This window comes from Camellia sinensis, chromosome 8 (assembly GCF_055761805.1).
Source record: "Camellia sinensis isolate YWXY chromosome 8, ASM5576180v1, whole genome shotgun sequence".
Taxonomy (NCBI): domain Eukaryota; kingdom Viridiplantae; phylum Streptophyta; class Magnoliopsida; order Ericales; family Theaceae; genus Camellia; species Camellia sinensis.
The window spans coordinates 191,208,268-191,279,149 of record NC_138968.1 but is presented as its reverse complement, the minus strand read 5'-3'; the positions used below and the strand labels follow the sequence as shown (position 1 = coordinate 191,279,149).

General features: G+C 37.7%; 6 protein-coding genes and 2 long non-coding RNA genes across 8 annotated transcripts; 3 read left to right on the top strand and 5 right to left on the bottom strand.

The window, feature by feature from the left end:
• Positions 1-23,817: 23,817 nt before the first annotated feature.
• LOC145798369 (uncharacterized) lies at positions 23,818-27,524 on the top strand. Its single transcript, XM_082885897.1, has 5 exons — positions 23,818-24,603; positions 25,177-26,075; positions 26,176-26,439; positions 26,578-26,668; positions 26,757-27,524. The coding sequence occupies exons 1-5, from the start codon at positions 23,818-23,820 to the stop codon at positions 27,522-27,524; spliced, it is 2,808 nt and encodes a 935-aa protein (XP_082742023.1).
• Positions 27,525-30,191: 2,667 nt separating this feature from the next.
• On the top strand, positions 30,192-38,168 carry LOC145796771 (uncharacterized). The gene is made up of 6 exons (XM_082881918.1): positions 30,192-30,441; positions 30,541-30,768; positions 30,869-30,961; positions 35,233-35,334; positions 35,445-35,890; positions 37,960-38,168. Exons 1-5 carry the CDS (start codon positions 30,307-30,309, stop codon positions 35,862-35,864), a joined length of 978 nt encoding a protein of 325 aa, XP_082738044.1. The 5' UTR covers positions 30,192-30,306; the 3' UTR covers positions 35,865-35,890; positions 37,960-38,168.
• Positions 31,333-32,797, bottom strand: LOC145797401 (uncharacterized). The gene is made up of 2 exons (XR_014338907.1): positions 32,221-32,797; positions 31,333-31,698 (listed from the first exon to the last, which is right to left on the bottom strand). It is a non-coding gene; the product is annotated as an uncharacterized LOC145797401 (long non-coding RNA).
• Positions 38,169-42,088: 3,920 nt separating the features above from the next.
• Positions 42,089-44,852, bottom strand: LOC114323603 (Putative lysine decarboxylase family protein). The gene is made up of 4 exons (XM_028271253.2): positions 44,479-44,852; positions 43,361-43,489; positions 43,015-43,199; positions 42,089-42,595 (listed from the first exon to the last, which is right to left on the bottom strand). Exons 1-4 carry the CDS (start codon positions 44,668-44,670, stop codon positions 42,205-42,207), a joined length of 897 nt encoding a protein of 298 aa, XP_028127054.2. The 5' UTR covers positions 44,671-44,852; the 3' UTR covers positions 42,089-42,204.
• Positions 44,853-44,905: 53 nt separating this feature from the next.
• Positions 44,906-48,975, top strand: LOC114323604 (small ribosomal subunit protein eS8). The gene is made up of 5 exons (XM_028271255.2): positions 44,906-45,016; positions 45,106-45,178; positions 45,764-46,094; positions 46,903-47,072; positions 48,627-48,975. The coding sequence occupies exons 1-5, from the start codon at positions 45,013-45,015 to the stop codon at positions 48,712-48,714; spliced, it is 666 nt and encodes a 221-aa protein (XP_028127056.2). The 5' UTR covers positions 44,906-45,012; the 3' UTR covers positions 48,715-48,975.
• Positions 47,784-48,637, bottom strand: LOC145797402 (uncharacterized). The gene is made up of 2 exons (XR_014338908.1): positions 48,503-48,637; positions 47,784-47,996 (listed from the first exon to the last, which is right to left on the bottom strand). It is a non-coding gene; the product is annotated as an uncharacterized LOC145797402 (long non-coding RNA).
• A 922-nt stretch (positions 48,976-49,897) lies between the features above and the next one.
• Positions 49,898-53,902, bottom strand: LOC114323605 (beta-1,2-xylosyltransferase). The gene is made up of 3 exons (XM_028271257.2): positions 53,070-53,902; positions 51,865-52,014; positions 49,898-50,976 (listed from the first exon to the last, which is right to left on the bottom strand). The coding sequence occupies exons 1-3, from the start codon at positions 53,721-53,723 to the stop codon at positions 50,254-50,256; spliced, it is 1,527 nt and encodes a 508-aa protein (XP_028127058.1). The 5' UTR covers positions 53,724-53,902; the 3' UTR covers positions 49,898-50,253.
• A 4,028-nt stretch (positions 53,903-57,930) lies between these two features.
• On the bottom strand, positions 57,931-62,067 carry LOC114277880 (beta-1,2-xylosyltransferase). The gene is made up of 3 exons (XM_082884453.1): positions 61,222-62,067; positions 60,017-60,166; positions 57,931-59,137 (listed from the first exon to the last, which is right to left on the bottom strand). The coding sequence occupies exons 1-3, from the start codon at positions 61,873-61,875 to the stop codon at positions 58,415-58,417; spliced, it is 1,527 nt and encodes a 508-aa protein (XP_082740579.1). The 5' UTR covers positions 61,876-62,067; the 3' UTR covers positions 57,931-58,414.
• Between the last annotated feature and the right edge of the window lie 8,815 nt (positions 62,068-70,882).

The following is a 70,882-nucleotide window of genomic DNA, read 5'->3' as shown; positions in this document are numbered from 1 at the left end:
GTGCAGTCACTAATCGAGTTTTCAGCTCCTGGAAAGCAGACTCTCTTTGGTCAGTCCAGTCAAATGATGTCCCTTTCTGAGTTAACTGAGTCAATGGTAGAGCAATTTTGGAGAAATCTTTGACAAATCTTCTGTAATATCCAGCCAGTCCCAAAAAGCTTCGGACTTCAGTCACATTGGTCGGTCTAGGCCAGTTCACTACAGCTTCAATTTTCTGCGGGTCCACAGAAATTCCATTTTTGCTAACAACATGCCCCAAAAACATAACATGGTCAAGCCAAAATTCACATTTAGACAGTTTAGCATACAGTTTCTGTTCTCTTAAGGTTTGCAGGGCAAGTCTCAGATGATGTTCATGCTGTTCTATACTTTTGGAGTAAATCAATATGTCATCGATAAATACAACAATAAAGTCATCAAGGTATGGTTTAAAAATTCTGTTCATGAGGTCCATAAAAGCAGCTGGTGCATTCGTGACTCCAAAAGGCATAACTAAAAATTCGTAATGTCCATACCTCGTTCTAAAAGCAGTTTTATCAATGTCTTCCGGTTTAACCTTCAGTTGATGATATCCGGATCTAAGATCAATCTTGGAAAATACTTTAGCACCCTGTAACTGATCAAACAGGTCATCAATACGCGGTAATGGGTATTTATTCTTTACAGTTACCTTGTTCAATTCACGGTAGTCAATGCACAGTCTCAGTGAGCCATCTTTCTTCTTTACAAACAAAACAGGCGCACCCCATGGCGAAGTGCTAGGTCTGATAAACTTCTTATCCAGTAGTTCCTGTAGTTGCACTTTCAACTCCTTCAGTTCAGTTGGGGCCATTCGGTACGGAGCTTTAGAAACTGGTTGTGTTCCGGGAATCACATCAACGGTAAATTCAATTTCCCTGTCAGTCAAATCTCCTGGAAGATTATCTGGAAAAACATCTGGAAATTCTCTGACTATAGGAATACAATTCACATCAGTTTTAATACTATCCTCAGTAGACACAGTCAGTACAGAACATAGATATCCTTTACATCCCTTTCTAATCAGTTTACCAGCTTTCACAGATGAAATCAAATACGGAGGAGGTACTACTCCACTCCCATTAAACACAAATTCAGGCAAACCAGGTGGACGGAAAACAACTTGCTTGGTCACACAGTCAATAGTGGCATGATATTTTGTTAACCAGTCCATTCCCAATATGACATCAAAATGATCAATGTTCAATGGCAGTAAATCAATAAACAGATGCATATCCCCAACAATAATTTCACATGCGGGGTACATATAAGCACATGTCATGGATCCCCCTACGGGTGATGATACGACTAGCAGATAGTTCATAGGTTCTAAGGGCCTATTCAATTTCCGTGAGGAAGCATGCGATACATAAGAATGTGTAGACCCCGAATCAATCAATACATATGCATTTTGCGTACAGATAGAGAGAATACCTGACACAACGGTCTCGGTATTCTGCACATCTCCCGGTACTAGTGCGAACACTCGGCCTTGCCTCATAGGCTCTTTCCCGGTAGCTTTAGGGTTAGGCTTTGGTGGAGCATTTGATGCTGCGCCGCTGGCTGCAGCTTTGCTATTGCCTTGAGGAGCAGAAGGACAATCTTTAACCATGTGGCCCACCTTGCCACACCTGTAACAGGCTCCAGATAATTTGTGACAAACCCCTTTGTGCCTGTTGCCACATACAGAGCAGGGTGGAATGAACCCACTCCCTTGGCTGGGGCTAGTCATTGATCCCGTGTTCTGTTTCTTATTGGCTGGGTTGTGCTTGCCTTTCTTGAATTTGAAACCCTGCCTTTTACCATGCCATTCAGTTGTTGGTGTTTCAGATTGTTTCACTGCTGCAATGTTCGACTCGGCCATCAATGCCCGGTCGAGAACACCTACAAAAGTCGGTAATTTCAAAACATTTATCCGGTCAAGTATTGCCACATTAAGGCCACCTTCAAATTTTCTGGCCTTCTTATATTCAGTATCCACCATGTGCGGTGCATAACGGGCAAGTTCAGTAAATTTCGTTTCATATTCGGCAACGGACATTGTGCCCTGCTTCAACTGTTCAAATTCAGTCACTTTTCTATCCCTGACACACTGAGGGAAATACTTTTCAAAGAAGGACTCCTTGAACTGAGCCCAAGTCATAACAGTATTTGTGTCGCGGATCAACATCCACCACCTTCTAGCCTCTTCTTGTAGGGTGAAGGTAGCTAACAATACCTTGTTCACTTCCGAGCACGGAAACACTTCAAATAATTTCTCTGTTTCCAGAACCCAAGCTTCAGCTTTTAACGGTTCAAGGCCTCCCTGAAAGGATGGCGGTTTCATCTTGCTGAATTTATGGGTGAGAGCAATAATATCCCCATCATCCACATTCACATTAGGTTCCGGCTGTACCGGAGGAGGAGGAGGTGGGGGCGGTTGGTTCTGTTGTTGTTCAAGTCTAGCAGTTATCAGTTCTATCATTCTTTCCATTCTTTCCATTCTTGCCTCGGTAGACGAGGATTCAGGTTCATTTGCATTGTCCATTTCACTATAAGCAGTTATAACAGTTTTAAACATAAGCAGTCATTTGTTTACCAGTTTAACACATTAACAGATATTCAGTCATAACGTAATCACACACTTAACATGCTCATGAGATGCCCTAATCACTTTCTAGGACACCGTATAGCTCATTTGGACACGTGTGTGCGGTATAACTCGTGGTTAAGTATCGCTCTGATACCACTCTGTCACGACCCAAACCCGGCCCTATGGGTTTAGCACCGTAACCGGCCAGTAATCTGAGATTACCGAAGGCCTGCAGAACAGTAATACAGTAAAACAGAGTACAGGGCCTGGCGGAAGCCAATACAGTAATTAAACAATGTCCAATGAGCTGTGACAGTCTGTATGCCAAAAAGATTTTTCATACATTTATACATAAGCAGTACAGAACAGTATGCACGATATTTACATTCATTCAAACTAGGGACTCTACCCTAGATAGCAGCACAGTGAACAGTCAGTCTATACAACACAGTGAAACAGTACAGAAGGGGGAATTCTTAAAACACCCCTAAGCCTTAGCAGATAGGCTCGGAACCTCGCAGTGAGGCACAAAGGCTGGCTTGACAAAATTGGAGTTACCCTGACGCTCCTAGCTCCGATCTGGTGCCTGTACACCTACATATATATATGAGCAGTGAGCTAAAGCCCAGTGAATAACATAAAGCGTAAAGGGGTTTAGAATGAATGTCCTTACAGTAATGAAAACAGTTCAATTCAATCAGTATTTCAGTTATTCAGTACAGTAAACAGTCATATGTGGTACATCCATTAGCATAACCGTAACAGTAGGTCTTAAAAGACCGAACAGTGATGATGGCCATCAGTCAGTAAACAGTAGTGGTTCCACGAGGGAACCGACAGAGAATTCTGTCGCAGTAACAGTAACAGTAAACAGTAAGTACTAAGGATGCCACAGTACAGTTCAGAAATAAAGGACATACATTCATTCAGTAAATAATACCAGTTCAGTAAACAGTTCAGTTCCGTATTCAAAAGATGTCAGTTGAACATATCTTTACACAATTGTTACTCACAGAGTTCTGGGCTACAGTATGCTAGAGCGTGTCTCCCCAGTTGCCAACCCTACACAGTTCACAGGTTGAACACACACTAAGCTACACAGTTGGGAAAAATATCATAACTTAACCCCTAATTTGCCTTGGTGTGTTCTACAACGATATCCTCATCTAAATGTCTTAAACTAGGCCTAAGAATGCCTAGAACGGGATGAGGATGCAAAGATGCACATTTAAAAGCATTTTCAGGATTTTCAGAAAAACAGAGTCCCGCTCGAGCGCATGCTTCCCCGCTCGAGCGGACATGCAACAAAGGTACACGCTCGAGCGTAAACTTTTCCGCTCGAGCGTACTGTAAAAGTACTGGATGGGTGAAATCTCCGCTCGACGCCCGCTCGAGCTTGAGACATGACTCCGCTCGAGCGCCCAATCCTCCGCTCGAGCGGACTGTAAAACAGTGCAAGATGCTGGAAGCTCGATTTTCCCGCTCGAGCGGCACTTCCCCCGCTCGAGCGGACGACTGAAATCTGGAAATCCCAGATTCGAGCTCCAGGTTCAAAACCAAGCTCAAAAGCATCAAAGCCAATCCTCTTGGGCCCATTTTCTGGAAAACATTTATAAACACATAGAATATCATGTTTCGAAGCTCAATTTTAAGAAATCAAAGCCCAAGGGTGTTTAATTCAAACTCAATTTAAACCATTTTCCAAGGACAATCCTCAAACATGACATGCATGATCTTTAAATCATTTTCAAAGCTTTAATGCTGTTTCAAAAGAACTCAAGCCTTCAAAAACAAGATGAACTCATGGAGTATGACCAAAAGATGGACATGCATGTGAGGTATTATGAACTACAACCTCAAAACTCCAATATATGTACATGCATGCAACAATCAAGCTTCAATTCAACAAAAATGAACCAGAACAAGACTTAGTTCTACAATGAAGCATGAATCATGCAAGAACAACTCAAGGACAAAAATCAAAAAGATGAAATTCATACCTAGGCTCCTTGAATGCAAGTCTAGAGGTTCAATCTAGCAAGAACTCCTCTCAACTCCTCTAATTCTAAGATGAATCAAGTGGAATCACTCTACTCCTCTTACTCTCTCTCTCTAGTCGGCAAAACAAGGAGAATGGCTGAGCAAAATATGTTTGATTCAAGTGTAAAGGTTCTCAAAGGTGTATAGGTAGTGGCCCACTCAAGGGCGAGGTTGTAAATAAGTCTAATTCATGTGATTAACTCATTTTAATCTAATTTAATCATACCTAATCAGTTTTCGGGTAAATACACCATAAAATCACATTAATTATGAAGATCACAAAACACTAATCGGTTTCAGATTCGGCCGCCGATAAGGCCTTCAATTAGCAGTTTAAACATATGAACATGAATAGATAATCAATCAATCAAACAGATAGAATGCAATTAACTAACATATACTAAGTCAATTCAGTTTCAATTTCAGTCAGTCGGTTCAGTATTTCATTCAGTTCGATTATCAGTCAGTTATCAGTTCCGTTTAGCAGTAATCGGTGATTACCGGTAATCAATCAGTCCTTAATCAGTAAACAGTATGAGGGTTGTTACACATTCCATGCCCAATTCTTCCAATCAGAGCCAGAAGTTTCCATGGCAGACTTGGCTAGATTGAGTCAAAGGCCTGAGGAAAAGGCTACTCAGTTTATTGCCAGATTTAAAAGGGCTCGAAATAAATGTAGAGTCATCCTGCCAGAGCCAGAATTCGTTAGATTGGCTCAAAATGGTTTAGAATTCAGGCTTCGAAAGAAGTTTGATTCAACTGAATTCATAGATTTGGTCGAACTGACCTATAAGGTGTCTCGATATGAAGCATTATTAGAAGAGGAACAAGATCGAAATAATGCATCATATAAGACATATTATAGAGATCCTAATTATGAAATAGATGCAGCAGAGATTGTAGGCAAAGAACCTGTAATCTGTGAAGCATTAATTCATAAGGATACAACTATAGACCAGCAGTTTAAAAAGAAAGACTTTCACAGAAAATACTCTTTCGATTTAACAAAAGCAGATGACATCTTTGATCATTTGCTCGCGGCTAATTTCCTTAAGTTACCTAAAGGAGTAAAACTACCATCTCCAGATGAACTAAAAGGAAAAGTATACTGTAAATGGCATAATTCTTGGTCTCACTCGACTAAAAACTGCATTGTTTTTCGAGACAGGATCCAAGAACAGATTCGAAAAGGAAGTTTGAAGTTCTCAGCTAAAACAGAAAAAGCCATGGGAATTGACAGTGATCCCTTTCCAGAAGTTGGAGAGGCATCAGCCAATGTCATTACTTCAGACTTCCAGAACTTGTCCTTGACAGAATTGGATGAAGTCAATGTGCAGATGCATGTTGCTAATCAAACCAACATCAAGAAGAATACTAGAAGCCCACCAGTTATTGAACAAGGTTTTTCGCACCAGAGGGAACACTCTGATGAAGAATCACTGGATGATGATTCTTTAGAAGCAGCGGTGATGCAGAGAATGTGCCCCAGGTGCAGACTCAGTTACAAGTGGTTGAAGGGGCTTCCAATTGATAGGAAGCAATACTATAGGGATGTTCAGAGACGTCCTAAGTCAACCAATGCTTACAACAAAAGACCGTATCCGGCTAGTGATAGGCAGAAACCACCAGTGGTTGAGCCTGTGGTGAACAGAATGCATGACAAAGGCAAGAAGCCCTTGCAGGAATCCAGGCCACATAACTATTATAGAATGGAGAGTAGCCATTCTGAAAGAAAACTGGAGAGAGGTTCAGTTCATGGAATCAGAGCCAGAGATTGGCCCCCTAGACCAGTTTCACGTAGGACAGAAAATGGTCACCCTTATCGAAGGTCTGAATCAGATTCAAAACATGAGGACAAAACCAGGCACTTACCTTCACGGCCAGTTTCGAAGATGGCTTCAAAGGTGGAAAAGGGCAGATCAGCGTCTGAGTCAGCAAGTTCATGGGTACCTGGAGTCCCAGACTGGTTTGTAATGCAAAACAAACCTAGAGAATTGCTTGTTCGAGGAGATGTTGTAAACCAAGGCAGGATGATCAGACCTCCTATGGTGGCTCCGAATAACTGGGTGCTGCTTAAACACCCAAAGACAAGGGAACCAGACATGGTCCCAGTCATCTCAAGGTTACAGAGAAGAAAAATTCAGCGCAGGTACACCCAGTATCAGAAAGATCTGAAGGAAAGTGGAGAGAATTCTTCACAAGTCAAAACGGAAGAAAGGAAGAACCCAAAGTCAGACTATGCTCCAAAGCCAGTTCCACAGAGCAAAGTGGTCTGCAGCCGAGAACAGTTGGCCAAGGTTCATTCTGAACTGAAAACCAGAGAGAAGGCTAGTTTGGTAGGGTTGGAGAAAGCTCTGATGGAGACAGATAGCGAGACTGAAGAAGAGATTAGCATAAGCCAGAAGAAAAAGGTCGTGGAGGAAGAGATGTTTGAAGCCTTCATGGCTGAGCAAACGTTTCTGATTGAAGAGCCAGTTGAGAAAGATCCTTCGAAGGGATCAGTTAGCAATGAAATACCAGAATGCATCATGCAGGATGTTTCTGAGGAAGTCAACCAAAGTAACCAAGAGGGGGAACAAGTACAGCCAGCTATACAGTTTGGCTCGTTTCCCCCAGTATCAGTGAACATGGTACACATACTACCACAGGAATTCCAAGTCGGAGATGAAAATCAAGAGGGGCAGGAAGCTGATCCAGTCCAGATCTCTAGTGAAGGCTCACAAGCAAGTATGGTGCAAGATAATTTTGAAATGGTTACCCCGATGGAAGATGAATATGAAAGTGAGGAAGTGGTAAGCATCAATCTATCGTATCCATTTGAGTACCCCTCGGATTCGATGACGCAGCACGTCAGGCCTTTGTACATCAAGGCTTTCTTTGATGGGGTACAGCTGAACCGAGTCCTGATAGACAATGGGGCAGCAGTAAACCTACTTCCGAAATCTTCTTTGAAGAAACTAGGAAAAAAGAATCCCAGGTTGATACCAACCAGCACAACCATTGCTGGTTTTGCTGGAGATAAGCAAATGGCTCAGGGGATTCTACCCATTAATTTAAGTGTGGGAACCAGGGATTGCATGACAGCATTCTTCGTAATCGACAGTAATGCTAAATATAATGCTTTGCTTGGAAGGGATTGGATCCACACTAACAAATGTGTGCCCTCTTCTTTACATCAGAAAATCATGATGGCTTTAGGCAATGGAGAGACAGAGGAAATCGATGCAGATCCTCAACCCTTCATAGCCTGTGCAGACTTTGCGGAGGCTAAATTGTATATTGAGGGAGTAACACCGCTCAGTATACTGATGAAAGATGACAGTTCAGCCGAAGTGATGGCTGATGAGGAGGTGACACACCTGAAGCACTTAGTCCAAGAAAGTGCTGATGAAGAGGTTGTCCTTAGAGATGACAATGATGCCTGGTTATAGGCAAAGAAAGGAACCACAAGAAGCCAAGTCCTTGGCTTTGATTAAATTTTCAGCATTGGATATAAAAGCAATAGTCCAGAAAGTTCAGGAGCAAGAGAGAGAGGCCATGATAATTGGCTGCAAACAGCAGCAGCAACAGGCTAGAGTCTTGACTTTTGGTAAGTACTGTGCCTTGGACATTGAAACAAAAGTCCAGGAGATACATGAAGAGGAAGCCTTGTGGACAGATTTTGTCTATAAGGAGGAGGGCAGAGATATTGAATTGAAGAACCTGGGGGCAGAACCAAGCTTGAAGATCACTTCAAAGGTAGCAGAAACCAGAGGGAGTTCTCATGCACAAGACCTTTTAGAAGAAGTAAATCTAGGGGAAGGTTCTGTACAACAGCCCACTTATGTAAGTGCTTGTTTGAATGCTCTGGACAGAAACCAGCTATTGGTTGTTCTGAAGAAATACAAAGATTGCTTTGCATGGTCTTATAATGAACTACCAGGATTGGACAGGTCATTAGTGGAACATAGGCTCCCTATGAAGCCTAACTTCAAGCCATATAAGCAGAAACCAAGAAGGATGAGTCCAGAAGTAATTCAGAAGGTCAAGGAAGAGATCCTCAGACTACTCAAGGCAGGTTTTATTAGGACAGCCAGGTATGTTGAATGGCTATCTAATATTGTGCCTATAGTCAAGAAGAACGGTAAAATGAGGGTATGCATCGATTTCAGAAATTTGAATCTAGCAACTCCAAAAGATGAGTACCCTATGCCCATAGAAGATTTGCTAGTAGATAGTTCAGCAGGGCATCAAGTTTTATCAATGATGGATGGACACTCTGGTTATAATCAAATCTGCATTGCAGAGGAGGATGTCCATAAGACAGCATTCAGATGTCCTGGAAATATTGGCACCTTCGAATGGGTTAAGATGCCATTTGGCCTGAAGAATGCTGGAGCTACATACCAGAGGGCTATGAACACCATTTTTCATGACCTCATTGGAGGGTATTTAGAATGTTATATTGATGACATTGTAGTGAAATCCCAGTCCATGGAGGAACACCTGCTTCACTTAGAAGCAGCCTTTGAAAGGATGAGGAAGTTCAAGTTGAAGCTCAATCCTCTTAAATGTGCTTTTGGTGTATCATCTGGAAATTTCTTGGGCTATGTTGTTCACAAGAAAGGAATACAAATTGATCAGAATAAAGCCAAAGCAATCATTGAAGCCAAACCCCCATCAAGTAAGAAAGAATTACAAAGGTTCCTTGGGCAGGTTAACTTTCTTCGAAGGTTCATTTCTAACACTGCAGGAAAAACTAAAGTATTTTCTTCCTTGTTAAGGCTGAAAGATGAAGAGGAATTTATGTGGACAGCAGAGCATCAAATTGCTTTCGAAGGTATCAAGGCCTACTTGGCCAACCCTCCAGTGCTGATGCCACCAAAGGGTAACAACCCCTTGAAGTTGTACATAGCTGCAGCAGAAGATTCATTGGGAGCTTTCTTGGTCCAAGACAATGAAGAAGGCAAGGAGCAAGTTGTTTATTACCTTAGTAGGTTTTTAAATTCTTGTGAATGTAAATACTCAGCTGTTGAAAAGCTGTGCCTTGCTTTGTATTTTGTTGCAATGAATTTGAGATACTATCTTTTACCTACAACTGTCTTGGTAATTGCAACCACAGATTTGGTTAAATATATGTTATCTAGACCTATGTTGAGGGGAAGAATTGGCAAGTGGATACTAGCCTTATCAGAATTTCATTTAGAATATGTCCCTCAGAGGGCAGTAAAAGGGCAAGTTTTAGCCAATTTTCTGGCAGACCATCCATCTCAAACAGAGAGCCAAGAAGTAATGGAACTTGGTATGGCCAGTGTTGAGCCATGGCAAATGTGGTTCGATGGGTCGAAAGCCAATGGCTTAATTGGAATTGGTATTGTAATCAAGTCTCCACAAGGGACAGAAACTACCCATGGTTTTAGAGTAGATGAAGCTACCTGTTCCAATAACCAGGCTGAATATGAAGCCTTAATTGTAGGACTAGAGATTCTTATTGGATTACAAGTACATGCAGTTGACATATTCGGAGATTCTCAATTGGTGGTTAACCAAGTGAAAGGAATTTTCAAGTGTCAAAGCATAAGTATCTTGCCATATTATGTTGTTGCATTACATTTTCTTTCTCAGTTTCAAATAGCAAATGTAACCCATGTTCCAAGATTCGTGAACAATAGAGCCAATGATGTGGCTCAGAAAGCTTCGAACTTCAAGAGAAGGGATAATACACAAAGGGACATAAGCCAAACAACATATCAGAGATTAATACAACCTTTGAATAAAAGGAATGTGATCTTGGAAGTCAATCATAATGACTTACAAGAACAAGATTGGAGGCATCCAATAATGCAGTACTTGGCTGGTCCATCTTCGAAGGCCAGTAGAAAAGTCAAATTGCAGTCTATGCAATATATGATATATGGTAATGCTCTCTACAAAAGGGGGGGAGATGGCTTATTGTTAGAATGTCTAGGCCCGAAAGAAGCGCTAACAGCCATGGCTGAGGTCCATGAAGGTATCTGTGGTGCTCACCAACTTGGTGTAAAAATGAGGTGGTTGCTTCGAAGGCATTCCTATTATTGGCCAACCATCCTTAAAGACTGCATAAAATATGCAAAGGGGTGTCAGGCATGTCAAAAGCATGGCATAATAAGGCACGTGTCCATAGCTGACCTACATGCAGTAGTGAAGCCTTGGCCATTCAGAGGGTGGGCCATGGATATGATGGGAAAAATACACCCACCTTCTTCGAAACATCATTGTTTCATTCTAGTGGCTACTGACTACTTCACTAAATGAGTCGAAGCTAAGCCATACAAGGCTGTAGACCAAACAGAGGTTATTGGTTTTATTAAAGATTTGATCCATAGATTTGGCATCCCGCAAACCATAACAGTTGATAATGGAACTGTGTTTGATGGGAAGATGGTGAAGTCTTTTGTGGCAGAATTTGGAATTAGTCTTGTTAATTCCACACCCTATTATGCACAAGCTAATGGTCAAGCTGAGTCATCCAATAAGTCCTTGAAAAAAGGAATACAAAAGGTTGTGGATGACAATCCTAAGGATTGGCATAACCTATTATTGGATGTTCTGTGGGCATATAGAACCTCACCGAGGTTAAGCACAGGAGTCACTCCCTATGCTTTGGTGTATGGACATGATGCAGTCTTACCAGTAGAGATTAATGTTAAATCTTTGAGAGTAAGATGTCAAGATCAATTGAATCCTGAACAATACCATCAAAGTATGTGCTTAGAACTAGAAGGCATAGATGAAGCCAGAATTTTGGCATTAAATAGCATTCTTTTCCAAAAGAAGAAAGCAGCCAAGAATTATAATAAGAAAGTCAAACACATTGGCTTTGATGAAGGTGATTTGGTATGGAAGACAATACTCCCAATTGGGATTAAAAGCCATAAGTTTGGCAAATGGTCACCTAACTGGGAAGGACCATATCAAATTCATAGGGTTCTGCCTTTTGGAGCATACCATTTAAGAAATTTGAATGGTTATGTACATCCCAAAAAGATTAATGGCAGATATTTAAAACCTTATTTTCCAACCATTTGGGAAACACAAGGGATAGAGTGAACACCATATGCAAAAACACAAGCTTGTTCAAATGATATTCAAAATATTGTGCTTTCATAAAGAATCAAGTACATTGTGCCACAAATTGGCCCAAAAATCATTACAATGCTTTAATTGTTTTTGTACAATAGCTTTCCTATTGCTAAGGGAAGGAAATAATTGAATAGCTACAGCCATGTCTTCTTTTCGATCAGCCAGCCCTTGATTAGTGATGTGCAGTTTCTTATCAGTTCGAACCAAGGCTTGGTTTACTGCGGCTAACTCCTCTTCGAGCTGAGCTTTCTTCTCCAGGAGTTGGACTCGAAAGTGGGAGGCAGAAGAGTGTTGTTCTTTCAGAGTTGATACTTCAGTATGCACTTGAGAAACAAAACTCTGGTCCTTAGCCAGCTTATCATCCGCAGCCTTAGCAGCATGGCAAATGTTGAGATAAAAATCAATAGTAGCTGCAGCCTGAGATAGATGACTTGAGACACTCATGGCAGACTGCTCAGCAATGTTACAGCATTGAAGGAACCCATTCCTGATGATAGGCCTTTGTAAAGCCTCGAAGGGGATCCTCGAAAAAGAAGTCAACAGTTCCAAGCATGTGTCCAAATCTACTGCAGGTGCAAAAGGCTTGTTGCTGGAGGAAGGAGAACTCTTGAAGATTTCCAGTAGGGAGTCAGCCAAGGCTAATGGCTCAACTTCAGCAGTAGAGGTGGGAGAGGTAGAAGGTATGTCAAAAAGACCAGCTAGTCTTTCTTCAAAGATGTCTACCTCGTCCCTTGACATGAAGGGCATAGAGAGTGTTGTGGTGGAAGACACAAAGGACTGCATAGGGATGGGAGAAACGGATGGAGCATCTTTGGCAGCCTCTATGGTCTTGGCCACCAGCAAATCAAGTGAAGAGGGGCTGGAAGTGAGCATTGGTGATGAGCCATGAATTGAAGAGCTACCAGTGTCCTCTGTGGAAGAATCAACTGCCACTGGGAATGGAGCAGCAGTTGGAGTTTCTGTAAAGGACGGAAAAAGATCAAGGCTCGAAGAAAAAGTAGACTGAGGTAGGTCACGAGCCAAAAAAGGGAGGTATGGCTTTAATCCAAGAAAATGAGATGCAGGAATACTGGGACTTAAGGAAGGTACGTCAAATATAGGCTTTGAAAGTGGAAGTACGATTCGAACAACCCTGACATTCTGCATTTGATCAACCTCAACCGAAATTGAGGAAGGCCTTATTGGAAAGGTGAGTGCAGTGGTTGTCGCTGCAAAAGGAAGAAATGCAGAACAATGTTAAAACTTCAATACCACAAGTTGACAAAGTAAAAACAGCAGAGGTATGAAAGAAATTACTTGTTTCAGAAGCACTGGTACTGATGGGAGAACTGCGGAGGAAATAGTGTCTAGCAGCCCGTTGTTTTCTGGCTAGTTCCCTTTGCAATGCATCAGCAGCAGCAACTCTCTCTCTTAAAATTTGTTGTTGCCGTATTTTCTCAGCCCTTTCAAAGACGACTATGGCTTTGGAATGTTCTTGTTCCACGGCCTTGGCGGCTGCCTCATGAAGGGGATCTTCAGTCAAAGCAGTAGTTGAAGCAGTCATTTTCCTTCTCTTTCCTATGGCTTGGGCAATTGTTTCAGAATCAGAATCCTCATCAAAGTTGGAAGGGGAGACATCAAACTCAGAAGAAGAGACAGTAATCTTTCTTCTCTTTTTTCTTTGAATTGGCATTGTCTGCTCCTTAATTGTTTTCTCAGCTCCTTCAGCCTGAGGTTCGGATTCCTTAAAAATAACCTCCTCCTCTACTTCCCTAGTGGTTGTCTCTTCTTGGGGCAAATCAATCGCCCTTTTTCTCCTCATCAAGGGTAGTTCATGCTTTTGATCTTTTGCATCTTCTTTTTCTTCTTCTTGCACCTCAATTGTTTTCTTCCCAAGCTCAAGCAGTCTCTGCTTCTTTTGTTTTTGATCACCTTCAACCAAATAAACTTCCATATTACTCACCCACCAACTCTGATATCTCTTCAAAAAGGTGCTTCGAGGAATGAAAGGGATGTACTCAAAAGTGGCCAGATCATCCATAAACTTGAAGGTTGCCTCTTCTAGCCTTGACTTTCGAACCTTCAAATCTCTCTTGGTCAGAGTGAGGTTGGTGTTGCTGCATAGAGGTATTGGAACTCCTTGTGTGAGGCCAAATTGTCTAACAAATTGAGCAGGACAATAAGGCTCAGCTATGCATTTATAGGCTCTGGGGTTGGTGGTCCCAATAAACAGTTCTCTAGGGATCAGTAGGGAAGCCCACATATCTTTATGAATAGGCAAGGCACAAAGCCTGTCACTGAGAAAGTGATTCAACCAGGCTGGACCTGTGCTAGCCTCGAAGGGACGGAAACGGTGTTCCGGAAGAGTAGCTGGTAGTTGATAAAAGAAGGAGAAATAAAAGGCAAAAGTAGCCGGATAAAGTGAAGCATTGGCTAGTTTTATGCCATGAGTGAGAGAGTGTAGCCCAGAAAATTTAAGGCATTTGGATTGTAGTTCAGTAAAATAGGCAAAGAGCCAAAGCTGAAGGATCCAAAATGGTCCCCCTTGATTAGCATCTAGGGGTTTCTCACAAAAGAGGGAACAAACTCTATATACATGACCCAGAATGTATGGGGCTAAGGCTACTCTTTTCCGCAAAACCAAAGCTTTGGCAAGAGGAGCAAATTTAGGCATGATTCTTTGGGAGGAGGTGCAGAAAAGAAATTTGCAAAGCCAATATAATAAAAAGGAAAAGAATTCCCTATCAGTTATTGGACCCATTCTTTTGTTCTCGGCTCTAACAAAATCACTGTAAGATGAATTAAGAGAGGGGAGGGAGAAAGGGACTGCTAAGTCAGGAAAATCTGGTGTGATGTGGGTACCAATGGGAGATACTCCTAATAGATGGCAAATATCAAGAACAGTGGGGGCCATCATCCCACATCTAAATTGAAAGAAATTGAAGACGGGGTTCCAAAAGCACAAAGCAGTAGGAACTAGGAAAGGGTCCTCCGAGATAGTTACCCTAGATAGTCGAAGAGCATCGAGGAGACAGAGCTCTTGGAGGTCCAGTGTCTTAGCAGGAATGATCTGATCATACCATTCTTGCCATTCCGGTCTTATCGTGGGCCAGCATCGATGAGGACGACTGCTTCTCCAGTTCTTCCAGTCAAGGCCACTTTCATAAAGGAGACGTTGGTCCACCAGACGTGGATAAAAGGTTGGGAGCTCAGTAAGGACTTCCTTGAAAATTGGTCCGAGCACGTAGTCCTGCTGCTCATGATGACGTGGGACGAAGATACGCCCATCGATAGCGCTTTTCTCTCCAGCCTTGTACTTCTCACATTCTGCGTCAATAAGCCTCTTCAAAGCTAAAGATGAGCCTATGCGCTCTGGGGCTGGCACTTTTTGTGAAGAAGAAGCCATTGATGATACACTCTTCAGAAGATGAAGACCGAAGCAAGGAGGAACCAGTAGAGAGAAGGGTTTGTAAAAGGCAAGAGATTTCGGAACACGAGACGAGAGGGTTTTAAAATCTTTGTGTCCGGAATTATACCCCGTGAGGCGTTAAGTACTAAAAGTACGAATGCGAGGAAACTCTTCCAATATTGATAGTTTTGGAGGGAAGAGCTTATTTCGGGATTGGGGCCAGCTTCGAAATAAAATATTTGGCTTCGAAGACAAGATGTTGGCGCCAAAAAATCAAATAACAACGGCTTCGAAATCCATAAGCCGACTTCGAAGCCCCTTATATGCGTAAAGGTGCTAAATTGCTTGATTATTGGTCTATTTCAAAGGGTTTAATGACCTGTTTAGAGATTATAAATCAAAGTAACGACCTTCGAAGCAAACCCTAGTATTCTCTGAGTATGAGAAACACTGTTCAAAGCATCAAAACCAATTGTTGGTTTTTTATACATATTACTCTTCGAAAGAAAAATGGCCAATTTGAAATTGATTGATTATATTAACCATGACCATATGTTGGTTGTAATTGGCTTTGAGGGGTAATATTGTTAAAATTTAAAGCATTAATTCCAAACGATATCGGCCAGAATTGTCAATTTTACTCCACAAATTGGAATAAGACATGTTGGTTCTTTTAGTACTTCATTAAACAATTGACTCGAAGGATGAGATTGTTCAATTCGAAGTTATGAGTTAGCTTTTAGAAATAAAAGGAAACAGAGTCAAACAGTGTTAAGTACAGAAAGACTTTGTTTATATTAGAGCCAAGATGATTACATTAAGTAACCCTATCTGGGTACAAATTCAAGCTCATAAAAATAAGGAATAGAATAAATAACAAGGTCATGAAATTTTATCCAGTAATGGTCAATAAATTTATGTTCTTTCTTTATTATTTCTTCTATCTCCTCTAAAGTTGGTTGCATAAGCTGATGAACTCTCACTTCATAATAGAGTTCTTTAGCCTTTGCTTCGAAAGCCTCTTCCCTCAATTTTTGTTCCAATTCATCTATAACCAAATCATCCCAGTACGCAGAATCTTTATTTCTGAAGTCATCGAACTCTTCGATAAAATTCTCTGCTTCATACTGGGCATGAATTCGGAGAGATAAAAGTTGATCCAGAGATTGGATGGTGATCTTTGAATTCCGATGCCAATAGAGGAGTACTGGGAGTTGGTTCAAAAACAAATGAAGCTCTGCTTGGGCAAGAGGGTTGAGGACATAACCCCTAGTCAGTACATCACAAGCCCATTGAAAGTTCTTAAGAGGAATGTCATCCTCAAGAACATTAAAGGGCAGGTGGGAGAAAGCCACGAGCAAAAGCTGAGCTTGTTTTCGCTCGGCTGGAGAAGGGGGTGACGGAGGTTGGTAAGGTGGGAAAACTTTGTCCATTGGAAGGGCAAGTCTTAATTTCTCTGTCCAGGAAAGAATGGGAGAAGGAGAATGAGAAGATGGTCCTGCTTCGGAAGATGGGAAGAGAGTAGATGGCTCTGCTTCAGAAGACAAAGGGGGGGGGAGCAGATGTTTCTATCTCAGAAGATGCAGAAGAGGGTGCGGATGCCTTTATCATGAGAGATGGCACGGGAGCAAAAGGAACAAAGGCATTAATGTAATCAAGCCAATCAAAAGAACAAATCTTCGCCTTATTGGCACTACAAGAAAAAGCATTTTTGCCGACCACTTTTAGCTACCAAAACTAATTTAGTCGCCAAAAGTCACGGAATTGGCTACCAAAAATAATATTAGTCGGCAAAAGTCAGATTTTTAGCTACTAATTTTTTTTAGTAGGGGAATGTTGATTATTGGCTACTAAAAAAAATTTAGTAGCTAAAGATATTACAATTGGTGACTAAAACAAATTTTAGTAGCTAAACATATGACAATTGGCGACTAAACAAAAATTTAGTAGCTGTAGAGGTACCTTTAGCTACTAAATTGTTTGGTAGCCAAATGAAAATAAAAAAATTGATTTTTAATCTTTCCCGACCAAACTTTTGGTCGCCAAATGTCAACTTTCCGCGACAAAATTTATTTTAGTCGCTGTACCTCTACTTTCGGCTACTAAATTGTTTGGTAGCCGAATGAAAATAAAAAAATTGATTTTTAATCTTTCCCGACCAAACTTTTGGTCGCCAAATGTCAACTTTCCGCGACAAAATTTATTTTAGTCGCTGTACCTCTACTTTCGGCTACTAAATTGTTTGGTAGCCGAATGAAAATAAGAAAATTAATTATTTTTTTTTATTTTTATTAAGAGGTTGTACACCCACCATCCAAAAATATTAATATCTTTTTTTTTATTATCTCAAAATATAAATTTTTTTAAAAAATTAATTATTAAAATAATATGAATTTCTTATTTTGTCCTTTTTTTAAATCTATATAATAAAGTAGAACAGATTTTGAATTTATCCTAGAGACATTTGTCCTACTAGGACATTTTAAGGGTCATGATTCATTTGTATATTCACATGGACGGCTCAAATAACCCCCTTAAGTTTATATCAATCCCCTTCCCGCCCAAACACTAAAGTACCTGCTCACCCACGTCTCATCTCCTTCTATCTTTAAGATAACTCTATTAATCTTTATCTATTCCCCTCTTTGTTCTCACCCACCCCATTCCCTCTTTTATCTCTCTGCTCTCCAGGCCTGTTCTTCTTCTTCTGCTCTCCAGGTAAGATCACTTTTCAATTGTTCTTGCGATCATAAATAAATGTGGTCTCTATCACTCTGTTGTTTGATTTTTCAAATTTTTTAATTATTATTTTCTCTCCGTACCCATTGCTTCAATTGCTCTGTTGTTTGATTATCACTTTTCAATTGTTCTTGCGATCTTCAATTATCACTTCTGATTAATTCTTGCTATCTGTTCTTGCTTTCAGATTTCCTGATTATCATTTTGCTTCTCTTTCTCTTATTGTAACCCTCTTTTTCAGTCCAGGGCTTCACACCCAATAAGTGTTTGTTTGAATGGGTTTGAGAGGTTGTTCCATTTTTTAACTGAATCGACAGTTGGGTTTTCTTGAGCTGTCCATTTCATGGGTTAGTTCTGATTAATTCTTGCTATCTCTTCTTGCTTTCAGATTTTCTTTTTATCATTTTGATTCTAATCTTCTTTTTCAGTCCAGGGCTTCACACCCATTAAGTGTTTGTTTGAATGGGTCTGAGAGGTTGTTCCATTTTTTTACTGAATCGACAGTTGGGTTTTCTTGAGCTGTCCATTTCATGGGTTTGTGCTGCTGGGTTTTCTGGGTTTTCTGGTATTGCCATTGTTCTCTTTGTTCTTTGTTCTCATTGTTGATTGCTTATGCAGATAAAGGTGGTGATAAGTAATATTTGAATCTGTTTTTGAATCTTTATAAAATATTACTAATCCCAAATCATCTTTATAATGAGCATCAATCCATAAGAAGTAATATTACGGAATGTAATATCTCTATAATGAGCAGATTTTTTCGAACAAAAATACTCCATTTTATAAGAAGTAAAAAACATCTGTTTATAAGAAGTAAAAAACATTTGTTTATAAAAAACATGCTTAAAGAAGTAAAAATGGAGTGCAGAATCCATTTTTAAGAAGTAAAACATGCTTTGGGAATTTTGAATTTTTATAATGACAAACATATGTTATAAAAAGATTTGGGTATTTGAATTTGGCTTAAGTAATATATGTGTTAAGCAAGCATCTGTAATTTTTGTGTGTCCAAATTCAAAACCCAAATCTGTACTGATATTGATTTTTTTACAGATGTATGCTTCAGTAAAATTACAGATGTATGCTTATTTTTTAAACTTATGTGTGTCCAAATTCAACTACCAGATGGGATTCTTTCCAAAATCATTTCTATGCTGCCATTGAAAGAGGCTGTGAGAACTAGCGTCCTATCAGAACGATGGCAGTTCATTTGGATTGATCATGCTGACCTCTATTTTGATTCTGCTAATATACTTGGGAGCATTGTTTACTCCAATAGCATATCTAATTGTCAATCCGAGTTGGATAGGAAACTGCAGAGGTGTAAGTTTATAAAGCGGGTCAATCATTTAATATAGAAATCTAATTGTTTACTCCAATAGCATATCTAATTGTTTACTCTTCTTTTTTTAAATTTTTTTAAATTGTTGAAACAAATTGCAACAGACTAAAACAAAATGACAAATAATTTAATATAGAAAAATTATTACTGTTATGGTTTACCAACAAAAAAATTATTGAAAGGTGTGCATTATTTGATATTTAATTTTTTTAATATTTGATTTGTTTGGAATTGTAGAGTATAGTCTATTAAATATATTTTTATAATTGTATTTTAATCTTAAATTTAAATAGTGTTGCGATTATAATTATATTATAGTCCTAACATTATTTATACCGTGCCTTGAGGCACGGGCATACGCTAGTCCATTAATAATACAAAAAGTACAATTATGACAATTGATATGTCTAAAAAAATACACTATCAAAAGGTAATTTTGAAAAATTAATATTTTTAAAATGTAATAATTGTATTATAAAAAGAAATTAAATTCTGAAAATAGATTATTATTTTTAGATGGAAGAAGTAGACAGCTTTCATTTGATGGTTGAACACATCTTTTAATAATTGGGCCCTCACGCGAAAGGTATGCTAAAATGGGCAACTTGTTATTGGCTGTTTGTCGATAGTTTTACATTGCAAAAATTTAAAGGCATAGTTACAGGTCAGTCTGATGAATTTAATTTATCGAGCTCCTTCTCGATTTATCAATCCACTATAAGAAAATACACTTTTAGCAGCCCAAACTGTCTATCTCTCTCTCTCGCTCATCACTCTATCTCTGTCTCTCTCTCTCTATCTCTCTTCTTTATCTGACTTTTATCATCACATCACCACCACCACCACAACTACTACTACCGTGAGGCCTTAGTAGATTAAAAATAAAGAGAATGATGCGACCGAAAATAGATTAAAAACTGAATTTTTGATTTTTTTAGTCTTCACAAAAGAGGCCTTAGTAGATGAAGATTCACTATCATTCCCAATGCTACCACCGTCTATGTCACCACTATCCTATCACCATCACCGCATCACATCATCAAACCACCTCATAACTATCATCACATCACCACCACCACAACTACTACTACTGTGGTTGCACCACACCATTTCTACAAATATTTTCAAAGTTGGGAAAATAGTTATATAACAACACTACAAGAAAACACATTTTTGGCGACCAGTTTTGACTACCAAAACAAATTTAGTCTATAGCAACACTGCATGCCTGATCCACTTTTATAGACTAGAGGCAATCCTGATGATAATATTATGACAGTTAATTGACCTTAATTTTGATGATGACAGCTTGAATTAAAGAAGATAATAAGTCAATTTTCTTTAATCTCAAATATTCTTATATTTGAATTCACTCCGTCCGTTGCACCACCACATAACTTAGGCACAATGCAGTGTACTGATTACATAAAATATTCAAAATCTGTAAAATTAGTGTCTCCCTTCATCAGTAGAAAGAGTTCATGCAGCATTTCATAAAGCCTCTCAGAACAAGGGTGGATTTTATCAGCAACATAACAGTTGTGAGTTTCACTATTAATATATCTCTGCAAATGTGTGTGTATATATATGAGGAATTTGGGGATCCTGGAGAAGAGAAAAAAGAAGAAACATGAAAATCATGTGTCTCTGGAAATGTGTATATATACATATATATATATATATATGTATATATGTATATATATCAATCGACCTATATATGTATTGGAAAGAAGTGAATTACAGAGTTGGAAAGACAAAAGCAGACAAAATCTTGATCACAGTTGACCGTTTCAAATCTGGGACCAATTTGAAGGCTTCCCTGTGTTTGAGTTTGTGTTTGATTTCTTTTATTTTTTTATTAGTCCTGTGGAAGAAAAAAAACTTCTCAATCTCATCTCTATTCTAATTCATACCACCCAAAAAAAAATTTAAAATTAATAAATAAATTTTGACAATAATGCGATAATATGATTATTATAAATAAATTTGTTTTTTATATTAATTTATTTTAAAATAAGAAATTCACAATAAATTTTTCTATTTGTATAGTATTAGTCTTTTAAAAAAATATTTACAATATTGAATTATAGGGAAAATTTTTAAATTATGTATTTGAAAAAAATTTTAAATTTTGTATTTTGAAAAAAATATTAGGACAAATATTTTAGATAATTTAATATTTATAATTTAAAATTTTATTACTTATATTTTTATTTAAATATAATTTTAATATATTTGTTATGTTACGGTTCGATTTTACTATTTTTATTTACTATTTGTTGTTGTTATTTTTTATCTTTACCGAATTTTTTTTGAAATTTTAGAACAAAGTTATAATTTTTCGATTTGTTTTATCGAATGAAAAGAAAAAAAAAAAAAAATTTCACTTTTATACCTTTCGCGACCAAAATTTTGGTCGCCAAAAGGTTGCTTTAGAATTAATTAGTTTCGGCGACTAATTTCATTTTCGTCGCCAAACGTCCCACGAAATTGTGGAGGGAATATTACTTCTTCTATTTGCATTGCAAAAGGATCCCAGTTCCCTCCCTCTCGCACTCCTGCCTCTATCACTGCTCTGTCTCCATCGCAAGAGTTGCTGTACAGGTATCTCCCTCTCTCTCTCTGTATCTCCCTCTCCATTTCTTAAACATCTCACACGGCCTTTCGGTTTCCCTCTTTCTCTCTCTCTCTCTGTTTACACACACACACGAATCATATATTCACAACATTGATTCCATATATACTGGATTATTTTCCCAAATCATATGTACACTCACGCCTCTGCCCTTTTCTGTACAGGAATAGTCTCCATCGCCCGAACTCCCCCGAACTGGATCATCCCCCGAACTCCCTCCCAGGTATGTTTGAATTTCGCATCTGTCTCTCCCTCTCTCTGTATCTCCCTCTCGATTTGCCTCAGTTTCTATCTGTCTCTGTTTACACACACACACATACATACATATATATATATATATATATATGCATATATACATATATATATATCTACATATATATATATATATATATGTGTGTGTGTGTGTGTGTGTGTGTGTCAAAACACACAGAATATTTGTTTTACGAAATGCCCTCAATTAGGGCATTGTTATTGAAATGTGTTTCAAATGAAAAATTAGGGCAATGCTTGGGGTGAATCAACCCATTTGCTACATAAACTAGGGCAAAGAGTACTTTTCGCATCTTCATTCTAGTATTACCCATTTTTTAACATATGGCATTTTTTAACATATGTTAGCTCAAGTGAAAGAGTACTTTTGGCATATTATGTAATCCATGTGAATTTGTATAATTAATCAAGTATACAAACATTGATAGAGTAGAATAGTGAAAAATGATTTATGTATTCTATCTCACTTGAATAGGATACAAGCCTTAATTTTAATTTATGTAGTCTATCTCACTTGTTTGCTAGTGAAGATCCAGTCATCCTCTGATCAGTTGCTATTATGTAGCTTGGGTATTTTTTATGTTAACACTAACAGTTAGGGGTGAACCGCTGATATGTACCATGGGTAGTTTTTTATATTAATACCAACAGTTAGGTGTGAAGAATGGAACATTTCATTTTGCATGACAACGTGGTAATTTGAAATATACTTATATAATCATATTACTGTACAAGGGATGCTTATCTTGGACTTATGAATAGGGATTTTCTGCACCAAACAACTCTTTGGCTCAATTGATTTGTACCCGAAGTTGACATCCTCTTACTTTTGTTTCACATCCAAGTCTTTCCTACAAACCTGTACTGTCCAACAAGATGAGGGATTTTAACTTTGTTAATTAAAAATTTCTTTTCTATGGTGTTTGCACTCGCTTTTCTCATTGTCGGTAAATACATCATTGCCAACTACCCAAAACCAGGCTGCTTGCTAGAGCTTGCTGGTCTACTCTGTGGAGTTACCCGTAATGGTAATACTGTAGCACAGGATTGTCATTCAGGTTGGTTTTTTTTTTTTTTTAATGGATATTAATTATTAGCTGCTTTAGGTCACATATTATAATATATGTTTGTGGCCACTGTTAGTGCAGGACTAGTAGTACTTAAACTTGCATGTATAGGATTTTGGAGTTTTAACTTCCCACGGTAAGTATGCTATTTGTAAAATGCTCCGTCACCTTTATAGCCTTGTCGTCAACCATTGCAGCCTCCTGCGTCCATCATCTTCTCCAATTGGCCCTCCCTCGTTATTCTGATTTGTGAGCGTCAAAAAGCCTATGGCTTTGACATTCTTCTCTTGTTAAGAAAACAAATCTGAGTTTAAGTGGTATAAAAGTCATGCTTAACTCTTAACCTGTTTCATTGTAATAAGAGGATGACATGGTTTTCATTATTTTGATATATCATTCTATCATTGACCATATAGTTTCACTAGTACTACTGCTCTACTAGTTATGCTATGTAGTGGTCTAAAATTACGGGTCATTTATTAAATTAACTTGTTTTAGAACTAATCGTGTCATAAAGTTCCACCCTAAAAGAGATTTATGTGACAAGCCAAACAGTGAATGAAAAACAACCTAATCTATCTCAACTTGAAATGTGTGTTCTCATGGCTTCCTCGGTTAATGTTTGTGTGAGTTGTAGGTGACAAAATGGACAAGAGTTGGATGATGATAAATAATCGGTTGACAAGTAAAGAGTATCAACAAGGGGTGAAGTCATTCCTTGATTTTGCTACGGCAAATTTAGGCGTAGAGGATGAAATTAGGTGTCCGTGTGTCGATTGCATTAATGGCACAAAATATAGCAGACAAGTTGTGTGGATGCACTTGATCCGAAGAGGCATGGCATCTTCGTATCTAACTTGGGTGCATCACGGGGAACATGTTCCCGTGTCTCGTCCTAGTGTATCAAATGACCAATATGGAGGTAGTGGCGAATGTATGACAGATATCGATGATCCGCCCATGGATGAATTGCCTATTATGTTGGAAGAAATTTATGTGAGTGGTCTTATGGATGATCATACCGACGAGGAACCTAATGGTTTGGAGAGGGAGGATTTGCATAAGTTCACTAGGTTATTCGAAGATGCACAACGCAAAGTTCACCCGACATGTGAAAAGTTTTCTGTGTTATCATTCGTCATTAAGATGCTTCATGTGAAGGTGTACAACAAATGGAGCAACAAGTCATTCGATATGGTTATGCAGGTATTCAAGGACATTCTACCAGAATGTGATCCAACAGTTCCATGGACACTCTATGATGTTAAGAAGTTCTTACGTGACTTGGGGTTGGGATATGAAACAATTCATTCGTGCAAGAATGATTGTGCACTATTTTGGAAGGAGAGTGCTAATTTGGAGAAATGCCCTACATGTGACGCGTGTAGATACAAGTTGAACGATGATGGTGGTAAAAAGATTCCACACAAGGTATTGCGGTACTTTCCTTTGACACCGAGGTTGAAAAGACTGTATATGTCCAAAAAAACAGCCGCAGATATGAGATGGCACAATGAGAAGCGTGTGGATGATGACATATTAAGGCACCCGGCCGATGGTGAAGCATGGAAGGACTTTGATAAGCAACATCCGACGTTTTCTGATGACTGTCGAAATGTAAGGCTAGGGCTGGCAACAGATGGTTTCAATCCATTTGGGAATATGAGCACATCGTATAGCATGTGGCCCGTAATCTTAATGCCTTACAATCTCCCACCGTGGAAGTGCATGAAAGAGCCATATTGCATGATGCCATTGCTTATTCCCGGACGATCGGCTCCTGGAAGAGACATTGATGTTTACTTGCAACCACTAATAGAAGAATTGAAGAATTTGTGGGAGCATGGTGTGCAAACATATGATGCATCGAACGGGCAAATTTTTAGAATGCATGCGGCGGTAATGTGGACCATAAATGACTTCCCTGCGTACGGTAACATGTCAGGGTGGAGTACAAAGGGTTACTTGGCTTGCCCTAATTGTAACAATAATGCATCGTCTCAGGGATTACGAAGTAAAATAGGGTATATGGGTGCTCGTCGCCACTTGCCTGAGAACCACACTTGGCGAACAAGTAAGCTCTTCAATGGTCAAACGGAGCATAGGTCCAAACCTTTGGAGTTATCGGGGGACCAAATACTAGAGCAAATTGATTCTGGGACTTACAAGCCGTATGGGAAGCACCCACAACATCGAAAACGACAAAGGAATGAACATCAAAATTTGAATTGGAGCAAGAGAAGCATTATGTTTGACTTGCCCTATTGGAAGACGTTGAAGCTTCGACACAACCTTGATGTCATGCATATTGAGAAGAACATATGTGACAATGTCGTTGGGACACTTTTGAGCGTAGATGGAAAGAACAAGGACACGGACAAAGCACGCTTAGATTTGGAGGACATGAAAATACGTAAAGAGTTACATTTGAAGAGGCGTTCTAATGGGTCCTTTGAGAAGCCTCCCGCATTGTTCACATTGTCGGTGAAAGAGAGGGAAGGCTTTTGTGATTTCTTGAAATCAATAAAGTACCCTGATGGCTATGCAGCAAATATCTCCAATTGCGTAAACGCTCAAGCTGGAAAATTATCTGGACTCAAAAGTCATGACAGTCATGTCCTTATACAACGACTTCTTCCAATTGGGATGCGTGGCTACCTGAATAAGGAAATTGGAACGACACTTTTTGAGTTGGGAAATTTCTTCAAACAATTGTGTTCAAAGACATTGAGGCGTTCAGATTTGCATAAATTGGATGAACAAATCGTACTCATACTTTGTAAGCTTGAGATGCTTTTCCCGCCGGCTTTCTTCGATGTCATGGTCCACTTGGCAATTCACTTGCCTCGAGAGGCTATGCTTGGAGGCCCAGTGCAATATCGATGGATGTACCCAATTGAGAGGTATTAACTCAGCCCTCATATTACTGTCAAATTTAAGTTAATGCTTTACTGCTGATATAAATATTGCAGTATAACATTGTTATGATGCTTGCAAAATTAGGTTGCTTGGCCGTCTAAAAGGGTTTGTGGCCAACAAAGCTCATCCTGAAGGTTCTATTGCCGAGGCTTACATTTCCAAAGAATGTACAACATTTTGTTCAATGTATTTGGATGGAGTTGAAACATTGTTTAACCGCCCAGAAAGGAATTATGACATGGGTGACCGTGGCCTAGGGTTGGCGGTATTCACTCAAACTGTACGTCCCTTTGGTCTAATGACAAGGGCATCCGATGTGTCCGTAGCTGAACGCGAGTTGGCTCATTGGTTTGTCCTACACAACAGCACAGAAGTGGATAAACACGTAGAGTATGAATCCTTCATACGTATTTATAATGTTTTTGTTGTAAATTGATTTGTCTTTATCTTAGTAAATAGTTTTTGAATCGCATTTCCTGTAACTAGGGAGCACAAGAACTTGTTACACCAAAGAGCCGGTGCGTTCGACATCGAAAACAGACATCGAAAAGAATTTCCTAAATGGTTCAAAGATCATGTAAGCTAGTATTCTCATATCCTACCATAGATCGTACATTACGTAAATGTTACGCATGCTAGTAACATGACACATGTTCTTCATGTAGATGAATGAATTGCGGAGCCAACATTCCCCCGAAGCAACTGATGATATGTGGTCATTAGCCAATGGTCCTAGTGGCTTAGTGAACACATATTCAGGATGTATTTGTAATGGTGTCCGTTATCATACTATCGACCGTGACAACCGTCGGAAAAGTCAGAATAGTGGATTACTCGTGGAAGGGGAGCATGAAGGGCAATTGATACACTTCTATGGACACTTGTGCAGAGTGTGGGAACTGAACTATTTGTTCACACGTCGGATTGTATTGTTCCAATGTGAATGGTTTAACAGCGGTAGTAGTAGAACTATGCGTATAGAGCCACATTTCACAACAGTTGATGTAACAAGTCGTTGGTACAAAGATGACTCATTTGTATTACCAAGTCAAGTTCAACAAGTATTCTATGTTAATGACACCAAATTAGGTACCAGTTGGAGAGTCGTTGAAAAGTTTGAACATCGAGGAATTTGGGATGTGCCGGAGATGGATGTCGTACAACCTGATGATGCGTTCCAACAAGAAGAAACCACCGAGGTCGTACCTACTATGGCTATTGATGATGATGTGGCTTTGCGTCGAGATGATATTGATTCTGAAATTATTCCGTTGGAAGTTTTGCAATCTGTCAGAGGGGTAGAAGCCAAGGGTGTTACAGATGATGCCTTCATCTGTGATGATGAAGATGGATTGATGAGGGAGGGTGACGACACAGACGAAGAATATGACCTACAAAGTGATTTTGATACAGATGTTGATGTAGAATCTTGAATTTGGTCGTGCTTTAGTTCATGCCATAATTTGAGCAATGTGAATGTTCAATTGGTGCACAAATGCAAAGGAAACTCAAAATAATGAAGGGGGATCTGTCTTCATCAATGTCAATAAACTCATAAATCAATGTGTGTTTAAGGCAGCTAATCGAAACTGAAATGGGTGGAGTTTTGCTGTGGGTGTACCCACTCAGTGCAGAAGTTCAGTTCCTGGACTCATGTTTTTGTTCTCTGCCATTCTATGTTTTTTTCCTCTGGTTTATCTCTGCCCTGCCTTTGCTGTCCACAATGTAGTGGGAGGCATTTTTGGTGTATCTTTGGTAGTGAAGTTTATGGTGTAGCTTTGGTATCTAACTGCTGCTTACTGTGTGAAGTAGAATGTTTTCTGAGGGGGCTAATTCTAGATATGAGATGTTTTGATTGGTGAAGGTTGGGATGTAATGGAGATGTTAAAGTATTTAAATAAAGATGTCATTTTTTCACGAAGAGGAGCTGCTGGCATTGTATGTCTATGAATGGGCCAGATTTAAATGCTCAATTTGTATGTCTATGAATCTGCTTGAATGCTCCAGGTTTTGGTTCAGATTATGTGTGTAAATGTGACTGAATGAGCCAGATTTTGAATGCTGAAATGTATATATCTGTTATGCTCCAGGTTATATTTTATGGTAATATTCCAGGTTTTGAATGTATGTCTATGAATCTATGAATCTGCCTGAATGCTCTAGGTTTTGTATGTCTATGAATCTGCTTGAATGCTCCAGGTTTTGAATGTCTTTGAATGGGCCAGATTTTGAATGCTGAATCTGTATGTTGAATGAGCATTCAAGCATAACAGATTTTGTATGTCTGTGAATTTGAATGCTTGAATGCTCCAGATTTTGTATGCTTGAATGCTCCATTCAAACAGATCCATTCTGTGAATCTGCCTGAATGCTCAATCTGTTATGCTCCAGATTTTGAACAGATCCATTCAAACAAATCCCGTCTGTGAATCTGCCTGAATGCTCATTCTGTTATGCTGCAGATTTTTAACAGATCCATTCAAACAAATCCATTCTGTGCATCTGCCTAAAAGCTCAATCTGTCATGCTCCAGATCCATTCAAACAGATTCATAAAAAAAGTGCTCCAGGTTATATATGATTGTTCAATCCATAATAAAACAGATTCGTTCAAACACTACATTCAAATTACATAATAGAATACACAAAATATGTCCATTACATCCATTTAAACACTTGTCTACTGTTGATTTGTAGGACGATATCCTATTTGAAGTGCTTTTGCAACGGTTTCTCGTGTCCTTTGGTGCCAAGCAACAGTAAGCAACACATGGTATATAATCAATTTAATACTAATTTGATAGAGCCCGAGATTTGTACGTTTTTCATGCAGCATTCGGTGGACATGCAGCATTTTAATACTAATCATTTTCTTCTTCAGAACTAATCATTTTAATACCAATTTAATACTAATCATTTTCTTCTTCAGAACTTTCCTCTGCGTCAGCATTCGGTGGACATGCAGCTTTTTGGGTTGAATCAGTAATCGGTTGTTGTAAAACTTCCTGTTGCTTTCTATCTCCAGCAAGTATCTTGGTCACATCGACAATCTCTGAGTCTCTGCAAGATGGATTATCTTCATGAAGCTTAGAACCAGAGCGTTCATCAATCTGTTGTGTCTCCGCAAGTGTTCCATCATTTACGGTCACACCACCTTCTCGACAAGATAGATTGCCATTAAAGCCTGATACTGAAGGTTCTGCTTGTTGCTTAGCTTCTACATTTTCTCTGTATTGAGAACTATTGACTTCATCTACATGGTTTCCATTGTAGTTTGTTTGATTGTTTCCATTCACGTTGTCATCTCGTCTCAACTGATTTTGCTCTGATCTAAGAAATCTCTTACAAAGTTTGTTTGCCCGATGTCCATTCTCCAATCCAATGAAAGCAGCGAGATCTTTCCTAGCTAAAGACGCCTTTTTCTTGACTTCAAAGTACTTCAAAATTGCATGAGAATATGCACAAAAAGGGCAGTAAAATTTCCCACTGTCATCAAAGCTGGGTGCAGAGCTCAAGCACCTCTGATGAACCACTAACGGACACGTGCTTGAACTACAAACAGTTCTTTATTGCTATATGCATGAACCAAGCGGACTTATTTTTGTGTAGTTCATGTATATAGGAAAATGGAAAATGGAAAATGGTGTAGTTCATGTATTATTTTTGTTATTGTGTTAATTTTGTCTAGTTCATGTATTATTTTTGTCTGCAATAATCAAGCGGACTTATTTTTGTCTAGTTCATGTATATAGTGTTACTTATGTTATTGCAGATTGGAAAATGGTTCCTGGCTTAAAGACTGGTCGGCTTCGGAAGAAGACACTCACGCAGCCAGAAACGGACTCGCCGGCTGCTATTCCTTTAGGATCACCCGTTGCTCCGTCTCCTGTTGTACCCGTCCGATCAAATGTGGGACCATCTCATCATGTCACTAGCCAACCAATGGATGATTCTGATGAGACACAAGCCCCATCCGAAACGCAGCCGAGTGGCGTAGGTAAGAATGAAGTGTATAAAATTTGTCAATTACCACATGCCATTGCCATTGTTTTTTTGTAGCCAAATTTTAGGCAATTTTCATGATGTTATGTTGTTAACAGGGACTTCGAAGCCCCTACGTGTACGTGGACCGACACTTGGCAAGGGCATACAAAAAATAATTAGAGCCAACAAAGGGGAAAAATGTTATGTTCACATCGATCGTGGGTTGAATGCAATGACTGGCAAGTATGCCACTCCAGCAACTAACGAGTTAGGAATTCAAATTAGAACCTTGTGCCCTTTGAAAGATGTGAAGTCATGGCTGGATCTTGATGAGACTACTAAAGCTGCCGTCATCCAAGGAGTTCTTGTAACTAATATTACTTGTCCACAATATGTAATTGTATTATGTGAGTAATAAGAAAGACTAATATGTAATGATTACTATTTCAATTTGTTTTGCATGTAGGACAAGTTTCAAATTGGAGACGATTTCCACAATGACTTACAAGCACAGGAGATTGTGAATAAGAAGGCCTATGGGTTGTACAAAGATTGGAGGTACACCTTGAAGCAAGAGTTCGAATTGTTAGAAGGACTTCCACGTGATGAGATCTATGGTCATCCGCCCGTAGGGGTGAGTTTAGATAATTGGAAGCATTTGATCGATGTGGCATGGCAAGATGCATCTCACCAGGTAAAATAATAGACTAGATAGAGTACATACATCTATGTGAAAATGTGATATGCCTTAATATTGACAAAAAATATTGTTTATCTGCTTGACTTATTTTTAGAAACGGTCAAAAGCTGGCAAGAGTAATAGGAGTCAATTGCCGTACAATCATACCAATGGGTCTCGCTCATTTCCTATCGCAATGGCTGCTATGGTGAGTTCGATTTTTTTTAAACTTGAATCCATTATATGTTGTTTGGATTTGAAAAATGTTATGTTCTCCTACACACACACACACACACACATATATATATATATATATATATATTTTAAACTCTGTTAGTAAACATGTACTGTCTGCAAAAAATCCGTCTGGAAAAAATCTGTTAAATCTACCCTTGCCACATGTTTGCATTCTAAATCTGCCTACACTATACTCTGTCTTTCTTTCGAAATCTGTCTCACAAAATCTAAACTATACTATGTTTACACTATAATACACTATAATACACAAGCTGTCAACACTATAATACAGTATATATAAATCTGTCTACACTATAATACACAATCTGAACAATATATATATTTTATTTTGAACGGCAAAAAAAACTTTATTGATGGAAGAGGAAAATTTACATCAATAAAGAGGAGGTTGGAGCTAAAAACAAGCTCCAACCTCCTAGTTGGTGAGAAGCCAACGAGCATACAAAACAGAGAAAAAGCCAGAAAAAGCAGATAGTTTCTCTGTTGCTGTAGACCACACCTCTGCTGAGATCTGATAGAATGCAAAACAATACCAGCTCAACGCAGAAGCAGAATGAAGAAGCAGCCCAGCTGATTGCAAGCCTCACCCATCTCATTTCCAGAGCCCAACCCTGCATCCACTCAGAACCAAACTGAAGCCTTCCAAGGATACCTCAAAACAGATCAGCAAAACAGACAGATCAGCAGCTGAAAACCAAAATTAGTGCAGTCCACTCAGAACCAACAGATCAGCAAAAATCAAAGCCAATCTGAACAATATATACTGCACTATACTACAAAATGTAAACTATACTCTAAAAATCTGTCTAAACTATAATACATATTGTGTATAGATCCAGCATGCCTTCTTAGTTTTAGAATCAAACATCCTTTCCAACATCACCACATCATGTTAGGCCATGAAAATTAGATTGGGACTTTAAACAGTAATTCTATGGTCCCAGAACTTCTTTCCCAGAAATCTCCTAGAATCCAATTACCATGTGCAATATCAACTACAACATAAAATTGGGTATGATCACTTGGTTGCAAGAAAAAGAAAACCAATAAATGAGCAGAATTGTACAATCATGAACTAAAAATTATACACGCGAGGTCACATGTATCGGTAATAAGACTGGCCAATACTGACCATACGGTAGGTATGATCTTTATCTTTAGGAAAAGTCATAAAACTGAACTGTTGAGTTCTAACAAATAGTTGATAACCTGAGGATTGGTCAACTTGGGCTGTCGTCGTTCAAGCCGCCTTAAATGATACTTGTAAGCTACAAAACCAAGAGCACCTTTTGTCGGCCAAAATCGAACAACCTTAAAACATAGAATTTGGAATCAATCAAACCGAAGTTAGAAGTCATGATAAAAAAGCAATTGGTGAAGTACATAGACATAATCAAATGACCATTCATGTTGAAATGAAATGTCAAGTCAACAAAGCCTTGTTCCAACTACTTGGGCTACATGAATCTTGTTTTTCTATTCCACTCAACCAAGGGCCTTGAATCATATACAATGTAACGTAATAAAAGTAGAATCTTCTTGCATAGTAGCTTAAGCATACCGTTAAATTGTCAATTTTTTTTGGGTACATTGTCCATGCATTTTAATGTTTTGAAACCAAAACCAGCTATGGCTTTGAGCTTCTTGTCAATGTTCTATCCATGTTATTGCTTTTCATATCTGATTACTCTTGGGTGAGGTACAAATTTATAGATTACTTAGTAACATCATGTTAGCCATCAACTTTTAACTACATTGACTGCATCAAGATATTTTTGTAAAAGAAGCCAGGATACATACCTAAGCTTCAAATATCATTATAGGCAAAATGCTTTTTGCAAGTGTAAAATGGATTATCAAAAAGCTCACGCAACTGAGGAGACACCACAGTGCTCAATCATGCCTAAGCTAAGAAGTTTTAAGGGACTACATGAAGACTTAGTAATGAAACCAGCCTACATTAGCTAGAAAAGTAAAAATTATGAGGAAGCCTTACCAAAAAGAACAATACAAGTCTAAGGATTTGAATGGTTATGCAATAAACATAAGAAACAAGGATATCAACTGTTATTCTAGAGAATTGCCTCAAAGGTTTGTTGAAAGAGTTCTGCCATAAAGACTGTGAGCATCATTACATAATGCTATAGAGATGAATAAGGGAAAAACCATCAGCGTAACAAGTGCCTTACTATCTTTTGTTCATAAGTGATTAAACCAAACCAAGCCTAATGTTCCAATCAAGTGGGGTACTACATCAATCCTTTTCACCATTCCTATCTGTCAAGGGATATATGATCAGTTCGATTAAGTAAATTCATATATTTTTTCACTACTACTATTATTGACATGAACTTGAGAAATACTCTAAACTAGAATGCTAGCTGCATTAGATAGACAGCGTTAGCATTACCAATACTTCCAACCAAGAATTCCAGAAGTTCCAAAACATCTGAAGGAATGCCCTTGATAAGTGCTTATCAGCCCTCAAATTATGTCTAGATTGTAGCACAGTTGAATTGAAATCAGCATCTTGATGTCCATAAATTCTAATAATTTTTTATTTGATTTCATATTAGTTTTGTGTCACAATCCATGTGCCCAATTTCATGAAGCAGGGCAAGAGCAAAAAGAGCAGCAAATTGTCTAAATTCTTGGGTTCCTAAGCACCATGCAAATACAGAAAAAATGTCCAGCTTGAGGAAAGGTGGCAAAGAACAAAACAGATAACCAAATATTCAAAAGTCCCTTTATAAACGGCTATAGGCATTCATCAGGTCTAGCGTAAGAAAAAATAAAGGTTACTTTGCTGTTTATAAACTTTTATTTTAGAAAAAGATGCAGATGATTTCTCCATTTAGAAAATATTTTCACATTACATGTATGTTCACAAAAGAGAGCAGTATTGTATATTGTTCTTGCCTTACGAACTGTTGTTACGGAAAGACCTTTGCTCAAAAGTGTGTCAGCAATCCATCCTCCTATATTTGCAAACACAGCCATGGTCAACCAGGGCAACATTTGGATCATAAATTTAAGTACAATTTGTAAAGGAAATGGGAAAAAAAAATATGATAAAAATATAAGCTAAATTTTGATCTCGTTTTTCTTTCCTTTGACAAATTCTTGTCAAATTCATTGAGGCTTGAGAAGTGAAAACGATGCATTACAGAACATCATATCCACGCACAGACAGTGAAGAAAAAAGTGCCTTGAAACAATAGGGATGTCTCATTGTCAAAAATAGGGAGTGTTAGCCTATCAATATCTTTTATCTTTTCTCTATTTTTGTATGTACAGATAAGCCCTATGCTATCTTTCCTATCTTCCCTTGAAATCTGGGTGCTAAGGGACCTGCTGTAGTCTGTAGACAAATAGAATAAGGACCAAAGGCCCAAACTGACATACACTGGCCCTACATCAGCTGATCATGTCCTAATTATGAGAATTTTTTTGGTTCAATGGAGGACGGATGTCATCTAATACTTTTATTTATTTATTTATTGTGATTGGTTAAACAATAGAATCTATTACATTTATTTTAAGTATATAAGAAATAATAGATAAATTATACGTTTGTAATTGGTAGAAGATATCATATAATACTACCACGTGATACCCTCTCAACATAGAAATCATACCACACCATATGTCAAAGATTCGTTTAATTTAAGAAGAATCCATCTCATGTTTAACAACTAAAGCAGTAGAATAGAAATAAGCCATCAAAATTCAAACTTTAACACAAATCCATAACCTTCTGCAGTAAAACAAAAACACAAACAGTAATTCAAAGTTGAAATCAAAGGATTAATCACCACCAGACTTCTGATAAACATAGGTGAAGCCACACTTGCCACAATAGTGCCGATCAAAATGATTCACCATGAAAGTCCTAGCACCGTACTCCCCATTAAGGCTAGGTTGGGGCTCATCCTTAAAATATCAATATCGCATATTTAAAAATCAATGATGGACTGCAACAAGTACACATATTCAATCCCATTTAGGTAATAACCTACATGTTTGGTGTTTAGAGCAATTTTAATTTTTTTTTAAAATTGAATACGAATCTGGCTTCAAATTTGGCAGAAAATCTGTCTTAAAATTTGTCTCCAAATCTGTCTCCCAATCTGTCCAGCAATTTGTTTAAAAATCTGTTCATGGAAATTTGTCTGTTTGGTGCATAAAGTGTCATTGATTTATACATTGATGTGTTAACAGGTAGCAAAAGATGGAGAGTTGGATTTCCCAAAGTTCTATGAGGACAGCCACACTTCAAAGAAAACGAATGACTGGATCCATCCGAAATGCCGTGAGCTGCATGTAAGTATGTGACAAGGAAATATATGTATTCAATATTTTCTTGTACTTAGTACCCAATAATACATATATGTTGCCAAAGTTTTTTAACCCTTATTTATTTGAAATGACAGCAAGAGATGGTCAATGTACAAGCGGCTGCCATCGAGTCGGGGACGCCATTGACACAAGAGGAGATTTCAAGACAAGTGCTTGGACAGAAGAAAAGGTACTTGCTTGGATTTGGGAGTGGCCCACAACCGTCTACCATATTTGCAACACGAGCACACGATAAGGACATGGAGGCAATGCGAGCTGAGGTGGAGGCACTTCGTGAGGAGCGGCAAAAGGATCATGACGAGTTAATGAAAGAGCGAGAGGAGCGCGAGAGATGTTACAATGAGCTGTTGAAAGAACGAGAGGAGCGCATTCAATTATCCAATGACATGTTGAAAGAGCGGGAGGAGGGACAAAAGGCAAGGGACGAGACAAATGCAAAGGTCGAGCATCTCAATAACGTAGTCGCCAAACTGTCACAACTCTTGGGAATCTAAGTTGGGCATCCGACGTTTGGTTTTTGGTAAGAACAATTTCATTAATGTCACACTTACTTTGTTTAAATATGTTCGCTTGAAGAGTTGAAAATGTCATCAATTTTTGAGTTATTTGGGGTTAATGATTTCTTGTGTAGTTACTACAGTTTGGTATTGAGTTTTCTTAACAATGAACTTGTATTTAAAATATGTACTTGATTAAGATTAACTATAGTAGAAACATGTTAAAAAAACATAGCGAATTTCAATCTTCGTTTAGAGTAACATGTAAACTTCAACAGTGGTATTTTGAATAGTAACTCGAATATGTGTTTCAAAGTAATGGTAACATTCCCGGTGACAAAAGTGACACGTTGGGACAGACGGTACGTAAATAGGACACATACGTTGGGAGTTAGAGTTGAAAAAGTCATAAACTTAGACGAAAAAAGGGGTTCGGGGGGCGAAAATGCGAAATAGCCCCCGAAACACTATTTTCTCATAACGGGAAGCTTCCCGGTGATAAATGTGACATGTAGGGACAGACGGTATGTAAATAGCACGCCTACGTTGGGAATTAGAGTTGAAAATGTTATAAACTTAGTCGAAAAAAGGGGTTCGGGGGGCGAAAATGCAAAGCATCCCCCAAAACACTGTTTCCTCATAACGGGAAGCTTCCCGGTGACAAAAGTGACACGTTGGGACAGACGGTACGTAAATAGCACGGCTACGTTGGGAATTAGAGTTGAAAATGTCATAAACTTAGTCGAAAATAGGGGTTCGGGGGCAAAAAATGCAAAGCAGCCCCCAAAACACTGTTTTCTCATAACGGGAAGCTTCCCGGTGATAAATGTGACATGTAGGGACAGACGGTACGTAAATAGCACGCCTACGTTGGGAATTGGAGTTCAAAATGTCATAAACTTAGTCGAAAATAGGGGTTCGGGGGGCGAAAATGCAAAGTAGCCCCCGAAATTTTATTTTTTGGTAACGAGAAGCTTCCCGGTGATAAATGTGACATCTACTGACAGACGGTACATAAATAGGACACCTACTTTGGGAATTAGAGTTGAAAATGTCATAAACTTTGTCGAAAAATGGGGTTCGGGGGGCGAAAATGCAAAACAGCCCCCGAGCCACTGTTTTTCCGTAATAAGAAGCTTCTCGGTGATAAATGTGACATGTAGGTGTCCACAATATGTAAGTAGGACAAGAACTAAATGTGACGAATGATATATCCTGTTGACCTAGTCCTTTGGAAATTGGAACAAAGGATTTGTAAAGTTCAGCTAAGGTTTAGGCGCAATTGTGTATTTGATAAGTTTAACAATCACCACTACAAAATGTGCAACAGTTGAACAATAGATAGTTAATATACATAACATGGCCTCAAGATTTGGCTGATGGGAGGATAATTCCTCAGCAACAGAATAGGGAACTTAGGACTAAAGAAGCTAAGTATTGAAGGTACGTATCAAAATTAGATGGTGTAATGGAAGAATAGTTAAGCATAATCTTATATAGCTCGTCCCCATAAGCCTTTAAAGAACCCAAGGCATTACTCATTCACAAACAGAAGCATATGTACATCTATAAACCCACTAATTAGTTTATTCTTTAAGGAAAGTGTTTCCAAAATTTGAATGAGTATATCGAGAAAATTAGAATCTTTTACGAAGAAAAAGACCATATTAATTTCCATCCGTGGAGGTCAGAAAAACACTGAACTAACGTAACTGGAAGCTTCGTGGAGGTCACAAAAGCATAACCATAGTGAGTTTTATGGATACCAGACAAACTGTAATGATGGGTTTTCTTACATTTTTATAACAAATAATTTTTGGATGAAATGGTAAGTACACCCAAAATTTTGGTAATTTCATAATACCTACACAATTTACTTTCACATTTAAGTACTAAAATTTACTTCGATAGATTTAGAGATAAAAAAACTAAAACAAGAACTCATGATGGGTTCATGTTTGGATGTCTTGCATTAGTTAATAGATATCACTGTCCTTGTCTTTTAATGTTTGAAATTATTACGATATATATATGTCGTCCAGAAGTGCCATTACACGCACCGAACTAATGATTTTTTCCCCCTTTCTTGCAGATGTTTTTGGACATACAAATGTGGATATATTTTTGTTGACAAGTACGGGAGGACATTTTTTTCATATCTCTATCCGTATATGTAGTGGTTTGTAAAAAAGTTTTTGTTGGTAGCAATTAACATAGCACGTGGTACATAATAGTTTTGTGGCAGTACATAATATAATTTTTGTTGTGGTACAAAAGTTGTAGGTGCACAATGACTTTGGTTATTCCAGTATTATATATTGAATTAAATTAAATTAAATTATTGACGTGGGCTTAGACTTTGGTTCTTATGAAATTTGTAATATATATATATATATATATATAATTGGATGTTCAATATTAATTTTTTGGATGGTTGGAATTGAAATGTGTGTAATTGTTGTTGAATGGTTCATAACATATTTACCGTTGATGGATATAGGAATGCTGATTAATAATGGATACAGGTGCACCAAATATTTTCATTAAAAAAAAAAATGTGTAACGTATTTGGCCACCAAATATTTTGGTAGGTAAATATGTAATCAAATGTTTTGGTGACTAAGAATTTAGTAGCAAAAACATAACCTATTAATTTTTTGCGACCAAATAATTAGTAGGTAAAACAATTGAGAAAGAGATAAAGAAAGTATTGGCTACTAAATTTTTTAGTCACGGAAAAAATATGGTGTCATTTGGCTACTAAAATGTTTGGTGGCAAAAAATGAAAAAGTGAATGTGAGCAGGCTTTTGGCTACAAAACTTTTAGTGGGCAAAAGTAACAATGACAAAAATTACTTAGTCACTAAAAATATGTATTCTATTGGTGACAAAAATGTTTGGTCTATAATAGTTATTCTTAAATTATGGTAACACTTTTAGTGACTAATAGTTTAGTGGCAGAAGCAGACCTTTTGCCGACTAAACTCAAAGTAGTAGCCAAATGTGCACTTTCGGCGACTAATTATTTAGTAGCTAAAAGTGAACCTTCCCCGACCACCACATATTGGTAGCCAAAAAGTGTAATTCCGCGACCAATTATTTAGTGGCAGAAACATATATTTTGCCGACCAAAATCAAAGTCGTAGCCAAATGCTGATTATCGGCGACCAATTAATTTAGTAGGGGAAACGTATCTTTTGCCGACTAAATCCAATTTAGTAGCCAAATGTCTACACTTTCGGCGACCAAGAAGATTTTAGTCGCCAATACTATCGCCGACAGGGTTAGGACGACGAGCTTAGCGACGAAATGTTTTGGTCGCTAATTCATTTGGGCGACTAAATAAGTGACTTTTGGCGACCAATATTTTGGTAGCCAAAAGTGACATTTCTTGTAGTGTGGCTAAGAATGAAGGGGTGTACCCTTGTGCTTCTTCTGGGCGCTGGGTAGGGTACATTATCTTTGTAGGCATGGAAGAAGTATACCAAGCCACAAGCAGAGTCTCTTCCAAGCTACGTCGAAGGTCAATGGGCATGTAAGGGTAGACCACTGAGCTTCGAGCGTAGGAGGGAAACTCCAAGGGGTCGGTAAACTCAACAAAATGGTGATTGATTCGCTCTCTTAAATCATAAGTCTCAGGAGTTGACCAGCTTGTCCAGCTAGAAGCCCCAGAGGGTGAAGAGGTTACAGCTTCATCCCATGTAGAGGTCTGTGAAGAAGAGTTTCCTAAGCCCATATTTGCAACTTGTCGAAGCAAAGGCTTGAGAGTAGTTCGGTCAAAATACAAAGGGAGTTTAGGGGAAGAACTCTTTGTATCTGTAAGTTTGTAAACCAAGGGATTAAAGGCAATGTGTTCGTAGTCCAAAGGTTTGTAATCTGCAAAAGCCTCCATTACCTGAATAGAGAAGGGCGGGTAAAGGTGGCTAATGAATGCGTGGAGGTTCTTTCGAGGGGGAATAACATCACTCAAAGGCTCTTCATATGCTTGATCAGTAGTAAGGGAAGTTGATGCAGCCATAGCCTGTTCGAATACTAAGGTATTGGGATGTTCGACGAGTTAATGCAAATGATCACCAAATAGATGACGGTTGTGTTTCCAGAATTTGGACTCCATACACGTTCTAGAGGCGCGGGAAAATTGTAATCCACTAATATCACCAAGTATTGAGTATATTAGTGCGGGGGGTAATGTTGGCTACATATATTTTGTAAAAGCCAGTTACAGTTTGACACGTGGCAGAGTAAGGGTAATAAAGGAAGGTTATTCAAGCCTTTAATCCTGATCGTACACGTGGCAATAAATATTGGTCCTCACATGATCTGAGTAACACTAGATCAATAACGGAATTCAAGATGACATATCTTCAACGGTTACTCATATTCAAATTCAAGTACAAGAGGGAAGCTCAACTGCCAGTAATGGCGTAATGGAGCTACTTGTAAGGAAGCATGATCAGCGATCATGGAGGAGCAGTTCGACGGTTCGAAGTGCAGTTCGAAGGTCATCACTGACGAATATAAATAGCAGGGCAGCCCCCGAAAAAAGAGACGGACTCAGATCATACAAATCAGTCATTTACTTCATATATTTTCTTTTCCAGTCTTTTACATTTCCAGTCTTTAAATACCTGTTCTTTAAATACCTGCACTTTAAATACCCGTACTGCACTTCGATTCATAGGAGTAGCTTCAAGTAGATTGAAGTAGATTGCTGTTGTAAACCTCTCCGAGGCTGAGTTCGGACCATTGTAAGTGTTCATTTTTATGAAATACTTCAAATTGTTCTTCATATTACTGTTATTTCTATTAACTTCTCCTAAGTCAAGCCACCAGTAAAAGTCCTCTTCATTGAGGCTGAAAAGAACTAAAACACAATCGTCTGATAATTGGTTGGCAACCACAATTTCTGTAAGGACTGATTGATCCTTGCTGGCACGCTCATATTCACAAAACTACCATTCGAAAAGCCAAAAAGCCAACAAGTACCATCGATTTTTATTACCTTACATATATTATTGTAAGAGAATCCCAAGAGGCTGGCCTACTGAGTACAACTTGGGGCTAGTGGGTGCAACTTGATACATAGGATTGTACTCTCGCTAAGTGTTAAATTCAACTCTCATTAGGAACAATCTGTATCTTGAAGCTATGCCCGTGAACTCTGTTTAAAATTTGCCCGATTACGTGAAAGGACGTTTTATGTGAGTCTCAAGATTAATCAAACTGCGCATAAGTGAACTCAAACACGCGATCATAAAAAAAATATATATATATAGGTTGCATTTGTCTTGAACACCCCCACGTGTAGTCCAATTTAGTGCTCTTTTATTATTAGGAACCTTGGTTGCTCGTATATTGTGGCAAAATAACATTTTTCTACAGCTATATTCCCCGTGAAATACTCCTCACCTAAAGCTCTTTTTACTTTGGTTGAATTACACAGATTAATTCCCTTAGAGGCTTCAGTTTTTATTTTTTATTTTGGAAAGCTTCAAGATTTCCTTTAATAGTGTAATACTGCATACCAAAAAAATATATATATATATATATATTCTGAAAATAAACTATATTATTGACTAAATTTATTTTAAGTGTATTTCACACCATATCAAATTTATATATATGCCATACATTTCATTTTTATGTAACATAATGTTTCTGTTGAGTAATAATAGAGACCCTAAAATACAATTATTAAATTTACCTACAGTGACGTGGCAAGGAGTTGTGTGATTAATTGCTAAACAAATCAACAACTACTCACCGTGACTATAACTAAATTTGGGAGTCATGTTTTAGAGGTCTAAAACATTTTTCTTTTTTTTTTAAATTTTCTTCCATCATCTATAAATTTTATGGTGCTTCTGTTTTTGCTACAATGTTGCCTCTTTGGCTCTTACTACTATGTTGTTACATTCTTTGAATTACACCTACATTTTAGGATTTTGATTAAACATTAGCACAATTTTATCCATAAACATTTGTTTAATTTTACAGAAAATCAGTAAGTATTCATTGAATTTTAAAACTCAAAACTTTTAATGACTACCCCAACACAAATTCCTAGAGTCGCCACTACATACATATACACATCTATATGCAGTTCTGCTGCGTTGTTGTTGGGCATGTTTGTTGAAAATTTATGCTATAATTCTGTAATTTGACTCCAATCTGGATAATAGAATGGTTCTCCCTTAAACTATTAGGACAAACACAAGAGATGGAGTTGAAAGGGGATACAGTTTGTTTCATTAAATCAGTAAGATATGGAACAAATTACATTGACATGCACTTCTTCTTCTTCGTTACTGAGTTATCCCCAACCCAACAACATTTATTAGGAAACTGTTCTATGTGGACTTCTTAACTTATCTCTGTGCCTAACTTGGTCAGTAGGAAGATCATAAAATTCTTCGAGATATGCCAATGCTTCCAAGTTATTGTCGCATACCTTCCATAGTGACGAAACCTCGCCCTTGGCGACAGTACCCCAGTGCTCACAATCATTGAGAAAGTCCAACAGCTTCGAATAGAAGGAATCATAGTTCATCAATAGAAAGGGAACTGGAAGCTCTGATCCAATTCTTTTGAGTTGAATTAGGGCTAGAATCTCAAAAACCTCATCTAGAGTGCCAACACCACCAGGCAGAGCAACAACAGCAGTCCTGTCTGAGCTATCACTTCTAACTACAGCATCCACTAATCCGTGCTTCCTTGCAGAAAAAAACCTGCATTTCATTTGCATTTTATTTAACAGGGCAGCCTAACAATGTGTTGGTATGCTTTCCAGCCAAAAAACAGTATTTTTTTTTTTTTTATCGCCAACAAAAAATAATATTATTAATAAGGAAAATAAAAAGGATAACAAAAAAGTGGAAGACAAGAAGTCCACCCAAAAAAAAAATCAAAAGAGGTGAAAAGAGCAAAATTTCTCAAGGTTGGAAGCTACTAAACACACTGCCCTCCAATCCCTAGAAATAAAAAATAATGGAATCCCTTCAAAGTGATTAGCAACTGAATCCCAAAAAGATGACAAATAACACACTGTCCCATGAAGAATCGCATTGCGCTCCTACCAAATAACCCATAGAAGTGAAAAGAAGACACAGTTCCAAATAACCCATAGAACCTAAAAAGTTGTATTTACCTGCATGTAAGATAAGTTTCTGAAGGTAGGTATGGATGGAAATTTGTAGCAGTCCATTCGCCAGCTTCTTTGCTTATCTTAAATCCGCCAACTGGCTTTCCTGCTTGCATAGCACCTTTCGTAGCAGCATCCATGAGACCTGGACCAGCCCCTGTCCATGAAGTACAGTTCAAGAGAATTGCAATCTGCAGAAAATAATAAGTAGGCTCATACAATCCATATAAATTTCGGGCTGAAAAAATTGAATTCTATGATGTATCTTGTGTTGTTCACTTGCAGTTCCACACTCCATATACATCTACATGAATAAGTATATACATGGAAGGTTAAATATGGAGTGACTTGCCTCTTTCCCCAATTCCAGTGCTTGCAAGTAATGCGGATGAGTTGGTCCCATCCTCGAAGAACCCAAATACGCGACTCCCCTTCCTAGCCTGTGAATGAGCTCATAGCACCATTCTATCTCTTTTTTGACCTTTTCTCAATGAGTTCATATTAGTGAACGAGTTTTTGACAGATTTCATTAAATTGTAGAGTATGTTCCATGTTTACAAAAAAATGGTTAATATAGCCAGATGAAGTAGCACCACGATGCCATGTATGAGCAAATTCAAGCAATCGTTTTTTAGGGATTCAAGAAGTTATGATAATATGAAAGTGCTTCTGTACTAAAGAATGATGTAGAAAAACAACAGAACTGCTATATATGCTTGAGATGGTAAGTCCTAGTATGGCAATAAGAATGTAGATAACATATGACTCTCTTATTCATCCACTCGTCCATCAAGTCTGTCTCATACCACACAGCCACGCAGAGAGACACAAAGAATGCACTGAGATGGCTGTGCAGTGGAGAGGTGGTGGTTGGAGTGAAACACAGATGAGAAGATGGAAAATGAAAAAATATATATATCGGAAAAGAGCATTAAGCAATTTTGCCCCTCTAAATTAGTTCCAGCACAACACCACATGCCCAAATAATGCATGAGCTTCACACACTCTTACTTTTAAATTAAGGGTTTCTGTTAATTTTGTGCTGCAAGGACCACAGGGATTTATGTGTTTTCGAAGAAAATCACATAATTTCTCATTTTTCTAAAATATATATATATATATATATATATTAGGGAAAGTTTGAAAACTTAGAATTTTTCTGTTCTGTGTTTTCAATTTTGTATATTAAAACAAGCCTAATCATTTTCAGCTTCTTCTCTTTGCATTTTGACAACACAAAGCTGAGATTAAACTCATGACACGCAAACGCACAGAGTCTGTTTGAACATGATGTTGGAGCGTATTCTAATGGAAACCAAAATCGATTTCACTGAAAATTATTTCAAGTTCTAGGAAAATCGAAAAAGAAGACAGAAAGAAATAAGCTTCAGGAAAATCTACAAACCCAAAAAATAAAACAGACATTAAAACATATTCGAAACTTGGAAAGAATCAGAATATGGGTATTACCTCATTTGGGCTTGTTCTCTCCTCAAACTCGAAAATTTCAGGTTTACGTGATGAAATCCTTGTCAGACGAGGCTTGAACTTCGAAATCTTGAAATTCATCCGATCAAAAGATAGAAAATTTGCAGACTTTTGATGGGAATTCTTGAAGAAAACATAGGAAGAACCAAGCGTACAAGTCACTGAAAACCCCATTACAAGATCTTCCAAGATTAGGAGCTCTCAGTCTCACCATCCATGTTGTAATGAGATTCCATGGAAGCTTGGCACTTGGCAGAGAGATAAGGAATAGGGTTCCCCACTATGCCATTGATGAACAAACGAAAGGGCATTGATAGAAATTCACAAAAACCACCGGGGTATTCTGGGCATTTTCTGCGTTCAGTGTCTTTCCAATCAAAGATGGAGGGTATAAAAGTAATTTCAAAAGTTAGGGTTTTGAGTAAAACCAAGTTCACTTTTTCTTGCAAACCATCCGCCATCACTTTGCAAGCAGCTGCGGATTCAGAGAAACCCTAGAACTCTGTGTCAGCAACCATGGGTAATCGAAAGATTTCACTCTATTGTTTTCTCAGTTGAACCTTTATCTTCTTCATGATGATAATCTTGAAAGACCCTAACTTTTTACAGGTATCTCTCGGGATTCCATGCACAAGAGGCGTGCCACTGGAGGCAAGAAGAAGGCTTGGAGGAAGAAGAGAAAGTAAGTATAACCCCCGCAACTCTCTACTGTTATAATCTTTCAAAGGCATTTCTCTTTTTTTTCTTTTTAGATTCGTTTCGAGTCTCAGAGTAATGGGTTTGTTAAATTTACGTTATTTAGTGTCTCTGCAAATGGGTTTCTAGTGATATCCGAAACCCTAGTGTGATTTGTTTATTGAATGTGTGTTTTTGGGGATACTGGTTTATTGTGATCCTTTGAAGCTCTAATCAGGTATGATAATTTTGTATTTATGATTGAGTGGATCATATTTCCAATACTCAAATCAGATTACACTTGTGATGGTGTTGTTATAGTGTCTCTAATTCATCAACCATTTTGAAAATCTGCATTGTGTTATAAATAGATTGGTTTCTCAAGATCTCATCTCAGATTCATTTGATTAGTTTGGTTGTGGTCTTGGATTTTAATTAGTTATATAACCCTAAGATTGTTAAATTTTTCATAACCTAATCACTTTACTGTGGCTCATTTGTCTGATAGAAATTTCAAAACACTAAATCAATTCTGTGTGATGCCCAGATTTAGTATAAGTTTTTGATTAATGTGTTGTTTTTATTCTTCAAGGTATGAGCTTGGAAGACAACCTGCTAACACAAAGTTGTCGAGCAACAAGACAGTTCGGAGGATAAGAGTTCGAGGTGGGAATGTGAAATGGCGTGCACTGAGATTGGATACTGGGAACTTCTCTTGGGGGAGTGAGGCTGTGACACGAAAGACTCGTCTTTTGGATGTGGTTTATAATGCATCAAATAATGAGTTGGTTCGTACCCAGACATTGGTGAAGAGTGCAATTATTCAGGTTGATGCAGCTCCATTTAAGCAATGGTATCTTCAGCACTATGGAGTTGACATTGGTCGCAAGAGGAAAACTACTGCTGCTGCCAAAAAAGGAGAGGTGAAAGTGTTCATTAATTGTTCTGATAGTTAGTCTCATTTTATTAGTTGGCTGTACTACATTTTAGTTGGAGATGCAATTTTTTATTTATATTGGTTTCTTCTTTTTTTGTTTTTGTTTTTGTGATGTAGTTACAAGTCACTTAGCACCACTGTTATATATTTAATTGATTGTAGATTGTATTAGTGAATAGTTATGATATTGATGATAAAATCATGAATTGGTTACAATTTTTCAGAAAGTGGTTGAATTCTTGTATGTTTCTGTGCCCTCCTCACCCCCACCACTGCTCCCCATAACACTAGAAAAACCAAATGATCTCGGTGTCTGCTGTTAATGTTTTGTTGCTACTTTTCTTGAAACGAGAATATGGTCTCTTGCTATTGAAGTCAAATGTGAGTGGTTTCTGAAGAGTAGTGGACATCTTGTACTGTAGAGTAGGTGAACCCATTGGACTTATCAAATGGAACTTTCAGTTCTATCATCTTCATTTTTGAGTTTTTTTTTTAATTTTAAATTCCATATGATCCTTTCTCTGTTTTTAAGGCTTCATTTAGATTATTGCAGTGCTAACTGCTTATTTATGGCAACTTAAACCAAAACTATGAACAAAAAATATGCGACTCGTTTCTTTCTTGTTGTTTCTGTACACTCGGGCATGTATTGGAATACAAAGCAGTCTAGAAGAAATTAGTATGTTTTCAGTGTATCTATATGATAAATATGGTTAATATTATCTGTTACAAATCCTACCTATAATAGCTCTTGGCATCTTGTTCCTTCCTTGTTGCTTTTTATTGGCTCACAGGAGGGTGATGTGGCTGCTGAAGAGACGAAGAAGAGCAACCACATCGTGAGAAAACTGGAGAAGCGTCAACAGGAACGCAAGCTTGACCCCCATGTTGAAGAGCAATTTGGCAGTGGGCGTCTGTTAGCTGCAATCTCATCCCGACCTGGCCAGTGTGGTCGTGCTGATGGGTATGCAATTCCTTCTTCCCCTTTCTCCTTGTGGTCACTTTTGATTTCGAAATATTAAGAAGTTAGAGCACTGATTAACAAACAAATCTTTCAAGTCATTTTTAGGTGACATCTATGATTTTGGATATGTTTTTCAAATTTCCTGTGCCCATATCATCCAATTCCATATGTTTCCTTTTGTTGCTTTGGTAAATTGATTAGACATTTCAAACACATCAAAATACATGATAATCTTCTTCCTTCTGCACAAGTGAAAGAGGTCTTGGGATAAGATGCTTATTCCCTTACAGATGGTATCTAGTGATTACCAATTTACCATTTGATGAACCACCTTTACAATCCTTAACCATGTAATGGACTTAGAGCATCAGCCAAAATAACAAAAAGGTAAAATATAGTAAATCACAAAATTGTTCCTCCATCAATCTCAACAAATTTTTTTCTAAATTAACTTTTTGTTAAATTTGCTACAGTACCTCAAAAACTTTGTTGAGCTACTGATCATTAGCTACATGATTTTTTATTATATTTTCTGGAGCAAAACTGGGCCAAAATCTTTAAACCGGTCGTCCACCCAGATGTTCTCTTGGATATCCTATCGAATGTCCCGTGAGTGCCTGTAGCAGAAGAAAAAAAATGTCCAAAATTAGCCTAACTGATCGACTGGTCGGTCGGTCAACGGCAATTTTTTTTTTTTTTTAAGAATTGTTTGGATGACACCACATCAATTTGATAAATAGATAAATAAATAACAAATACAATAATAAATTAATATTTTAATAAGATTGAGTTAGAATAGAGAGTTTGATGTAGTGAATATTAAAAAGGTGACTAGTTAAAATAGTAAAAGTGGATTTTGAGTTATAATTTGATTAAAAAATTGAAGAGGTTATGCAGATGCTCTAAGAAGACAGGTCAGAGAAGCTAAGGCTCTGTTTGGTTGTGCTCTGAAATCAGTTTTCTACCTGTGTGTTGGAGTATGATGTTTGGTTTCGTTTTCAAATTAATTTTCTACACTCTGCAGAGAGAACTCTGATGCACAGGCGCCTTTTTTGTCCACCCGGATGACCACCCGGTAGACCACCCGGATGTCCGGCTGGTTCCAGATTTATTTTTATTTTTATTTTTTTTTTTTTTTTTGCAATTGATTTATATAATCGGGACGAATATTTTCTGAAAATTTTTAAATTTTTTATGTGCTTTAAAATAATTTTGAATTGTATGTTTAGTTATGAGTTGTAAATTTTTGTATCACATATCAAATGTCACATCATTAATTTCCCACTCAAATCAAACTTCTTTTTCAAAACTATTTTCAAAACTCTTTACCAAACAAATTTTCTACACTCAAATCATAATTCCACAACACACAAACTCAAAATATAACTCATACTCTCAAATCACATTTACAAAACTCTACCAAACACTACCTAATGTTTTCGTAGTTGTAAAGGATCTACCACTCTCAAATCATATGTTGGTTGCTTGTTTTTATCTTCTTTTATGGTGATTTTTTTTCTTAAAACCTAATGTATTGCTCAAATTGCTCAACAGGTATATATTGGAGGGCAAAGAGCTAGAGTTCTACACGAAGAAGATCCAGAGAAAGAAAGGAAAGGGTGCTGGTGCCGGTGCTGCTTGAAGTTTTTCATCTTAGAGTTCATGATCTCGTTTTTCCCAGATTTTCCTCTGGTCTTTTTTAAGACGTGGAACTGAATTTTGGTTGAGCTGACATTTAGCTTAAAACATTTTATTCTTATATTGTTGAATGTTAAGTTATTATCAACCTTACTTCTTATTTTCGTGTGCTTTACAAATTTTGGTGGAGCAGAGCTTTCAACTTCAGTTGTCTGCCCAGTGCCAGTAAAAAAAAAATAAATTAGACGTTAAAAAGTTAATTTTACTTTTAGTCCCTTAATTATTGTCATTTTTTTTCTTTTCTATTTCATTCCTAAACTATCAATTTTATCTATTTAGTAATTATTATTATTTTTAAATTTCAGAACATATAATCCAATTGAAGTCTATATCGGTAATATTGAAAATTTAATCAAATATTAATAAAAGTAATTTTACAATGTGAATAATCGAAATCATATAACTATTCATGTTTTCTTATTCACTATAATTATTGATTTAAACAACTGTCTTCAATTGGGTTATAATAGGTGAATTTAAATTTTGGATAAATTATAAATACATCTCCTTAAATTTGTTTAAAATACGAATTGTTTAGAATTAATTGAAAAAATAAAATTTCTAACTGTTTATCTATATAATAATAAAATTATCTGAATTATTAATTAAAATAAAATTTTAACATTATTAAAAATTATTAATTAATTTGATAATTTATAAATAAAATGATCTATTTGTTATGAAGTTAGAAATCTTAAAAGATATAATGTAATTTATAAAATCACAGGGAGCAATTTGTAATTGAAGTAAATCTCAGAGTGTTTTTTTGTAATTTACCCTTAAATTTTAAGTCTCAAATTTTGAAGCAATTTTTTTTCTCATCAAATTGGACTTGGAAGTGTAATTGGCTTGGATAACTCTCTTCAATTGAACCAAAATAGTTGAAATTAAAAATTCCAAAATAGTTGAAATTAAAAATTCCAAGGACTAAACAAATTTTATTAACAGAGTTGAAATTATTGATCCAAAAAACAAAAAAACAAATGAGGGTTGACATTAAAATTTTTAAAGACTAAACAAATTTTAATAACTTAAACAGATAAAATTGATAACCATAAAAAAAATAAAAAATAAATAAAAACAGATAAAATTGATAGTTTAAGATGATAATTTAGGAGATTTGATAGTAACAAAAACAAAAGTATCATCTTTTGATTTAGCAACAATGATAAGCAAGTCAACTGATTAGTACCTCATAAAAACACCCCAACATCAAAAACCAACTACTGAGAAGTACTCTATTGTACAATAGAACATTTGTTCGTGTAAACTGACCAAAAAATTGGTCTCCTAGCAAAATCAGAACTCCTGTGTGCTCCCTCCCTAACTAGTATTGAAAATTTTGAAAACAAAGCTGAACAAAACAAACTTAGAGCCCATAAGAAGTCAAAAAACTGAAACCATGAATCCATCGGCTCCACTCTCACAGATTCCGAATGTGTAGACGATGTTAAATAGAACTCAATACAAACAATATGCACTTTCAGCATCCAAGACTTCTCAATATGCTGCTGAGCTTATCGATAACCTCTGAAGGTTTAGCATATGATCCAGCCAGATTTATGGCATGATACTCCAACCCTTTCCACCGTGCAATCAAAGCAAAATGAGGACGCCTGTACGCACTACTAATGATCTCTAGAATCACCGTTTTTGAAGTTGCAGAAACTATGTGAGTGAGACCTGCCCCGTGAGCACCGATAATGACTGAAGCATCTTGAATGGCTTGTACTTGCTCTTTCATGGGCATGTGTGCAAACAATCCATTGACTAGGTTTATTTTGCATTCCAACTTATTCGACATCCAGCTCCTTAAAGCATCAAAAACCTCTTGTTCATTGCTAAGCCTTGATTCAACTTTACCACCGTGTCGTGGATGGGCTAAATAATCCTCACGTCTAACGAAGAGTACGTTGTGACCCGAGACCGGCTTTGAGGTTCGTTGTCTATTTACTGGAAATCCAAATGCGGCTCTTATCACCTCTCCAAACTCCGATAATCGTGCAGTTTTCTGAATATCGGGGTTTTGCCACAAGTCATGTGCAGAAGCTCCTTGACAATTTATATTTTCAGAAAGCCCCTTAAACAGGGCAGTTTCATATCCCAAAGGTGAGAGGATAGCATGGCGAAAACAGACTGGACTGCTGAAGTTTTTGGCATATCTAACGCTCGAAAACAATGCCCTCCATGTGTCCTCCAAGGGTGCCTGAATTTTTTTCACAGGGGAACAGAGATCAGGATGTTGATTTGCGAACCGTGTAACAAGTCAATCATGCAATGATGACAGAAGAAAATAAACAAAACTAGAAGCCAAGTGCTATGATATCTAATCAGCACATCTTTATTAGCATGCAATTTGTTATTGAAGCATAGTTCCATTGAAAAAGAATAACACAAAGTCCTAAACATAGAATTAGTAATTTTTTGCATTAACAGAAGTCACTCAAAGGTGAAGCACATTAATTAAAATAAGTGGGTGAAAATAGGGTAGATCAAGCAGCTGGCACATTAGCTAAATTCATTCAATCATATGAACAGCAAACAGGAAAGTAATGAAGAATAGAAAGAAGAAAAGTACTGAAATAAGTCTTAAATGTCTGATGAGTACAAATTGTCCAGCATCTAGGGTCTTGGGATCCAGGTCTTCTTTCTGTCTTTTCTTTCCCTTTTCTTTTTTCTTTTTCTTTTACTTATAATAATCACAGATCTTGGTCATGATTACCTTAGATTAAACCAAAGATATGACTTTGAATGAAGCCATATGGAAAATGATCCACATAGCCAACCACTAATTGGGATTAAGGTTTTTGTTCAATTGACTACCACAGGTCTAGGTCATGTTGGAATAGCCATATTTTCAGATATTCAAACAAAACTGATGGCCCATAAAAGTGCCACTAGAGAGAATTTTTTTCACAAAAATATATCTGATTAATAAAATTACTTGCTCCCCTAATTCCACTATTTTCTCTGTTACTTAACAAAAGCAGGGGTATATAATATTTATTTACCAAATGTTGATCAGCAGATTTCTACTATATAGCACAAAGAATCGCAAAGATGATATGAATAATATAAATTTGAGCACACATACCACACAATGGCCGTCTACAAAAACCACATTAGGTCGATTAGGCAAGCCAGTAACTCTAGAAGCCACATATGCACTGTACCAATCTGTAACTGTGTGGAAAAGATTTGCGTACTCAAAGCGTATGACAAGAAGCGTCGGCTCCTCAACCCACTGTAACAAGAGACTTTCATGTCACACACATAACGATATAGTCACAAAACAACTAGCAAAAGAGATCATTAAAATACTTGTTAAAAAATGGACACATGACACATTAAAGAGTGAAGACTGCTACAATGTTTCCATGCAGATTTTCATAGTAAAGTGGTGGCATGTGTAAATTGAAAACCCAAAACCTTAAAGGTCCTATTCAAATAATTTAAAATTTCCTTTTGTAACCAAGTTTGAAAAGCGCTAATGGTGTCATGGATTGAATGTTTTCGCTCATTACACTTGTCCCAAGGATCTCCCATATCATAACTACAACGAGTTCGGATTTGCTATAGTTGAAGATATCAACTCACAGGTGAAATTGGTGCATTATGTGACTAATTTATAGCCATGCCAATGATTTGAAATGTTCATCTCATTTGAAGGTGGTAGGAGATACTCAGATACCAATAAAGCTAATAATACCCAGTTATATCTCACTCCAATCAAATCCTAATTATTAGGATTCCAATTGATTCTTGGTTACAGCCTTACAGGCACGCCAATAGGCAGAACAACTACATCAAGAAAAAGAGTATTTTATTTTCAGGGAATTCATAAGAGCATTGACTTCATATTGTAAACATCACTTTAGCATAAATAATGCGCACTTAATTCAATACTTACCCACTTCAGAATTATGTAATAGTGGCCCCCTTTTTTTTTGCTTTTGTTTGAGCAGGGTTGTGGAGGAAGTGAATTTTAAATAGTTTCTGAACTATTTTTCTGCATACATTGAAGAAATTTCTATAACAGGAGTACAAGATTCATTCTTTCAGCAATAATGAAATTTATTTCAACTGATTAAGTTAGCCCTGAAAAGGAAATCAAATTATTATTGTAATTTGTAAGTAGGACCAACAATTGGAAATCTAATGCGTTTCAAGTCCCAAATCGCAAGACAAAATTAAATCAAAGCTAAATAAATCATCATCAACATGTAAAAGAAGTAGTTTGCAATTCAGAGTAGTGGAATTTATGACAACACATCTAAAACTTGTTGATAAATTACTAACCTCAGAGCATTGGAAGTCACTAGCACCAACTAACTTGACCGAATCGACCAAACCACGCATCGTGTGCTGCGAATCCGCACCAAACTGCAGATACTGATTAAGAAACTCATCATCCACAAGCTTCCTTCCATGATTCGATCGATCCACAACCTCAACATCAAAAGCTCCCGATTCGAACACCGGCAACTCCTCATCCTCTCCCCTCCCCATCACCGCCTCCAACCTCTCTCCCCCAATCGACATCCTAATCTTGTCCGGATGCATCCGAACCCTCCCGCCTTCACAAATCGAGCTCCGCAACGTCTCACTGTAGAAGCACCGAAACCAGCCTCCAGTCCGGTGATCGGAGAGCGAGGATTTGAGGAGATCGATCCGGCGAGTGAAGCCGTTGCCGAAGTAGGATTCGCAGGATCTGAAGGGGACGTTGGGGTTGAGAGACCATGGGAGGTACGACGGAAGGATTGGCCATGGTTTTGAGAGGGAGAAGTTGTGGGGGTTATCCGTGAGAGTGTGGCCGTTCCCGGTGAGAGATTGGTGGTTTTCCGATGGGGGAGAGTGAGGGGAGTGGTCGGGGTGGGGGGATAAGTAGAGGTAGAGAGAGATTGAGTTGAAAGCGAAGAGGAAGATGAGGAGTCCAAGCTTCGTTCTGCTCATATTCTTTCTTTCGATGAGGAGGATTACAATTTACAGTCTCTGTCTCTCTCTCTCTCTCTCTCTACTCTCTCACTACATTACAGAGCTCCGTTCCGGGGTGTGTCTACTCTCTCTCTCTGTCTCTCTCTAGCTTTTAGTACTATAAACTAAACTTGTTACTACCGAAAGAACGCCCTCTTAACTTTACTTGATGGTGTTGCCAATTGAATGAGGACGCGTGGATCGTCGAACACGAGTTTGCCCTTAGAGCACGTTCAGCAGCATACATACATACATACATACATACATACATACATACAGTACAACAGTAACAAATACGAATATCGAATTTTCTAATCATAAATTTTTTTGTTTACGGGTAGGTAAGGTGAAGACTTATCTGCCGTACAATGTAGACTTGCCTTACACCCGCTCTTAAAATTCCAATTGTGTATATATTTTGGGTTGGAATCCGCGAATAAATTATTTATGTGAAAATTTTAAGCGACCCTCTCTATCCTTATTTTACTCTATCTTGATTTAAATACATTTTATATTTTATTTTTATTATAAATAGTTATATTTACAATAGTGCTACATTTATACAACTTTTTTTCCCGTAATTTTTATTACAAATAGTTACATTTATAGCAGTACTATATTTACATAATTTTTTTTTCTACAATTCTCTTCATGAACTGACAAAACAAAATACATAAAAAGAGAGTTTTAAAAAAATATTTAAATATGAGTCAATTTTTTAAATTTTACGGGTCACGTCATTAAAGGAATTATAGAGAAAATAAATTGTGTAGATAAATTATTTTTCACCACTCCAATTGAGGTATGTGTGTAAAAGTAAAATAGATTTTAATGTATTAATATATAATAAAAACAAAGTATAGAGTGTGAATAGCGGCTCCCAATTTTAATTAGATCTTTTTTTAGATAAATTAAAAAAAATAATTTATTAACTTATTTGAGTCACATTATTTATTTATTTTTTTACACATTTTTTTATAATAAATAAAAAAATTAACTTATAAATCATATCTAAAACAACTAATATTAATTCGATCTGTTTGGCTTGAGTTAAATTATTTAGTGGTCTTGAGCAACTCCATGTGATGCTCAACTTGATTTTTATTAGGAGTAATGTTATACAAACAAATTTTTCTTACAAATTGATATGTTATCTAGAATATTAGTAAGTTCGGCCTTATTTCATATTCTAAAATTGTATCACTCCATGTCACATCAGTTTATAAAAAAAGTTAATATATATAGATATATATATATATATATATATATTTATAACATTTTCCTTTTATTAGTCAAGATGGTAATACTTTTTGTCTGATTTATGAGAAATAACATTCACCGTGTTTGGTTTGAGTTTTCTGAATTAAGTTTTTTAAAAATTAAATTTTTTAATTTTCGTGTTTTTTTGTTTTTAGTGAATATTTATAAAATTTTAAACATTTTTTTACTTTTTTAGTTGCACCTTACTTAGATGTGTCTAAAAAGTAAAAAAATTGTGAAAAATATTTTAAAAAATTAAAAAATACATAAAAATACAAAAAATGTACTAAATTCTTATATTTTTTTTGTATTTTTTATATTTAGTGAATTTTTAAAAGATTTTTTTTACAATTTTCTTACCTTTTAGGTGTATTTATGTTAGGTGTGTCTAAAAAGTAAAAAAATTGCATAAAATATTTAAAAAATTCAGTAAAAATAAAAAAATACGGAAAATAAGAATGTAGAATTTTCTGAAAACTGTTTTTAAAAAATGAGAACCAAGCAAAGTGATTACATTTGTCATGTGTTGAATGGTGTGGAGTATTGTTCCTGTACCACCAAATAATCACTTCTAGTTTGAAGTTTTTAAGAAAATTTAATTCGTATTTTTTTTCTTTTTAGTAAATTTTTTTTAATATTTTAATCACTTTTTTATTTATTTATAAATTTTTAGATTTTTTTAGATATACTTAAAAAACATGAAAGTGCCGTTTGGTAACACTTACGTTTTCAGTTTTCTGTTAGAGAGTTTGATGTAGTGAATATTAAAAAAGTGACTAGTTAAAATAGTAAAAGTGGATTTTGAGTTATAATTTGATTAAAAAATTGAAGAGGTTGATGCGGATGCTCTCAGAATTCTGTTAGAGAGTTTGATGTAGTGAATATTAAAAAGGTGACTAATTAAAATAGTAAAAGTGGATTTTGAGTTATAATTCGATTAAAAAATTGAAGAGGTTGATGCGGATGCTCTTAAAAGATAGGTCAGAGAAGCTAATGTTTTCGTAGTTGTAAAGGATCTACCACTCTCAAATCATATGTTGGTTGCTTGTTTTTATCTTCTTTTATGGTGATTTTTTTTCTTAAAACCTAATGTTTTGCTCAAATTGCTCAACAGGTATATATTGGAGGGCAAAGAGCTAGAGTTCTACACGAAGAAGATCCAGAGAAAGAAAGGAAAGGGTGCTGGTGCCGGTGCCGGTGCTGCTTGAAGTTTTTCATCTTAGAGTTCATGATCTCGTTTTTCCCAGATTTTCCTCTGGTCTATTTTAAGACATGGAGCTGAATTTTGGTTGAGCTGACATTTAGCTTAAAACATTTTATTCTTATATTGTTGAATGTTAAGTTATTATCAACCTTACTTCTTATTTTCGTGTGCTTTACAAATTTTGGTGGAGCAGAGCTTTCGACTTCAGTTGTCTGCCCAGTGCCAGTAAAAAAAAATTAGATGTTAAAAAGTTAATTTTACTTTTAGTCCCTTAATTATTGTCATTTTTTTTTCTTTTCTATTTCATTCTTAAACTATCAATTTTATTTATTTAGTAATTATTATTATTTTTAAATTTCAGAACATATAATCCAATTGAAGTCTATATCGGTAATATTGAAAATTTAATCAAATATTAATAAAAGTAATTTTACAATTTGAATAATCGAAATCATATAACTATTCATGTTTTCTTATTCACTATAATTATTGATTTAAACAACTGTCTTCAATTGAGTTATAATAGGTGACTTTAAATTTTGGATAAATTATAAATACATCTCCTTAAATTTGTTTAAAATACGAATTGTTTAGAATTAATTGAAAAAATAAAATTTCTAACTGTTTACCTATATAATAATAAAATTATCTGAATTATTAATTAAAATAAAAATTTAACATTATTAAAAGTTATTAATTAATTTGATAATTTATAAATAAAATGATCTATTTGTTATAAAATTAAAAACCTTAAAAGGCATAATGTAATTTATAAAATCACAGGGAGTAATTTGTAATTGAAATAAATCTCGGAGAGGGTCTTTTGTAATTTACCCTTAAATTTTAAATCCTGCAAATTTTGAAGCAATCTTTTTTTCTCATCAAATTGGACTTGAAGTGTAATTGGCTTGGATAACTCTCTTCAATTGAACCAAATAGTTGAAATTAAAAATTCCAAAATAGTTGAAATTAAAAATAGTCGAAATCATATAACTATTCATGTTTTCTTATTCACTATAATTATTGATTTAAACAACTGTCTTCAATTGGGTTATAATAGGTGACTTTAAATTTTGGATAAATTATAAATACATCTCCTTAAATTTGTTTAAAATACGAATTGTTTAGAATTAATTGAAAAAATAAAATTTCTAACTGTTTACCTATATAATAATAAAATTATCTGAATTATTAATTAAAATAAAAATTTAACATTATTAAAAATTATTAATTAATTTGATAATTTATAAATAAAATGATCTATTTGTTATGAAATTAGAAACCTTAAAAGGCATAATGTAATTTATAAAATCACAGGGAATAATTTGTAATTGAAATAAATCTCAGAGAGGGTCTTTTGTAATTTACCCTTAAATTTTAAATCCTGCAAATTTTGAAGCCATCTTTTTTTCTCATCAAATTGGACTTGAAGTGTAATTGGCTTGGATAACTCTCTTCAATTGAACCAAATAGTTGAAATTAAAAATTCCAAAATAGTTGAAATTAAAAATTCCAAGGACTAAACAAATTTTATTAACAGAGTTGAAATTATTGATCCAAAAAACAAAAAAAAAAAAATGAGGGTTGACATTAAAATTTTTAAAGACTAAACAAATTTTAATAACTTAAACAGATAAAATTGATAACCATTAAAAAAAATAAAAAATAAATAAAAACAGATAAAATTGATAGTTTAAGATGATAATTTAGGAGATTTGATAGTAACAAAAACAAAAGTATCATCTTATGATTTAGCAACAATGATAAGCAAGTCAACTGATTAGTACCTCATAAAAACACCCCAACATCAAAAACCAACTACTGAGAAGTACTCTATTGTACAATAGAACATTTGTTCCTGTAAACTTACCAAAAAATTGGTCTCCTAGCAAAATCAGAACTCCTGTGTGTTCCCTCCCTAACTAGTATTGAAAATTTTGAAAAAAACAATAATGAATGTTGAGAAGAAAACACACATCCACTTGTCTTCATCTTACCCACCTCTCACTTGTTGATATTCCAGCAACCATTGACAAAATTGCCCATTATGCTATCCACCAATCATTTGTGAAGACAGCTGAACAAAACAAACTTAGAGCCCATAAGAAGTCAAAAAACTGAAACCATGAATCCATCGGCTCCACTCTCACAGATTCCGAATGTGTAGAAGATGTTAAATAGAACTCAATACAAACAATATGCACTTTCAGCATCCAAGACTCCTCAATATGCTGCTGAGCTTATCGATAACCTCTGAAGGTTTAGCATATGATCCAGCCAGATTTATGGCATGATACTCCAACCCTTTCCACCGTGCAATCAAAGCAAAATGCGGACGCCTGTACGCACTACTAATGATCTCTAGAATCACCGTTTTTGAAGTTGCAGAAACTATGTGAGTGAGACCTGCCCCGTGAGCACCGATAATGACTGAAGCATCTTGAATGGCTTGTACTTGCTCTTTCATGGGCATGTGTGCGAACAATCCATTGACTAGGTTTATTTTGCATTCCAACTTATTCGACATCCAGCTCCTTAAAGCATCAAAAACCTCTTGTTCATTGCTAAGCCTTGATTCAACTTTACCACCGTGTCGTGGATGGGCTAAATAATCCTCACGTCTAACGAAGAGTACGTTGTGACCCGAGACCGGCTTTGAGGTTCGTCGTCTATTTACTGGAAATCCAAATGCGGCTCTTATCATCTCTCCAAACTCAGAAAATCGTGCAGTTTTCTGAATATCGGGGTTTTGCCACAAGTCATGTGCAGAAGCTCCTTGACAATTTATATTTTCAGAAAGCCCCTTAAACAGGGCAGTTTCATATCCCAAAGGTGAGAGGATAGCATGGCGAAAACAGACTGGACTGCTGAAGTTTTTGGCATATCTAACGCTCGAAAACAATGCCCTCCATGTTTCCTCCAAAGGTGCCTGAATTTTTTTCACAGGGGAACAGAGATCAGGATGTTGATTTGCGAACCGTAACAAGTCAATCATGCAATGATGACAGAAGAAAATAAACAAAACTAGAAGCCAAGTGCTATGATATCTAATCAGCACATCTTTATTAGCATGCAATTTGTTATTGAAGCATAGTTCCATTGAAAAAGAATAACACAAAGTCCTAAACATAGAATTAGTAATTTTTTGCATGAACAGAAGTCACTCAAAGGTGAAGCACATTAATTAAAATAAGTGGGTAAAAATAGGGTAGATCAAGCAGCTGGCACATTAGCTAAATTCATTCAATCATATGAACAGCAAACAGGAAAGTAATGAAGAATAGAAAGAAGAAAAGTACTGAAATAAGTCTTAAATGTCTGATGAGTACAAATTGTCCAGCATCTAGGGTCTTGGGATCCAGGTCTTCTTTCTGTCTTTTCTTTCCCTTTTCTTTTTCTTTTACTTATAATAATCACATATCATGGTCATGATTACCTTAGATTAAACCAAAGATATGACTTTGAATGAAGCCATATGGAAAATGATCCACATAGCCAACCACTAATTGGGATTAAGGTTTCTGTTCAATTGACTACCACAGGTCTAGGTCATGTTCGAATAGCCATATTTTCAGATACTCAAACAAAACTGATGGCCCATAAAAGTGCCACTAGAGAGAATTTTTTTCACAAAAATATATCTGATTAATAAAATTACTTGCTCCCCTAATTCCACTATTTTCTCTGTTACTTAACAAAAGCAGGGGTATATAATATTTATTTATCAAATGTTGATCAGCAGATTTCTACTATATAGCACAAAGAATCGCAAAGATGATATGAATAATATAAATTTGAGCACACATACCACACAATGGCCGTCTACAAAAACCACATTAGGTCGATTAGGCAAGCCAGTAACTCTAGAAGCCACATATGCACTGTACCAATCTGTAACTGTGTGGAAAAGATTTGCGTACTCAAAGCGTATGACAAGAAGCGTCGGCTCCTCAACCCACTGTAACAAGAGACTTTCATGTCACACACATAACGATATAGTCACAAAACAACTAGCAAAAGAGATCATTAAAATACTTGTTAAAAAATGGACACATGACACATTAAAGAGTGAAGACTTCTAAAGTGTTTCCACGCAGATTTTCATAGTAAAGTGGTGGCATGTGTAAGTTGAAAACCCAAAACCTTAAAGGTCCTATTCAAATAATTTAAAATTTCCTTTTGTAACCAAGTTTGAAAAGCGTTAATGGTATCATGGATTGAATGTTTTCGCTCATTACACTTGTCCCAAGGATCTCCCATATCATAACTACAATGAGTTTGGATTTGCTATAGTTGAAGATATCAACTCACAGGTGAAATTGGTGCATTATGGGACTAATTTATAGCCATGCCAATGATTTGAAACGTTCATCTCATTTGAAGGTGGTAGGAGATACTCAGATACCAATAAAGCTAATAATACCCAGTTATATCTCACTCCAATCAAATCCTAATTATTAGGATTCCAATTGATTCTTGGTTACAGCCTTACAGGCTGTCCAATAGGCAGAACAACTACATCAAGAAAAAGAGTATTTTATTTTCAGGGAATTCATAAGAGCATTGACTTCATATTGTAAACATCACTTTAGCATAAATAATGCGCACTTAATTCAATACTTACCCACTTCAGAATTATGTAATAGTGGCCCCCTTTTTTTTTGCTTTTGTTTGAGCAGGGTTGTGGAGGAAGTGAATTTTAAATAGTTTCTGAACTATTTTTCTGCATACATTGAAGAAATTTCTATAACAGGAGTACAAGATTCATTCTTTCAGCAATAATGAAATTTATTTCAACTGATTAAGTTAGCCCTGAAAAGGAAATCAAATTATTATTGTAATTTGTAAGTAGGACCAACAATTGGAAATCTAATGCGTTTCAAGTCCCAAATCGCAAGACAAAATTAAATCAAAGCTAAATAAATCATCATCAACATGTAAAAGAAGTAGTTTGCAATTCAGAGTAGTGGAATTTATGACAACACATCTAAAACTTGTTGATAAATTACTAACCTCAGAGCATTGGAAGTCACTAGCACCAACTAACTTGACCGAATCGACCAAACCACGCATCGTGTGCTGCGAAACCGCACCAAACTGCACATACTGATTAAGAAACTCATCATCCACAAGCTTCCTTCCATGACTCGATCGATCCACAACCTCAACATCAAAAGCTCCCGATTCGAACACCGGCAACTCCTCATCCTCTCCCCTCCCCATCACCGCCTCCAACCTCTCTCCCCCAATCGACATCCTAATCTTGTCCGGATGCATCCGAACCCTCCCGCCTTCACAAATCGAGCTCCGCAACGTCTCACTGTAGAAGCACCGAAACCAGCCTCCAGTCCGGTGATCGGAGAGCGAGGATTTGAGGAGATCGATCCGGCGAGTGAAGCCGTTGCCGAAGTAGGATTCGCAGGATCTGGAGGGGACGTTGGGGTTGAGAGACCATGGGAGGTACGACGGAAGGATTGGCCATGGTTTTGAGAGGGAGAAGTCGTGGGGGTTATCCGTGAGAGTGTGGCCGTTCCCGGTGAGAGATTGGTGGTTTTCCGATGGGGGAGAGTGAGGGGAGTGGGCGGGGTGGGAGGAGAAGTAGAGGTAGAGAGAGATTGAGTTGAAAGCGAAGAGGAAGATGAGGAGTTCAAGCTTCGTTCTGCTCATATTCTTTCTTTCGATGAGGAGGATTACACTCTCTCTCTCTCTGTCTCTCTCACTACAATTACAGAGCTCCGTTCCGGTGTGTGTCTACTCTCTCTCTCTCTCTAGCTTTAGTACTATAAACTAAACTTGTTAGTACCGAAAGCAACGCCCTCTTAACTTTACTTGATGGTGTGGCCAATTGAATGAGGACGCGTGGATCGTCGAACACGAGTTTGCCCTTAGAGCACGTTCAGCAGCATACATACATACATACATACATACATAACAAATACGAATATCGCATTTTCTAATCATAAAATTTTTTGTTTACGGCTAGGTAAGGTGAAGACTTCTCCGCCGTACAATGTAGACTTGCCTTACACCCGCTCTTAAAATTCTAATTGTGTATATATTTTTGGTTGGAATCCGCCGAATAAATTATTTATGTGAAAATTTTAAGCGACCCACTCTATCCTTATTTTACTCTATCTTGATTTAAATACATTTTATATTTTGTTTTTATTATAAATAGTTGTATTTACAATAGTGCTACATTTATATTACTTTTTTTCCCGTAATTTTTATTACAAATAGTTACATTTATAGCAGTATTATATTTTCATAATTTTTTTTTTTACAATTCTCCTAATGAACTGGCAAAACAAAATACATAAAAAGAGAGTTTTAAAAAAATATTTAAATATGAGTCAACTTTTTAAATTTTACGTGTCACGTCATTAAAGGAATTATAGAGAAAATAAATTGTGTAGATAAATCATTTTTCACCACTTCAATTGAGGTATGTGTGTAAAAGTAAAAAAGATTTTAATGTAGTAATATATAATTGTGGGGATGTATTTTCTGAAAACCAACACGTGACATGGTGACGCCGACGTGTCAGCCGAGGTGCCACGTGTCGTGGTAGTTATGCCGAGGTTATCTTTGGCGAGGCCGAGGTGATCTCCGAAAATATCGGAGTCCGAGATAAGCGGATAAATGGATAAGGGGTAAGAGTCCTAGAGAAAAGAGAAGACTTAGCCAAGATAAGGATAAAACTCTTAGGGAGTTTATCTTTTGAAGAGTCCAAAGTCAGTATTGAATTGGAGTCCATAGAAATCAGGCTTCTAGTGGAACTTGGATTGAGTAAACTATAAAAGAGAGACACCCCCGTGGGTCTAAGGTACGCAGTTTTATACTCAAGCTTGTGAGTTTGGCACTTGATTATCTTTGAGAGATATACTGACTTGATCGTCGAAGTGCCCCTGGGTGGAAGAGCCACCGCCGGAGCCTTTTCTTTCTGTTACAGGTTTGCTGAAGCCATCTATTCTGCCGATGCTCTCCAGCTGATTACTAGGCAGGCAGTGTGGTCAGAAAATTACCCACACAATTTGGCGCCGTCTGTGGGAATCTTAGAAGAATAGATGGCCAGTAACGGACAGAAGGAAAACATTGGGGGCGACACTCTTGCTGGGAGTGGCAGACCAATTGACCTTAATGTTGAAGGAGATAACCACAATGCAGAAACTCATGACCAAAGCCACATCGAGAAAGACGTCGGCCAGGAGGGCAACACTTCAAAGAAGACAGACTAAGGCAAGTACTATAACGAAGATAACCTTCAGGTATGGAGGGATAGGTGCCTACGGAGGGATGAGGAAGTAAAAGACTTGGCAAACAAGTTGGTGAACCTACAGTCGGTCGTCAACTTCATGATGCAAAATAATTTCATGCAGACACCATACCCGCTGTAGGACACACCGATGCCAGCAACCAATGCCCAGAAGAGAGAAAGAAGAACAATCCCCGAAGTCCCTCAGTACACCAGGAGCGGAAGGCACTCTCACCGACCTTCCAGGGAAGGCGGACGAGTGGAGCCGAGACGAGAAGAATCCCGAAGGACGTATCACACGAAGGATCCAGAGCCCAAAAAACATCGCCATGTTCAAGGGCAGGCGCTTTGCTTTGACACAACACATGGAGAGAGATCAAAATGAGCCCACTACGAGGCCGAAAGTAGTGTGCCGAAGAGATTGAAATCAAAAGATAGCCGAGCTCCAAGAAGGAGTAAAGAAGACTTAAGAGATTACCTCAAGAGGAGGCAACAGAATGTTGAAGCCGAGGTAACTTCCCCAGTTAAGCCGAGGACACCATTTTCGGTGGAACTAGACAAATTTGAAGCGCCAAAGAGATTCAGTATGCCGAGGTTCCAAATTTATGATGATAAGTCAGATCCCAACGTTCATGTTGGACTATACCTGAACTCAATGGCATTATACAGTGGGAATGAGTCGTTGCTCTGCAAAGTATTTCCCTCATCCTTTGGGAAAATTGCATCCGATTGGTTCCATAAACTACCGAAGGAAAGCGTAAAGACATGGGAAGACCTGGCCGAGATGTTTGTGGCCAGGTTTGTAACGAACAAACTACAGCCCTTGAGGGTCGACGCCCTGATGCCTTTAAGAATCACCAAGGAAGAAGGCCTTAGGGCCTACGCAAAGAGGTACTACGAGGTGTTCAATCGAATACCCGAATGCAACTACGAAGTGGCGGTCGTGTCTTTCAAGAACGGCCTGAAAGATAACTGCCCACTACGGAACTCTTTGGCAAAAACATTGCCAAAAAGCATGGAGGAACTCATGGCGAGAATCGAGAAGTACGCCAGAGCCGAGGAAGATACGTCGGGAAACAAAGAGATGAAGCAGGAGAAGGGAAACGGCTCGCCGAAGCGAGGCCGAGGTAACAACGGGCCGACCAAACAAGAAACAGAATTGAAGGGTAAACAGGCAGTGACGACGGTGTTCCGAATCCCTATCTATAAAGTCCTGGATCAAATCCGAAACCAACCCTATTTCAGGGCACCAGCAAGAGCACTAGGAGAATTTATGGGAAGAAACGTTGGTAGGCGCTGTGCTTACCACAATGAAGAAGGACACCCAACTCAGGGTTGCAGAGCCTTAAAAGCACACTTAGAAGACCTAGTAAGGCAAGGCCATATGAGGGACCTTGTTGATGAGGCCAGGAAAAGAGAAGAACAGGCAAGATTGCCTCAAGCACCTGCAGCTCCGCCTCCCCCAGCACAACAACCACAGGCAGGAGGACCAGGGGTGGTTAATGTCATTCACTCAAAAATGAACGAAAACGACATTCGGGGAGACACCCAAAGAGTAAAACACCTGCAGCACGTGAACCAGGTAGGACACAAAAGTCCTCGGCCTGAAGAATGCCAAGGACCGATGATAACCTTCACTGAAGCCGACCTAGAGATGGTCCAGCATCCGCATAATGATGCCTTGGTAGTATCTCTCCAGGTTGGGGAGTGCCAAGTAAAACGCATCCTAATAGATCAAGGCAGCTCTTGTGACATCATGTACATCAGATGTTACAAGGAGCTGGGCCTTCATCTTGACGACCTGAAACAATCCAGCAACCCGATGGTCGGCTTCAATGGAACGCCGACGTGGCCACTGGGCGCCACAAGCTTGGAAGTACAAGCTGGCACTAAGAAGATCAGGACAGAATTCATGGTGATTGACACACCTTCACCATATAACACCATCTTGAGAAGACCATGGTTGCATGCAATGGGAGCATTTCCCTCAACATTGCATCAACTACTGCGGTTCCCAACAGAGCATGGGATTGAAGAAGTCAGAGGAGATCAACTACAGGCAAAAAATTGCTCCATGGCAGCAATGAAGTCTAACTGCTGCGTTAGAGAGCCAAAAGAGGCAGAAATTGAAAATGAGGACATGGAAGTACTACAAGACGTCGACAAAGAACCAGCCGAGAAGAGCGAAGAGACACTAAAGAAAATCCTCGTCCAGGAGGGTGATGAAAAGCGCTTCTTTCTTCTCGGCTCAGGCTTAGCCGAAGAAGAGGAAAGAGAACTGGAAGATTTTTTGAGAGCCAACATTGAGGTGTTCGCCTGGACACCTTACGAAATGCCTGGCATTGACCCCGAGGTCACTTGCCACAGACTGAATGTCGACAGGTCGGAAAAACTTGTGATTTAACGAGCCAGAAGACCGACGTTGATACACGTCGAAGTAGTAGAAGAAGAAGTAGACAGACTTCTAGAGGTCAGGGCCATTCGAGAAGTTCACTACCCGACATGGCTGTCCAACACAGTAGTAGTGAAGAAGAAGAACGGAAAATGGAGGGTCTGTGTAGACTTTACCAGCCTCAACAAAGCCTGCCCCAAAGACAGCTTTCCTCTGCCCAAGATTGACCAGCTAGTAGATGCAACTTCAGGGCATGAAAGGATGAGTTTTTTGGATGCATACACGGGGTACCACCAGATTGCCATGTACCCTCCAGACGAGGAGAAAACCGCGTTCATCACCCCTAAAGGCCTGTACTGTTACAAGGTAATGCCTTTCAGGTTGAAAAACGCAGGAGCAACTTACCAAAGGTTAGTAACAAAGATGTTCAAGCACCTGATTGGCAAAACGGTAGAAGTCTACATCGATGACATGGTCGTAAAGACCAAGGAATCTAAGGGTCATCTTGCCGACCTAAAAAAGGTCTTTGATATACTCAAAACATACCGACTCCGACTCAACGCATCAAAGTGTGCATTTGGAGTTGGATTAGGTAAGTTTTTAGGGTATCTGGTAACAAGAAAGGGCATTGAGGCCAGCCCAGACCAAATCAAGGCCATCTTAGAGCTAAAGAGCCCGACGTCGGCAAAACAGGTTCAGATGCTTACTGGAAGGGCCGCAGCCCTAAACAGATTCATCAGCAGAAGCTCAGATAAGTGCAGACCCTTCTTCAACTTGGTGAAAAAAGCCACAGACTTTCTGTGGACAGAAGAATGCGAAGCCGCTTTGACCGACCTGAAGAAGTACTTGACCACAACTCCAGTTCTTTCCAATCTAGAACCAGGGGAGGAACCGTTTTTGTACTTGGCAGTTTTAGAACACGCAGTCAGTGCAGTACTAATCCGAGAAGAAAAAAGGGAGCAAAAGGCTGTTTACTATGTAAGCAAAACCTTGGCCAGCGCAGAAATAAGGTATCTACCACTGGAAAAATTAATGCTAGCCTTAGTAACGGCTTCAAAGAAGTTGAACCATTACTTTCAGGCACACAAGATTGTGGTCCTAACAGATCATCCACTGAAGTCCTTGTTGCAACAAGGAGACTTAACAGAAAGGATAGCAAGATGGGCAGTAGCCCTGGGTTAGTATGACCTGGAGTTCAGGCCGAGAACAGCAATTAAAGGCCAAGTTTTGGCCGACTTCATGGCAGAATTCACGCCCGAAACCATCAAACATCGGGCTCCGTTGAGCCAGGATGAGCATTGTCTCAGCAAGCAAGGAGAATCCCAGCCAAAGGCAAAAGAGCAAAGGCAGGAAAAACTCAGACCCTGCAGCATCTACATCGGCGACTCATTCAGACTGTTTGTCGATGGAAGTTCGAACCGACAAGGAGCAGGGGCAGGAGTACTGCTGATATCTCCATATGGAGAAATAATAGAACAATCCATCCGTTTAGGGTTCAAGGCCTCAAACAATGAAGCAGAATATGAAGCATTAATTGCAGGGCTAAAACTGGCAGTAGCAGCAGAAGCAGATGAGGTAATAGTTTTTTGTGATTCACAACTTATTATTAACCAGTCAACAGGAGAATTTGCAGCCAGGGACGAAAGGATGTCGGCATATGCAAAAGAGGTCATTAGATTGGCAGCCCTATTTCAAAACTGCCGACTACTCCAAGTTAGCCGAGATGACAACACCCACACCGACGCGTTGGCTAACTTGGCAAGTTCAATGCAGACTGGAAAAACAAGAACAATTATGATCGACTATATGTCGGGCCCGATCATAGAACCAGAGAGCACAGAGCAGGAAACAATGTGTGTGGACATGGGGCCAAGCTGGATGGATGCAATTGTTGCATTCCTGAAAGAAGGAAAGCTGCCTGAAGATCATAAGGAGGCACACAAAGTCAGATTGAAATCGGCAAGATTCTGTCTGACAGCAGATGGACACCTCTACAGAAGGTCCATCACTGGACCCCTTTTAAGGTGCGTACACCCTTTGCAGGTTGAAGATTTCCTATATGAAATTCATGAAGGAATTTGTGGAAGCCACGCTGGGGGCAGGCTAGGTTTTAGAAAGAAGATGCTCTTAAGGGGTTATCAGGACCTCGGCGAAACCCTAGGTATATACTGGTAAGAATTGTTTCAGTTTTTTTTCTACGAATTGACAGGTTCTATAGACAAATGCCAAACCTAAATCTATGAAGGCAAAGATTGAAAGCAAAAAATCGAAGGCAGCGATCTGGCAAAAACACAAAAAACAAAAAACAAAGGCGAAATTTCAGAAACAAGAACAGGGATGGGCTATCAAGAACATGAAGTATACGAGAAATAAAGGACCTAGATCAGTGGCAAAAATACAGTGGAGTAGTGCAACGGTGCGTGTGTTCAAGATATAGGCAAGGGCCAAATTAAGGAGTAAACACATTCAAGTGTATGATTCACAAAATAAATATTTGAGCAAGGCAGTAATAACAGGAGATTCCAGAAATGGTCGAAAATTGAAATCAGAAGGAACAGTTGCTTACCGAAAAGAATGAAGTCGATGTGAGAATTGCCGAAGTCAGTCGGTTGTTGCAGATGTGGCAGAACGACGAAAGTTCCACCAGGAAGACAGATACAGAGCTTGGAGCTTCAGCAATGGCGGATTCGAGAGAAAAATTTTTAGAGAGAGAAAAAAGCAAAAGAACTTAGATGTAAAAGTGAACAGACGAAAGCAAAAGATAGTGTCATTGTTGAAAACGTAAAACGGCGGCAAAATAAGGCAATTATTGCGCCTAGAAAACCGCATGCGTCAGACGACGCAGACAGATTAAGACGGCTAATAAACGCGTCGCAGGCACGGACCAATAAGGTAAAGACGCGTAAGAGAAACGGTTGAGAAGTGATGCATGACAGCTCATGTGCGTGGGAAAGTTCATTCGAGTTCTTGTTCTGGAAAACAAGACATATCAGCTTGACAATCTCGGCCGAAGAGTTCTTATGCCGAGGTAATAGAAGAAAATGCAGATATAGGTTCCATCACCTCAGAATGCCGAGGTAATAAAACCTAGGGGGCAGTTGTGGGGATGTATTTTCTGAAAACCAACACGTGGCATGGTGACGCCGACGTGTCAGCCGAGGTGCCACGTGTCGTGGTAATTATGCCGAGGTTATCTTTGGCGAGGCCGAGGTGATCTCCGAAGATATCGGAGTCTGAGATAAGCGGAATAAATGGATAAGGGGCAAGAGTCCTAGAGAAAAGAGAAGACTTAGCCAAGATAAGGATAAAACTCTTAGGGAGTTTATCTTTTGAAGAGTCCAAAGTCAGTATTGAATTGGAGTCCATAGAAGTCAGACTTCTAGTGGGACTTGGATTGAGTAAACTATAAAAGAGAGGCACCCCCGTGGGTCTAAGGTACGTAGTTTTATACTCAAGCTTGTGAGTTTGGCACTTGATTATCTTTGAGAGATATACTGACTTGATCGTTGGAGTGCCCCCGGGTGGAAGAGCCACCGCCGGAGCCTTTTCTTTCTGTTACAGGTTTGCTGAAGCCATCTATTCTGCCGATACTCTCCAGCTGATTACTAGGCGGGCAGTGTGGTCAAAAAATTACCCACACAATAATAAAAACAAAGAATAGAGTGTATTTAGAACAAAATAGAGTGTCAATAGTGGCTCCCAATTTTAATTAGATCTTTTTTTAGATGAATTAAAAAAAAAATTTATTAACTTATTTGAGTCACATTATTTATTTATTTTTTTACACATTTTTTTATAATAAATAAAAAAATTAACTTATAAATCATATCTAAAACAACTAGTATTAATTCGATCTGTTTGGCTTGAGTTAAATTATTTAGTGGTCTTGAGCAACTCCATGTGATGCTCAACTTGATTTTTATTAGGAGTAATGTTATACAAACAAATCTTCCTTACAAATTGATATACCTAGAATATTAGTAAGTTCGGCCTCATTTCATATTCCAAAATTGTATTACTCCATGTCACATCAATTTGTAGGAAATGCTAATATATATATATTGTAGACAGCGCCCGGGGAGGGGCCTCATGCTACAGTTCGGACTCGATTTGTGTCACGGTTCTTAATCTGAACCAAAGAGTCCAAATCTGGCAAATCGTTTTGAGAAACAGATTTTTGAAAAAGTAGTGCCAAACATGGACTGCTTTGCCAGATACAGAGTCGCCACCTAAATATTTTAAAATGGGGGAATTTAGGAAACCCTGACTCGGTGCCGAAGGCCACATGTCCGTCATCACCGGAGTTGTCTCGGCTCGGGAGCTTGGGTACGATCGGGGAAGGTCAGCTATGAGCACCCCCTTTCGCCCGGTCCGAAGACCGGCCTCTACTAACCGTGATATCTGTTTTTGAAAACTTTATGTGTTCTTAAACCAATTGTTAGCCTAGAATTACTATGTTATGCGCGCAGCAAACAAGTATAGACTAGATTGCCTAATTTGGAAATAAACATTGCATATCCGTTTGGTTTGAAAATGCTTTGGAATTTGCTACTCGCAAGTAGGCTAAAATACGGATTCCAACGAGTTTTTCCAACTCAAACAACCCAACCTTCACCCACAGGCATTCAAAACAGTTTAACACATAAGCATCTAGCCACATGTTAAGCATGCTGTTATGGTAACATTCATACTCATGCGATATGCTAAAGCGGAAATACTTACATAGTACTCCGCGCCAAAACAAAGAACTTGTTAGTAATCATGCATGATCCAAGTCCATGTGAAGTGCCTAATGCATCGCATACAAAATGTCGCTAAGATAGGCTCGGCTATCCTAAACATGTCATGTGAAAATGCACAATTATCACGTATTCAGTTTGAAAATTGAAGTATTTGATGCAATTAGCGTGATGTACCGAGCCTAATGCATGTAATACAAATGCATGGATGCACACATGCATAGCATAAGGTATGCTAAATTAGACGTGACCTAATACTAACCATCAAAGCAGGTAAGTAAAAGGGAA

Bases quoted from the DNA above. Each gene is read 5' to 3' on its own strand.
- LOC145798369 (XM_082885897.1), top strand. From the start codon at position 23,818: ATGGACAAGAGTTGGATGATGATAAATAATCGGTTGACAAGTAAAGAG. The intron at 26,076-26,175 runs GTATTAACTCAG...TTGCAAAATTAG, and splicing joins TGGATGTACCCAATTGAGAG to GTTGCTTGGCCGTCTAAAAG. The intron at 26,669-26,756 runs GTAAGCTAGTAT...TTCTTCATGTAG, and splicing joins CTAAATGGTTCAAAGATCAT to ATGAATGAATTGCGGAGCCA.
- LOC114323604 (XM_028271255.2), top strand. The intron at 46,095-46,902 runs GTGAAAGTGTTC...ATTGGCTCACAG, and splicing joins CTGCTGCCAAAAAAGGAGAG to GAGGGTGATGTGGCTGCTGA. The intron at 47,073-48,626 runs GTATGCAATTCC...ATTGCTCAACAG, and splicing joins CAGTGTGGTCGTGCTGATGG to GTATATATTGGAGGGCAAAG.
- LOC114277880 (XM_082884453.1), bottom strand. From the start codon at position 61,875: ATGAGCAGAACGAAGCTTGAACTCCTCATCTTCCTCTTCGCTTTCAAC. The intron at 60,167-61,221 runs GTTAGTAATTTA...CTCTTGTTACAG, and splicing joins GTGACTTCCAATGCTCTGAG to TGGGTTGAGGAGCCGACGCT. The intron at 59,138-60,016 runs GTATGTGTGCTC...AAAAAAATTCAG, and splicing joins TTGTAGACGGCCATTGTGTG to GCACCTTTGGAGGAAACATG.
- LOC114323603 (XM_028271253.2), bottom strand. From the start codon at position 44,670: ATGGGGTTTTCAGTGACTTGTACGCTTGGTTCTTCCTATGTTTTCTTC. The intron at 43,490-44,478 runs GTAATACCCATA...CATTGAGAAAAG, and splicing joins AGAGAACAAGCCCAAATGAG to GTCAAAAAAGAGATAGAATG. The intron at 42,596-43,014 runs GTAAATACAACT...AATGAAATGCAG, and splicing joins GAAACTTATCTTACATGCAG to GTTTTTTTCTGCAAGGAAGC.
- LOC145796771 (XM_082881918.1), top strand. From the start codon at position 30,307: ATGACTGGCAAGTATGCCACTCCAGCAACTAACGAGTTAGGAATTCAA. The intron at 30,442-30,540 runs GTAACTAATATT...TTTTGCATGTAG, and splicing joins CCGTCATCCAAGGAGTTCTT to GACAAGTTTCAAATTGGAGA. The intron at 35,335-35,444 runs GTAAGTATGTGA...TTGAAATGACAG, and splicing joins CGAAATGCCGTGAGCTGCAT to CAAGAGATGGTCAATGTACA.
- LOC114323605 (XM_028271257.2), bottom strand. From the start codon at position 53,723: ATGAGCAGAACGAAGCTTGGACTCCTCATCTTCCTCTTCGCTTTCAAC. The intron at 52,015-53,069 runs GTTAGTAATTTA...CTCTTGTTACAG, and splicing joins GTGACTTCCAATGCTCTGAG to TGGGTTGAGGAGCCGACGCT. The intron at 50,977-51,864 runs GTATGTGTGCTC...AAAAAAATTCAG, and splicing joins TTGTAGACGGCCATTGTGTG to GCACCCTTGGAGGACACATG.